Genomic DNA, 72,089 nt, shown 5'->3' on the forward strand with positions numbered 1-72,089 from the left:
GAATAATTCACCATGATAGGAATAGTTTTGACTTGGGGAAGTAATGTGATATGACTCAGGAAAATACGTATAGATTGGACCATTTGGTTATCTATTAACCCATCTAATCTCGTGGAGTGCTGTATAGCTGTTCTTTAAGATCTCCTCAATAGCTGTTCTCCCAGGAGGTTTATGCATTGCAGAAACTCTCACCGTGAAGGAGCTGCTGGTCATATTGATTGACACTCACCTTTGGTTTCTTTAATTCCAGGAGAGGCCAATGGAATATACTGTGTTAGAACTAACCAGTCTAGAGAGTGTGGTGGTGAGTGTAGCCTGCTGATGTTCGGCTATTTTATAGGCCACAAGACTTCTTCAGCCTTGTGAGAAGCAAAGCAGCTACCTAGTTCATATTTGAAACTCGGTAGTCTGTTTTTCTTTTCTTTTAAAGTTACAAAAAAAATGAGAATAAATGTATTCACAGGAAATATATGAAAATTGCACTGGAAAAGAGTTGGGTAGAATCAATGCTACTTCCATTTTTGACCTAGCATTTTTTTTCAAATGAGTTTTCTTCCCCATGAACTGGAGTCCAACAGATGGAAAATCAGGAAACAAAACAAAACAAAACAAAACAACACAGCTTTTTCCAATGATTATTTTCCCTCCTGCCTGAAAAATGCCTATTGGGTTGTTTAGCTAATAAGGGAAGCACATTTACAGCATGCTCTAAGGAACTTTTCTGTATTCAGCTTGGCTCTCCTGCTTGTCTACTTCCACTGATAAGTTAGGGATACCTGCTTTGCCTTTCCCTTCAAGAAAATTTCTTTGTGCACAGTGATGACCTCTTGAAAGAATATTCTTTTGGCAAGATACACCTCTATAGACTTTTGATATTCCATTGAAACAAATGCACATTCACTTTGGGCAAGTATAACCAGGTGAAATAGTGTCCGATTGACATCGAAATGTCAGGCTCGTAAGAGAGCAATTTCACAAGAGGTGAAGGCAAAATTCACGTAATACAGAGTAACCTTCAACTGTAAAAACATCAAAATTCATTGTTTTTTATAATTTCTCTTAAACAGTGAAACTGAGACTCAGAATGCTTTAGTGCCCACAGCTGAACACATGAAAGGAATGTCTGTAAGTCCGTTCTATGACTCAAGTGGTAGAGTCTTTATGTTCAACAATCTGCAGACAGTTTTGGTTGAGTCTTTATCGTTCACCTCTGCTTGGGTCAGTCATGATTTGTGTTGTTCCACATCCAAGGGTTTGGGAACAGTTGATGCTCAAGCAATCAAAAATACCATCAGTTGCACGGGAGTTTGTGCCAGCTTCTTTCCGCCTTTACAGGGGAAGCTTCCTGGAGCCTCTCACCATTTATCAGGTTCTGTGTGCACACGGATGCATACATACTTGTCACTATTAACTTTGGTCCCTTGCTGGAATTTATTGTTTCTACATTAAACACTAAGAATAAAACTAAACACACACATACAGAGAGGGAAAGAGAGAGCAAGAGAGCTAAAGAGAGAGAGCAAAATACTGCAACTAAGCCTTATTATTATTTTATTTTTACTGATCAAAGTCCTACTTTATTAACCATTTAGGTTAATAAATAACCCCCTGCTTATCACTTGGTCTCATTGCACTCACAGCCAGGGAACATGGTAACAGTGTTTTCTGAATGTCTCTAGCTTAAAGATTTTCCAGAATTAGGTAACTCCAAGTGGACTGATGTATATTATCACGCCTCAGGAGGACACTCAAAATATTCCAGCAAGGAAGGGACAGTGTGAAAGACAAAAGAGATGCATCTGAAAAGCCATATCTGTGCATATCTCCCAGAAAGACAAGTTTACAGAATCCCTCCAAAAATCGAACTTGGAGCTGGAAGCTAGATAGTTGAGCTGTGTTCCAAGCTGCAAAATTGTCACATATATTTTCCTGCGGCATTATAGGAATGGGCTTGGCAGACAATCTAAGGACTTCAGCAAATGCCAGCAGCTCACATACCCACAGAGTTACACCTCTGAGTGCCAAGAGAAAATCCATTCATCCAGCAATGGCTGTATCTGCTTGCAAATTAATTTACTTGAATAAATTCCCATTCCCCAGAAAACAAATTCAGAGAGGACAGATAGCCTGCTGATAATCCAAGTAAAGTGTGTTTTACAGATGGGAGATTAATACAGCCAAATGTTTGATGGCACATTCTGAAAGAGAAAAAAAGAGTATTCGTTCCATGGATAAAAAGCAGCTGTGAAGAAGGAAAGCAAACAGCAGACAGTTATTCTGGAGCAAGAAACAGTATTTGAGAGATAAGATGCTCCTACATGGTAACTCTTCATTTAAGTTGTTAGCATAGGTGAATGTCTTATGTGGATAATGGAAATGAGCATGTGAATAGATGAGGGTCTCATGTTCAACCTCCCCACTTCAAAGGCATGTATGCTTTTATCTAATAGAAGTAAATTCATATTGACAACCTATTTATCTCTCTGTTCATCAAAGTACTATTTTCAGATTCCATTCAATGATTGCGTAGGACTAGTTATTCTAATATGAACTCTTTTCTCCAATCCCTAAATAACACTGCTCTGTTGAAGAGTCAGGAGGGGAACTGAATAAGCAGCCAAGAGGGATGGCATTGTAGCCTAGGAACCTACAGCACTGGGACACATCCCAGGGTAGGGAATTATGAAATCCAGGTAGCAAGGCAGTAAGTGAGGAAGCCTCATGGAAAACGGGTTGTGAAGAGGTCAATGAAATGGAGTAGCTTTGTTGAATGTGCTTGAATGCCACCACCTGTGTCTCACCTTAAGAAAGTATTGATGTGTAAAGAGTTAAGTTTGGCAGCTATATCAAGAGAATAACTTCATGAAATCTAAAAGGTGCGAGCAAAGCAGTGTGGAATACACGGAATGTTTGTTTAATAACAAACATTCTTCTAAACTACCTGGAGGCAAGGTTAGCTTGAAGAAGCCATAGTTCACATGGTTCAGCACACTTGATGTTTTTAGAATAAGATTTAAGGCAAAGCACTATATGAGTTTCCAGGTCAAACAGCAACCAGAACCAGCATATAACTTTACTCAGTATTTAGAGAAAGCACCCTTCTAGATCAGCCCTTGTAATTTGTTCTGCTCCTGGTACTGTCCCTCACATGCTCATGTCCTCATAAGCCAGTGTTGTTAGGGAGCCAACTAGTCTCATCTCATTGTGTCTGGTTTTCTTGTTAAGGAACTCCAGGCTCTGGGGTTATTGCTGGAATCCAGTATTCCAAAACCTGTGCACCAACTATGCTGCCACTTTCCAACTTATGGCACTATCACAGTCACCTCCTGAGAATGTCCAAAGTCTTCCCTCTCCTGGGGTTGTTCCTCCTACCTTCTCATTTTGAGGAAATGGTAACCCTTTGTACTGCTTTACCATGAGGTTCTCTCAAAGACCTTCTCTTTTCTTTCTCAAATACCTTGTAGCAGTCTATCTGAAGGCAAGGTATGTGTTATTTGGCTTTTCACTGATGTTCCCAGACTATTATTTCCCCTAAAAAATGTCCAGATTTGATTCTTCTCTCTGTAATGCTCCCTTTGATACAGTGACCCTCCATTCGTTGATTGATTCTTACTGATTTTCAAAATGTTTCACCTACCTCATGTGTTCGTCTTTCTTTACCTATCTTTAATTCCATGCTTGGTTCTTGCCGTCACCACTTTGTATTTAGTCTCATCTCCTTTGGACTAGTCTGATATTGTACTATGACTTTTTGTCACATAACCTTGTTTAACCCTGTCTCTTCCCAAATTCTGGGTTCTGCCCTTGCATATGAGTACACTAAAGGTGGTTAAAGAGCAATTCCCAGCTGGAGAGATGGCTCAGAGGTTAAGAGCACTGACTGCTCTTCCAGAGGTCCTGAGTTCAATTCCCAGCACCCACATGGTGGCTCACAACCACCTGTAATGAGATCTGTTGCCCTCTTCTGGCCTGCAGTCATACATGCTGTATACATAATAAATAAATAAATCTTTTTTTTTTTTTAAAGAGCAATTCCCACACCAAGTTCATAACTACTTACCATAGTGGGCCCCAAATATTTTTTGCAGTCATGCTATATCATATATGTCCTTGTTAGCATTCCTATTGCTATGATGGAATACTATGACCTATGAAAGTAGGAGAGGAAAGGGTTTATTTGGCTTAAAGTTCCACATCATAGTCCATCACTGAAGAAAGTCAGGACAGGATCCTGGAGGCAGGAGCTGATGCAGAGGCCATGGAGTGCTGTTGCTTACTGGCTTGTTCCCCAAGGTTTGTAGGACCTTATTCCCTTCATTATTTAGAAGCAGGTTGGGAAGGCTGTGGACCCCATTCCAGCTACTCTCTTTGGCTGATGTCATAGTTCTGTGCCTGATAATGTTCCTCCAGGAACTGCAGTGAAGTCCTCCTTGCCCTCCTGTAGACACCAGCCCTGCACTGACAGTGATCTGCAAACAGAGGAACTAGGCTGTGGAGCCTGACCATAGACTAGCTATACCTTGGACACAGGGACATGGGATCAGACCTGGCTGTGAAGATGGAGGCTGGGTAATATAATCTGGATAAGCATTTAATGTTTTGCAGAGTTTAGAAAACACCTCATTATAATTTCAATGTGTTTGTCTTTATATATGACTTGGTGCTTCTCTTTGGCAGCTTTCGATATTTTTTTCTTTGTTCTCTATATTCAGTGCTTTAACTATAATTGGTACAGGTAGGTTCTTGGTTGGTTGTGTCTATTTGATATTCTGTGTGCTTCTTGAACTAAGGGATCCTCTCTTTCCTGGAGTGGGGAAGTTTTTATTATATTATATTATTTCTATATATAACATACAAATAATATGTACATAAATAGCATACATGTTTTATCTTCATAGTCTGTTAATGATGCCATGTTGTTTATCTCATATGTTCTATTTGTACATTTTTATATCATCTGTATCAATGTCTGAATGTTCTAATTTGACTTTTATTCATGATAATCAGCTGTCCACTTGACCTATTTTGTTAATGAGGATCTTTACTTAATAAACATTCATTTTGTGTATGTGTGTTTCTGTCTCTTTATTAAGTTCTGCTTTAGCATCCCATATTGAGTTCCTTATTTCATTTAGCTGTTTGTTTCTATATTCTGAATTCATTTAAGAATTTAAATAACAGGATTCATTTATGTGTTTCCTCTAAGAAATACATCCCATCATCAAAGACAAAAGTCATCTTAGGCTGAAAGGAAGACAAAAGTTGTTCTAAGAAAGTAGGTTCCAGTAGCTAAAAGAATATTTTTGAAACCAAAATTTGTCAGAAGATGCAAATAAACCAACTTATATTGATTAAGAGGACAATCCACCATGAGGATATAACAATTCCAATATTAGCATATCTGTTTTATAAAACAAGTATTACTAAATATGAAATCACAGATTAACTCAAACACAGCAACAGTGAGTGATAATAACATCCCACTCTCAGCAATAGAGAACAATCCAGATAAAAATAAACGAAGGAGTATCTGAATTAAATGACATTATGAATCTAACAGATACTTATAGAACACGCCCTACCGAACTCCAAAATACACATGTTTATAACAACTCACAGTTTTTAAAAATTATATCACGTAATAGGTTGCAAGAAAGTTTTAACAAATACAAGACTACTGAAAATGCCTGTGATCTGTCTGAACATAGCAGAATAAATTAGAAACCATTTGCAAGAAAATATAAATAACAGAAAGTATACAGACTCAGGGAGGCTGATCAAGACATTTTTGAGTGGTATATGGATCATTAAAAAATAAATAGAAAATGTAAAAGATATATTAAAATCAAGTGAAAATGAAACATACAAAACTCTACAGGACAAAACGAAAATAATTTGAATAGGGGAGTTAGGTGCCAGTGTCTCTATATTAAAAATCAAAGAGATATGAAGCAAATTACTTAACAATGCATTTTAGAGCTTGGGCAAAACAAGAATAAGCCAAATACCAAATCAGTGGACAGAAAGAAATAAGAAAAGTCAGAGCAGACATAAATTGAATTGAAATGAAAATATAAAGCATCAATGAAACAGAGTTGGTTCATTGAAAATGTAAGAAAGGTTGCAAGCCCTTAGCCAAACTAATTTAATGAAATAGAGGACCTAAATTAATTAAATCAGACATGAAAAAGAAACATTGTAATGGATATCAATGAAGTTTATAAAATCATTAAGATATCCCTTAAGAACATATGTTATTACAAGTTTAAAAATGTTCAAAAGGTAGACAAAATGTCTTTCAAAACACATAAATATGATCTACCAAAATTTAGCTGATTGGATCTAAACAGCTTAAAAGAATCTAGAAAATACAATGTGGTTAAAGCAGCAATTTTTTTTTTTTTTTATTAATTTATTTTGCAATACAATTCAGTTCTACATATCAGCCACGGATTCCCTTGTTCTCCCCCCTCCCGTCCCCCTCACCTTCCCCCCAACCCCCCCCCCCCATTCCCATCTCCTCCAGGGCAAAGCCTTCCCCACAGACTGAGGTCAACCTGGTAGACTCAGTCCAGGTAGGTCTAGTCCCCTCCTCCCAGGCCGAGCCAAACAATCCTGCATAGGCCCCAGGTTTCAAACAGCCAACTCATGCAATGAGCACAAGATCTGGTCCCACTGCCTGGGTGCCTCCCAAACAGATCAAGCCAATCAACTGTCTCATCCATTCAGAGGGCCTGATCCAGTGGGGACCCCTCAGCCATTGGTTCATAGTTCATGTGTTTCCATTCATTTGGCTATTTGTCCCTGTGCTTTATCCAACCTTGGTCTCAACAATTCTCGCTCATATAAACCCTCCTCATTCTCGCTAATTGGACTCCCAGAGATCCACCCGGGGCCTAGTCATGGATCTCTGCATCCAGATCCCTCAGTAGTTGGATGAGGTTTCTAGCACAACAATTAGGGTGTTTGGCCATCCCATCACCAGAGTAGGTCAGTTCAGGCTGTCTCTCGACCTCTGCCAGCAGTCTGTTGTGTGGGTATCTTTGTGGATTTCTGTGGGCCTCTCTAGCACTTTGCTTCTTCCTATTCTCATGTGGTCTTCATTTACCATGGTCTCCTATTCCTTGTTCTCCCTCTCTGTTGTTGATCCAGCTGGGATCTCCCGCTCCCCCAAGCTCTCTTTCCCTCAACCCTCGCCTTTCATTACCCCCACTCATGTCCAGGCTGTTCATGTAGATCTCATTCCATTTCTCTGTCATTGGGTGATCCCTGTGTCTTTCTTGGGGTCCTGTTTTCCAGGTAGCCTCCCTGGTGATGTGAGTAGCAGACAAGTCATCCTTGTTTCATGTCTAGTATCCTGCTATGAGTGAGTACATACCATGTTTGTCTTTCTGAGTCTGGGTTACCTCACTCAGGATGATTTTTTCTAGATCCATCCATTTGTCTGCAAACCTCATGATGCCATTGTTTTTCTCTGCTGAGTAGTATTCCATTGTGTATATGTACCACATTTTGTTTATCCATTCTTCAGTTGAAGGGCATCTGGGTTGTTTCCATGTTCTGGCTATTACAAACAATGCTGATATGAACATAACTGAACAAGTGCTCTTATGGTGTGGTTGAGCATTCCTTGGGTATATGCCCAAGAGTGGTATAGCTGGATCTTGGGGGAGATTGATTCCCAATTTTCTAAGAAAGCGCCATATTGATTTCCAAAGTGGTTGTACAAGCTTGCATTCCCACCAGCAGTGGAGGAGAGTTCCCCTAGCTCCACATCCTCTCCAGCATAAGGTGTCTTCAGTGTTTTTGATCTTAGCCATTCTGACAGGCGTAAGGTGGTATCTCAGAGTTGTTTTGATTTGCATTTCCCTGATGATTAGGGATGTTGAGCAGTTCCTTAAATGTCTTTCGGCCATTTGAGTTTCCTCTGTTGAGAATTCTCTGTTTAGTTCTATAGCCCATTTCTTAATTGGACTGTTGGGCATTTTGATGTCTAATTTCTTGAATTCCCTATATATTCTGGATATCAGTCCTCTGTCAGATGTGGGGTTGGTGAAGATCTTTTCCCATTCTGTAGGCTGTCGCTTTGCCTTGTTGACCGTATCCTTTGCTCTACAAAAGCTTCTCAGTTTCAAGAGGTCCCATTGATTGATTGTTTGTCTCAGAGTCTGTGCTACTGGTGTTCTATTTAGGAAGTAGTCTCCTATGCCAATGCGTTCAAGACTACTTCCTACTTTCTCTTCTAGCAGGTTCAGAGTAGCTGGATTTATGTTGAGGTCCTTGATCCACTTGGACTTAAGTTTTGTGCACGGTGATAGATATGGATCTATTTGCAGCCTTCTACATGTTGATATCCAGTTTTGCCAGCACCATTTGTTGAAGATGCTTTCTTTTTTCCATTGTGCGCTTTTGGCTTCTTTGTCAAAAATTATAAAGCAGCAATTTAACAAAGCCTTCTTAGCTAATAAAAAGAGTTCAAGCCTCAATAAATTCAATGTTGAATGCTTCTGGACTAATGAAGAAAAACTCCAATGTTCTCAAACTATTTCATAAAACATAAAGGGAAGGAATGCTGAACTCAAGAACACATAAAAATGTTATTCACCATGATCACATTGGCTTCACTCTAGAAATTCAAGACTTGTTCAACATATGCAAATCAATAAATACAAGCTATGATATGAACATGAAGAACCAGAAATCACATGATCATTTCAATAGATTAGAAGAGGTTTTTAACCAAAATTCCTTGTCTATGTATGACAAAATCCCTGAAGGAACTGGGAAAAGAAGGAACATATATGAACATAATAAAGACTACATATGGCAAACCCATTGAAAACATTTCTACTAAAATCAAGGATAGGATAAGAGTATCCACTTTCTATGTTTTGAGGCAGTACAAAGTTGAGGTCTTATGTAGAACTATAAGAGAAGAGAAGAAAAGTTGATGATGCCAAAAAATGAAGATATCAAAGTACTGCTATTTGAAGATGATATGATTTTATGTGCAAGAGTGTCACCAGGAAATTCTTAAAATCGATCAACACTTTCATCAATGTAGGGGGCTACAGAAATAACATGCAATCACCAGTAGCCAGATACCAATCACAAACATGAAAAAAAAGAAATCAGGAAAACAGTCTCATTCAATATTATATGCAAAAAGTCTTAGCATAAGCCTCACCAAGTGTAAGACCTCCACAATAAAAGCTTCAAAACTGAAGGGAGAAATTAGACATTGGAAATAAAAAATCGGTGAAGTTAATAGTATATAAATGAATATACAACCATAACAATATACAAAGTCAGTGTATCACCTATCTAATTTTCAATGGCTTTTTTTACAGAAACACTTAAAAATTACCCTAAATTTTATATCTGAACCCTAAAGATCTCAGATAGCTAGAAAAATCTGAAGTGAAATAATAATGTTCTAGGCTTCACTGAATCTGATTTAAAACACAGGATGGCCACTAACTCAGACATGAAGTTCAGCAGAATGGAATGAAGGACCCAGATCTACATCCACATAACTACAGCCACCTGAATTTTGCCAAAGATTCAAAAAACTAGCATTGAAGAAAAGAGTACCTATTCAATAAAGGATGATGGAAAAACTGGATATTCGTATGTAAAAAGTTAAATTAGAGCCTGTATCACCTTGCACAAGAATCAATTCCAAATGGATAAAAGACCTTAATGTAAAATCTGAAAGTTGAATTGTTACAACAACACTCCCAGGCACAGAGCGATGAGGATCAAGACATCAGCACAAGGACTTTCCGTAAATCCTTCTGAGCACAATTACAAGCGCAACTATGATTGCATGGCATTAAAAGTTTGGCACAGACACGGAAACAATTGAGTGAGGAGTCGTTCTACAGAATGAGAGGAAAAGTTGCCACCAGTACATTTGACAGAGTTTAATATCTAGAAATAGAACTAAAACACAAAATATTGAGAAATCCAGCAACTAAATCAGCAAATGAGCTAAAGAAATGTATCTACAGTTTTCAACAGAGAGGGTACAAATGGCTGCTAAGCATGAGAAAAAAAATGTTTAACATCTTAAACCAACAAGGAAATGGAAATTAAAACTTTGATCTCACCCCAGTCATAGTACAAATCACTAAGAAAACAAGTTAATGAACTTTCCAGTCCTGCGCCCCAGAGGACACAGATGAATTCCCCAATACCTCATGGTTTGGGGGGTAGGACACAACTATCTAGTACCCACTTGGCACTTGCCAGGTCTGAGCAGTGGAGCACACAGTTATCTTTCCCCTACACCTTGTGGTCTTGGCACGTGAAAGATGAAAAGCAACATCTCAACACCATGCTTTGTGGTTGGGGTGGGCAGGATTCAACCCAGTGCTACCTAGACTCAACCAGGAGCCTGTTAGGCAGAACCGCTCATGGGCTGGGGAGAAAGGGATATCTGAAGAGGTGAGGGTGGTGAGGAACAGGGTGATGGGAATGGACTGCTTGCCACCCGAGTCCAGAATGATGTTTGGGCCTGGGCTGTTGCCAAGGACCAAATCATGGTTCAAAGCCCTGAAGCAGCCGAGGCCTATCATCTGGGCTGCCACCTAGGCCACGATGGTGTACAAGGGCCACACTGTCGTGCGGGCCATGCTAATCTGGGTGGCCTGTGCTACTGCCTGGAGCCATGGTGATATCTGGGATCGGGCTGCGGCCGAGGATCATGACTGGATCCATGGCCGTATTGCAGTCAGGGTCTGTGTTGATGTTCGTGGCTCCTGATACCATTGAAGGACATGCCCATTCAAGGGATCTGGGCTGCCACCTGGGGTCATGTTGGTGTCCGAAGTCCAAACTGTTGCAGGGGCCATGCCAATCCAGGTGTCCTGCTCTGCCACCTGGGGCCATGGTGACATCAGAACCTCAGTTGCTGACTAGGATCATATCTGGGTCTGTGGTTCTATCACACCCTGGGTATGTATTGAAGTTCATGGCCCATGAGGCCACCAGAGACCACATGGATGCTAGAGGTCTGGGCAGCAGCCTGTGGCCAAATAGGTGTCTAAGGGCTCCGCTGCAGCCAGGGCCAAGAAGTTATGAGTGAACTATGCTCTCACCCAGCACCATGGTGTGTCTGGGTTTATAGCCCTATGGCAGGCAAGGTCTGAGCAGATGTCCATGGCTCCTGTTACCACCAAGGACCATGAAGATGACTGGGGCCTGGTCAGCCTCCTGAGACCATCTGGATGTCTGAGGGCCATGTCACTGTGGGGGCCATAATGATCTGGGTAGCCTATGCTGCCACCTGGGGCCATGTTGGTGTCTGAGTCCTGGCCACTGCCTAGGGCCATTTCTGGGTCCAAGGCCCTGCAGCAGTTGGAGTCTGGGGTGATGTCCATGGCTCCAATTACCACCGACGGCTCTGAGGTCGGCCACCTGGAAACCATGGGGTCCGAGGGCCATACTGCCACCAGGGCCATATTGATCTGGGTAGCCTATGCTGCCACCAGGACTATGATGACATCTAGGGCCCACACTGCAGCTAAGGATCATGTCTTGGTCTATGGTCCTGCTGCAACCATGGTCTGTGATGATGTCTGTATCTGGTGTTAGCACAGGGTGCCATAGGAAACAGAACTGTGGAAATCCCAGGGCTGTGCTGAATCGACCCTGCCCTCCACTGGCCCTGGGATGGATGGCGCTGCCACTTGCTGGATACTGCGGAAGGAGAGCTGGCCTTACCTCTCAGGGGACAGCTGGCTCCTCACACTCAGGAAAGACACCCCTATCCATCACCATAGGCATATAACTCACCAGGGCAATAAACACGAGCTGAATCTATTGTCAGGGACATAGGTGAGTCAGTTCTGAGGGCATGAGAGCAGAAGAGCTGACCCTGCTCCCCCTTTGTCTGTCATGTGGTGGCATGGGTGAGAGAAAAATGCCCTCACCTCCTTACCCATGGCCACCTATGGCAGGTGAGCGAGCTGGCACAGCAGTCCCGAGAGTGGGAGAACTAGGCCTGCCCCTCACCAGCTGCTGCACGCAGGTGAGCAGGCCCTGCACCCCTCCTGGACAGCACATTAGAGCTGACCCTGTTGTGTGTACGTGGGGTGCAGGTGAGCCAACTTTGAGGGCGTGAGAGCAGGAGAGCTGACCTTACCCCATCCCCACCCCACCCCCACCCACCCCCGTCTGCCAGGTGGTGGCATGGGTAAGGGAAATGCCTTTATCCCTCCACCCCTTGGTAGCTGCAGCAGGTAAGAGAGCTTCTGACCCCTGGGTCACAGTAGTGAGTGTTATTTATTAAGGGATGCTGTTTACCATGCAAGAAAAGCCATGATGCACAACAAAGCCCACACTACAAGAGTTTATTAAAGAAAGAGAACAGAAGGGAATACTTAGGCCTATGGAAAGATTGTGCAGGAAGAGAGGGGAGGGATAGGTGGAACCCACTTTTTTTTTAAATTTTTTTTTTAAATTTTTATTTTTATTTTGCAATACAATTCAGTTCTACATATCAGCCACAGATTCTCTTGTTTTACCCACTATGGCTCCCCTCACCTTCCCCCCCAGCCCACCCCCCCATTCCCGCCTCCTCCAGGGCAAAGCCTCCCCCTCGGACTGAGATCAACCTGGTAGACTCAGTCCAGGTAGGTCCAGTCCCCTCCTCCCAGGCCGAGCCAAGCAATCCTGCATAGGCCCCAGGTTTCAAACAGCTAATTCATACAATGAGCACAGGACCTGGTCCCACTGCCTGGATGCCTCCCAAACAGATCAAGCCAATCAACTGTCTCACCCATTCAGAGGGCCTGATCCAGTTGGTGACCCCTCAGCCATTGGTTCACAGTTCATGTGTTTCCATTTGTTTGACTATTTGTCCCTGTGCTTTATCCAACCTTGGTCTCAACAATTCTCGCTCATATTCTTGCTCCTCATTCTCACTAATTGGACTCCCAGAGATCCACCCGGGGCCTAGCCATGGATCTCTGCATCCAGATACCTCAGTCATTGGATGGGGTTTCTAGCACGACAATTAGGGTGTTTGGCCATCCCATCACCAGAGTAGGTCAATTCGGGCTGTCTCTCGACCATTGCCAGCAGTCTGTTGTGGGGGTATCTTTGTGGATTTCTGTGGGCCTCTCTAGCACTTTGCTTCTTCCTATTCTCATGTGGTTTTCATTTACCATAGTCTCCTATTCCTTGTTTTCCCTCTCTGTTGTTGATCCAGCTGGGATCTCCCACTCCCCCAAGCTCTCTTTCCCTTGACCCTCGCCCTTCATTACCCCCACTCATGTCCAGGCTGTTCATGTAGATCTCTTCCATTTCTCCGTCATTGGGCAATCCCCATATCTTTCTTGGGGTCCTGTTTTCCAGGTAGCCTCCCTGGTGATTTGAGTAACAGTCCAGTCATCCTTGTTCCACATCTAGTATCCTCCTATGAGTGAGTTTGTCTTTCTGAGTCTGGGTTACCTCACTCAGGATGATTTTTTTCTAGATCCATCCATTTGTCTGCAAACCTCATGATGTCATTGTTTTTCTCTGCTGAGTAGTATTCCATTGTGTATATGTACCACATTTTGTTTATCCATTCTTCAGTTGAAGGGCATCTAGGTTGTTTCCATGTTCTGGCTATTACAAACAATGCTGATATGAACATAGCTGAACAAGTGCTCTTGTGGTGTGGTTGAGCATTCCTTGGGTGTATGCCCAAGAGTGGTATAGCTGGACCTTGGGGGAGATGGATTCCCAATTTTCTAAGAAAGCACCATATTGATTTCCAAAGTGGTTGTACAAGCTTGCATTCCCACCAGCAGTGGAAGAGAGTTCCCCTAGTTCCACATCCTCTCCAGCATAAGGTGTCTTCAGTGTTTTTGATCTTAGCCATTCTGACAGGCGTAAGGTGGTATCTCAGAGTTGTTTTGATTTGCATTTCCCTGATGATTTCCCTTAGGGATGTTGAGTAATTTTTTAAATATCTTTCAGCCATTTGAGTTTCCTCTGTTGAGAATTCTCTGTTTAGTTTTATAGCCCATTTCTTAATTGGACTGTTGGGCATTTGGATGTCTAATTTCTTGAGTTCCTTATATATTCTGGATATCAGTCCTCTGTCAGATGTGGGGTTGGTGAAGACCTTTTCCCATTCTGTAGGCTGTCACTTTGCCTTGTTGACGGTATCCTTTGCTCTACAAAAGCTTCTCAGTTTCAAGATGTCCCATTGATTGATTGTTTCTCTCAGTGTCTGTGCTACTGGTTTTATATTTAGGAAGTGATCTCCTATGCCAATGCGTTCAAGACTACTTCATACTTTCTCTTCTAGCAGGTTCAGAGTAGCTGGATTTATGTTGAGGTCCTTGATCCACTTGGACTTAAGTTTTGTGCACGGTGATAGATATGGATCTATATGCAGCCTTCTACATGTTGATATCCAGTTATGCCAGCACCATTTGTTGAAGATGCTTTCTTTTTTTCCACTGTGGACTTTTGGCTTCTTTGTCAAAAATTATATGTTCATAGGTGTGTGGATTAATGTCAGGGTCTTCAATTCGATTCCATTGTTCCACATGTCGGTTTTTATGCCAGTATCCAGCTGTTTTTATTACTGTAGCTCTATAGTAGAGCTTGAAGTCGGGGATCGTGATGCCTCCAGAGGTTGTGTTATTGTACAGAATTCTTTTGGCTATCCTGGGTTTTTGTTTTTCCATATGAAGTTGAGTATTATTCTTTCCAGGTCTGTGAAGAATTGTGTTGGTATTTTGATGGGGATTGCATTGAATCTGTAGATTGCTTTTGGAAAGATTGCCATTTTTACTATGTTAGTCCTGCCTGTCCATGAGCATGGGAGATCTTTCCATTCTCTGACATCTTCTTCAATTTCTTTTTTCAGGGACTTAAAGTTCTTGTCATATAGGTCCTTCACTTGCTTGGTTAGTGTTACCCCAAGGTATTTTATGTCATTTGTGGCTATTGTAAAGGGTGATGTATCTCTGATTTCCTTCTCAGATTCTTTGTCCATTGTATATAGGAGGGCTACTGATTTTTTTGAGTTGATCTTGTATCCTGCTATGTTGCTGAAGGTGTTTATAAGCTGTGTCAGTTCCTTGGTGGAATCTTTGGGGTCGCTCAAGTATACTATCATGTCATCTGCAAATAGGGAAAGCTTGACTTCTTCTTTTCCAATTTGTATCCCCTTAATCTCCTTATGTTGTCTTATTGCTCTGGCTAGAACTTCAAGTACTATATTGAATAAGTATGGGGAGAGTGGGCAGCCTTGCCTCGTTCCTGATTTTAGTGGAATTGCTTTGAGTTTCTCTCCATTTAATTTGATGTAGTCTGTTGGCTTGCTGTAAATTGCCTTTATTATGTTTAGATATGTTCCCGGTATTCCTGATCGCTCCAAGACCTTTATCATGAAGGGGTGTTGGATTTTGTCAAATGCCTTTTCTGCATCTAGTGAGATGATCATGTGGTTTTTTTCTTTGAGTTTGTTTATATGGTGTATTACATTGACGGACTTTCATATGTTGAACCACCCTTGCATCCCTGGAATGAAGCCTACTTGATCATGGTGGATAGTTGTTTTGATGTGTTCTTGGAGTCTGTTTGCCAGTATTTTATTGAGTATTTTTGCATCAATGTTCATGAGGGAGATCGGTCTGTAGTTCTCTTTCTTTGTTGTATCCTTGTTTGGTTTAGGAATCAGGGTAATTGTAGCCTCATAGAAGGAGTTTGGTAATGCTCCTTCTGTTTCTATTGTGTGGAACAATTTAGAGAGTATTGGTATTAACTCTTCTTTGAAGATCTGGTAGAATTCTGTGCTGAAACCATCCGGTCCTGGGCTTTTTTTGGTTGGGAGACTTTTAATGACTGTTTCTATTTCATTAGGGGTTATTGGACTATTTAAATAGTTTATCTGGTCTTGATTTAACTTAGGTATGTGGTACATATCCAGAAAGTTATCCATTTCTTTTAGGTTTTCCAGTTTTGTGGAGTAGAGGTTTTTGAAGTATGACCTGATGATTCTCTGGATTTCCTCATTGTTTGTTGTTATGTCCCCCTTTTCATTTCTGACTTTGTTGATTTGGATGCTCTCTCTCTGTCTTTTGGTTGGTTTGAATAAGGGCTTGTCTATCTTGTTCATTTCCTCAAAGAACGAACTCCTTGTTTCATTGATTCTTTGTATTGTTCTCTTTGTTTTTATTTTATTGATTTCAGATCTCAATTTGATTATTTCCTGGCATCTATTCCTCCTGGGTGACTTTGATTCTTTTTGTTCTAGAGCTTTTAGGTGTGCTGTTAAGTCACTAGTGTGAGATTTCTCCAACTTATTTATGTGAGCATTTAGTGCTATGAATTTCCCTCTTAGTACTGCTTTCATATTGTCCCATAGGTTTGGATATGTGGTGTCTTCATTTTCGTTGATCTCTAGGAAGTCTTTAATTTCTTTTTTTATGTCTTCCTTAACCCATTGGTGATTCAGTTGAGTATTATTCAGTTTCCATGAGATTGTAGGTTTTCTGTAGTTTTTGTTGTTGTTGAAATCCAACTTTAGACCATGGTGGTCTGATACAACACAGGAGGCTATTCCAATTGTTTTGTATCTGTTGAGATTTGTTTTGTGGCCAAGTATGTGGTCGATTTTAGAGAAGGTTCCATGGGGTGCTGAGAAGAAGGTATATTCTTTTTTGTTATGGTGGAATGTTCTGTAGATATCGATGAAGTCCATTTGAGTCATGACATCAGTTAAGTCCTTTATTTCTCTGTTAAGTTTCGATTTGGGAGATCTGTCCAGTTGTGAAAGTGGGGTGTTGAGGTCTCCCACTATTAATGTGTGGGGTTTTATATGTGATTTAAGCTTTAGTAATGTTTCTTTTACATATGTGGGTGCCCTTGTGTTTGGGGCATAAATGTTCAGAATTGAAACTTCATCTTGGTGGATCTTTCCTGTGATGAGTATGTAATGCCCTTCTTGATCTCTTTTGATTGATTTTAGTTTGAAGTCTATTTTGCTGGATATCAGGATGGCTACACCTGCTTGTTTTTTAAGACCGTTTGATTGGAAAGTCTTTTCCCAGCCTTTTATTTTTAGGTAGTGTCTATCTTTGAATTTGAGATGTGTTTCTTGTATGCAGCAGAATGATGGGTCCTGCTTTTGTATCCATTCTGTAAGCCTATGTCTTTTTATAGGTGAATTAAGTCCATTGATATTGAGGGATATTAGTGATCAGTGATTGTTCATTCCTGTTATTTTTTGGTGGTGATGTGTGTGTACTTCTCTTCGTTGGGTTTTGCTGCTGTGGCTTTATCTATTGCCTGTGTTTTCAAGGGTGTATCTGACTTCCTTAGGTTGGAATTTTCCTTCTAGTGCTTTTTGTAGGACTGGGTTTGTGGATAATTATTGTTTAAATCTGGCTTTGTCTTGGAATGTCTTGTTCGCTCCATCTATGATGATTGAAAGTTTTGCTGGGTATATTAGTCTAGGCTGGCATCCATGGTCTCTTAGTGTCTGCATTACATCTGTCCAGGTTCTTCTGACTTTCAAAGTCTCCATTGAGAAATCGGGTGTTATTCTGATGGGTTTGCCTTTATAATTCACTTGGCCTTTTTCCTTTGCTGCTCTTAATATTCTTTCTTTATTCTGTACGTTTAGTTGTTTAATTATTATGTGGCGAGGGGACTTTTTTTGGGGGTCTAGTCTGTTTGGTGTTCTATAGGCTTCTTGTATCTTCATAGGCATTTCCTTCTTTAAGTTGTGAAAGTTTTCTTCTATGATCTTGCTGAATATATTTTCTGTGCCCTTGAGTTGGTATTCTTCTCCTTCTTTTACCCCTATTATTCGTAGGTTTGGTCTTTTCATGGTATCCCAAATTTCTTGGACATTTTGGTTCATGACTTTGTTGGCTTTAGTGTTTTCTTTGACTGATGAATCTATTTCTTCTACTGTATCTTCAACGCCAGAGATCCTCTCTTCCATCTCTTGCATTCTGTTGGTTATACTTGCATCTGAAGTTCCCAATCGTTTATTCAGATTTTCTGTTTCCAGCATTCCCTCTGTTTGTGTCTTCTTCATTTTTTCTATTTCCCTTTTCAGGTCTTGGACTTTTTCCTTCATTTGTTTCATTGCTTTTTCTTGATTTTCTTTCAGTACTTTATTGTTTTCTTCCAGGACTTTATTGATTTCTTCTAATTTGTTTGCCCTTTCTTCTAGTTGTTTACAGCGTTCTTCCCATTTTTTGTCTTTTCCTCTACACAAGCCTCTACCTTCTTCATGATGTCATTCATAAGGCTGTTTTCTTCTGCTTCTTCCAATTTCTGATGTTCAGGTCTAGGTGATGGAGGAGGGCTAGGTTCTGGTGATGCTGTATTACTATTCATTTTGTTGTATTTATTTCTGCCTTGACGTCTGCCCGTCTCCTTGTGGTTCGTTCTTGGTCTTATCAGTACCCTTGGTTCAGACAGAGCTTACAGATTCAGGAAGTATCTCTCTATTGTCCAGATGGGAGCTCTCTTGTCCAAATGGGAACTCCAGGGCAGGATGGGAGCTCTTGTCCAGAAGGGAAGTCTGGGACAGGATGGGAGCTCTTCTCTCTCTCTCTCTCTCTCTCTCTCTCTCTCTCTCTCTCTCTCCTCCAGAAGGGAAGTCCGGGGCAGGATGGGAGCTGGGGGCCAGCCTCTAAGTCTCAGGAAGTGGCTGGGGTCTCGGGCGGATGGGCGTGGGGGCAGGGCGTGGAGATTGCAGGGTCTGCCGGGGGTCTTGGAGAAGGGGATCCTTCCTGGTGGGGCTAGAAGGGAGCCTGCCCAGTGGCCAGATCCTGGGGCCAAGTTGGGCAGTTCTTCCTAGGAGTGGCTGGTGCCCAGGGATGGGTTTCGGGCCCCGGAACCCACTTTTTATAGGTTCCCCCTGCACATGCGCATATGGGCTTACGTAGCTATGCCATGCATGCACATAGATTATGTGATCATGCTGGGCGCACATTATGTGATCACACAGTGCACAGATTACGAAGGGCAAAGGATGGAAGACCTGGGATGACAAAGCATCTTGACAGCACATGCGTGATCATGGGGGAGTGGCTAAGAATTCTAACATTCCAGATTCGTTGTTATAAAAAATGGCAGGTAAACAGGAATGGGAGTGCTGTGTCTCTTCAAACTGCTTCCAGCTGACTCAGTGGGTGTTGGTTGACTCTTGGGGGTAGGGAAGGGAGACTTTTTGGGGTAGCTGGACATTCTGAGGTAGTGGGTTGTCCTCCACTGCTTTGGGAATTGTCCATCATCTTCCACTGCTTCAGGCTCTGTGACTGTTTGGGTCTGACAAGCTAGAGTGGATCTGACCTGTCCAGGTGGATTCAAGCTGACTCTGGAACTCCGAAGAATTTTTAAAAATATTAAGAAACAGCCACAGTGGATTTAAAATCTTGAGATGGTAGCCATGATATTATAATGTTTAGTACTCTGCTAGCAGAATTTTATTGGTTAATGTTAGCAAGAGAGAGAGAGAGAGAGAAACCTGGAACATGCTTTTAATTTTCACCTGAGATAAGACTTATTTAAGACAAACCTCAAGGCCCATGTTTTCTTTAGTAACTTATCATGCAGGAGACACAGGTGATCAATTGCTGAGGGCATTTAACAGTAATAGATTGTTATATTAAAGTCTATTTTTTGCAAAGTCCAGACTCTTTTGAGTCTAAGGGTGTAAATATTTCTGGGCTGTTACTGTTCCTTACTGCCTGGGTATACTTGATGGTCCTTGGCCTCTGGCTATATGGTGGTTCTGTAACAATTAGCTGAGCAGCAACTGGATAATAATAGGGAATGGTGCCTAGTAATAAAAGGACTCTGGGTGTCCCAGACTTTGGAGTCCACCTGAGAGGGTGGCAAGGGAAATGGAATGTTAGAGCTCATAGGTTGAGTGGCAAGAGGAGGATAAGAGGTACTGCTGATCAGTCTGGAGCGAGGCACATGGGGAGAGCAAATGAAATAAAAGCTCCTACCTCAGCTAGAAAATCTCTTACCATTAGGGGCACAGGACATGTTGGCACAACTAAAAATGTGTGGGTGAGAGGGATACCCTTGAAAATACAATTAAGTGGTGGGGTCTGGTAAGGTAGGTAAGGCTGTCACCCTACCTCGACAATAGGGAAACGAGAAGGAGAGGTGGGACCCCAAAATGCCCTCAGGACTGAGTAAGTGGCTCCAGTGTCTAAAAGGAAGGAAATGGATCACCCTGATACTGTAATGGCTACCCTGGGTTCCCTGTGACAGATGACTGTGGTCGGTCCGGGAACAGGGCACCTTCAATTCTCATCCATGGCCAAGTCTAGGAGATTGACTGGAGGGTGGTCTTCATTTGATGTCCCCATGCCACGAGGTGCATGGGGGCAGTCAGCTGACCAGTGTCCCTCTTGGTGGCACTTCAGACAAGACCCAGATGGTGGCCAGCATGGGACAGGGCATGAATGAGCCCAGTGGCCTTCTCTAGCACACTTAAAACAGGGACCTAGAGGCCTTTGGGCGGCCAATCAGATAGCATGTGCCAGCATTTGGCAGTTCTGTTTATGGACTTTCTAATCTCTCCCATGATACACCTTAAATGCCACTGCTAAGACTTCTGCCTGTGGGGTCAGAGGCTCTCTCTCCACATGCTTAAGTTTAGCCCTGATGTAGGGGAAGCTATGTGAGACAAAGTGGGTCATAAGGAGCTGTCTGTCCTCTGGGCTGTCAGGATCTACGCTAGTATATTGTAAGAGAGCCTTTGTAAGCCATTCTAAAAACTGAGATGGAATTTTTTCCTTATCTTGAATTATTGGGAACCGCCTCGGCCCCAGGTGGATGAGCAGAATTAGTTTGATGAACCTTGTCTGCGTGTCTCCTATCCTGCTCCCAAACTCGTCTGTGCTCCTCAAGGCAGCTAGAGAATGAGTGATAGGAGTGAAGGTGGGAGCCAGAGTCAGGTGGTTGGAGTGGCCGGATACCGGAGAGGAGGGGGGTACTGGAGGAGGAGCCAAAGGGGCAGACACCTGAGGAGTGGGAGGAGTGGGAGCGGGAGGTCAGAGAGGCGGAGGTTCATTGGCAGGGTCCAGAGCAGTAGTCAGAGATTCCTCAGGTTCAGGTTGCACAGCTGGGCGCACATGGGCAGGAGAGAAGGAGTCAAGAAGGGAGGGTTTGGAGCTGAGGTTAAAAAAAAAAAAAAAGCTTGGAGATAAGGTAACTCCTTCCATTTGCCCGTTTGCTGGCAGAAGTTAGATAATTCCCGTAGAATATCGGGGTCTAAGGAGCCATTGGGTGGCCATTTTTTACTGTTATCTAAGGGATTTAGGTCATTTCTCAGAGGAGGAGTGGGACTAATAGGAGGAAGTCTTATTACCCATGACCATGGCAGAGAGAAAAAATTAAAAAAGTATAAAAAAATGTGAATCGTATCCCCAAGATCAAGTGAGGATATGGGCGATTGGCCCAAGTCACCCAATGCTTCATCAAGCTAGAAGGGTGAAGGCCAGGGGTACAAAGCAGGAGGACACCCTGGGGTTCTGACAGCATTCAATGCTTCATCAAAAGAGAGAGAATGAGGGTGGGGCTTACACAGCCCAAGGACACAGCCTGAGGACAGGAGTCTGACCGCTAGAACGATATCTCAAATCGCAGTTGTGGGAAATGGTTAGAGATGCAACCCTGCGATGGGGGCAGACTGTAGTTGATGAAGGCCGTGGACGGGTGTTCCCCCAATCCCAGGGACACCAGAGGGATGCTGGACAATATATAGTAATTCCCATGGCTCCAGAGGACTGTTTATGCTGGCCGGAAAGGGAAAACTCACCAGTCGAAGCAGCCAGTGTTGTGCAAAGCAGTCCAGTGGCTGGGCAGATGGAAAAAATGGGCAGTCATAGATAGAGTAAACCTCGGTACAGGGTCCTGGGCACAGAGCACTGGGAGGGCTGCACCAATGTTATTTACTCAGGGGTGCTGTTTACTGTTCCAGAAAAGCCATGAGGTACAGCAAAGTCCATTATAAGAGTTTATTAAGGGAAGGTAACAGAAGATGGTGCTTAGGTGTAACGGTAACGCCCGCATTACCGTCACCCGTTCACCATGTCCAAGCGAGGGGCTGCGGATTGAAAAATAAGGGACAAGAGACAGCGAGTCATTCGCCACCGCTGAATGCCGAATGCCAGCCGAATGCCAGTTTATTGAAAGAGGGAGGAAACCTTAAATACAGGCTTACAGCACAATGGCGGGTCCCCGGGGGACAGAAGTTCGCTACATTTTTGCATCTAAGCTGTTTACACCAAATGCAGGATACAGGGACAAAGAACCTCCGGTTGAACGTTAGGTGAGAAGGAGACCTAAATAGGGAGGGCATCTGGTCAATGTCGGCAAGCAAGGTGGCAGCCACTCACAGTGGGGGGCCAGGGCCCACACTTAGGCCTATGGAAAGATTGTGCAGGAAAAGAGAACAGAGAAATGAGTGGGACCCACCCACTTTTGTAGATTCCCCCTGCACATGTGCATATGGGCTTACGTAGCTATGCCACGCATGTGCATGATTCCATGATCACGCAGCACACGGATTATGTAGGACATAAGGCCCAGGGATGACTAAGCATCTTGCCAGCATATGTGCAGTCTTGGGGGAGTGGCTAGGAACTCTAACAGTGAGAGGGCTAGCCCAGCATGCAGGAGACCTGGCCCTGCACCCCACTGGGACAGCATATTAGAACTGACCCTGTTGTCAGGGGTGCAGGTGAGCCAGATCTGAGGGCTTGAGAGTAAGAGAGCTGACCCGGCCCCCACCCCTGCACACCCCCTGCAGCAGTCCAGGAGAGAGGTCCCTACACCACTCACCGGAAAACAGTATAACTGGCCCTGGTGGTATGAACATGAGTGGCTGGATCTGGGGACCTGTGAACAGAACTGGCTTCGTTGGGTGAGGTAGCTGAGAAAGTGTTGGAGAGTTCACCCAGGTAGTGATGATGGGCTGACTAACCCAGCTACTACCTAGACCCAGAACTAAGGCTATGAGTTGGCCCACCCCAACATCCACTGCCTCTGTGAACTGCTGGAGAATGTGAAGGGGACAAACCTGCAGATCCAAAACAGCAGGATCTCCATGACACGGGACAAGAACAGGATATGCAAGAGGAGCCCCAGAGATATCCCATTATCTATGGTACAATGGAAGCCAGAGGCCTCAAACCAGACCAATGACTCATAACAATGAACACTTGCAAATAAAGATGAGTGAACTAAGGGGTAAACTGTGTGACTGAATGGGCCACATTATAGCTTCCACAATGAGATTCTTCTCCTCTATCTATCTATCTATCTATCTATCTATCTATCTATCTATCTATCTACCTATCTCCCTATTTATTTAAATTTTGATTTGTTTTTGTTGGGAGGTTGTATGGATAGAGGTCAGAAGTTAGAGGATAGGAAGGTAAGTAAGATCAGGATTCATGATGTGAAATCCACGGAGAATCAATAAAAATTGAGAACAAAAAAGAAAACAAGTAACAACAAATACTGGTGACAATGGAGAAAAAAGGGAACCATTATTCAACATTAACAGGATTTAATCATGGAGACATTTACACACCAATGTCTACTGAAGCAGTATGTATAACAGCTAAGTGATGAGATTGGCCTAGATATTCATGAACAGAAAGAGATGCCACAATGAAGAATAAAATGATCATTTACTAAAATGGACGCAAATCAGAGATTACCATATTAAATGAAGTAAGTCAGACTCAGAAAGACAAATATCACACAGGTTTTCTCATTTGTGAATTCTAATCTTTTATGTAGAAACATATATATGTAGAAACATATATATGACATGAAAGTAGAAATAATCTACCTGTGGTGTGAATGTGTCTAAGGTGGGTGGCAGGGAGAATAAAGAAAGGTATGTGGGCATATGAAGGAATATGCTCAAAGTACATTATATACTTGAATAAAAGTGTCGTTGTCAAATCCAATACTACGTACAATAAATACATGCCAACAAAGTTAAATTAAGCTGTGTCATCCACCAAGGATGACTAAAGGAAAGGCTGTCGAGGATATGAGGGTGCCGCTCCCACCTGCTGTGGGGAAGAAGCAGGTAGCCAGATGCCTGTGCTTTGAGCAAAGTTCTACATATGTTAGAATTCTGGTTCATGTTGTCAATGACCTTGCTTCCTTGAGCTATAGAGGAAGACTTGTTCCCTTTCAGGAGGGCAAAGGTAGGTTCTGTGATTAACAATATATCTCTGGTGTTGGATTAAAGAGTTTCTAAAATTCTGAACCTAGTGCACAAATAAGGGCATGAGACAAAGTGGGAAAAGAAATAGGACTCTTGGTATGGACATAGAGATCACCTCAGCAGCCTTGTGAATGATTATTGTACCTAATGCGGATTGCTGTCATATAATATGGGGATTACTCTACTTAAATCAAGGGGAAGGTCAAGTGGGGTGATCTAGTCTACAGAAAGACCTGAACCACTGTTGCCTTTGCACAGACAGACTTTGGAGGCAGAGGTGCTCTGCTTAAACTAGTGGAAACTGTTATGACCAATTATAATGACAATAATAATAAGAGTCCATGGAACTGAGTGGAAGCAGGAACAAAATTTCTGTGCTACCATGCAAAACTAGAAAACATAGAGGCTAAAGCACTTGCCTACTAAATGCATACTCCTGAGTTTTCTTCACAAAGATAAGATTAAAAAATCTACCCCTTCCTTCACCATGCCACCACAGCGGCCACCCCTCCCTGAGTGGCCTGAACTGCCACCTAGGGCCATGGAAGCATCCAGGTCCAAGCTGCAGCAGTGGGACTTGCCTGTGTCTATGGCCTTTTTGCAGCCAGTGTCTGTGTTGATGTCCATTCCATCTGTTGCCATGAAGAGCCAGGCAGAAACCCAGGGTCTGGGCCACCACCTGGGGCCATGTTAGTACCTGAGAGCCACCCTGCAGCCAGACAATGCCAATCTGAGTGGCCTGCGCTGCCACCCAGGGCCATGCTGATAGATGGGCTGGGATCTTTCCAGGGACGATGACTGAGTCTGTGGTCCTTCTGAAGCCCATGTTGCTACCAAAGGCCCCAAGGATGCCCTGATTCTGGACCATCACATGTGGCTGTGTTGGGGTCCAAGGGATGTGCAGCTGCCGGAGCCATGCTGATTTGAGTGGCCTGCACTGTCACCTTGGGAACGGTGTCATCTGGGCCTAAGCTGCTGCATGTGACCCTACTGCAGCCAGGGTCTGCATTGTTCATTGTGGCTCCTATTTTCACCAAAGGGCTGTGTAGATGCCTGGAGTCTGGGCCACGCCTGAGGCTATGTTGGTGCCAGGCTGCTGCCAGGGCCATACAAATCAGGTGGCCTGCACTGCCACCCAGGGCCATAGTGATGTCTGGGCCTGAGCTGTTGCTGGGGTCCAGGTCTGGGTCCGTGGCTCCACTGCAGCCAGGCTCTTTGCTGATGTCCATAGCTCTTGTTACCATTAAAGGCCATGTGGGCATGGTCCCAGCAGCCTGGACTGACCAACTCAGCTACCATCCAGACATACACCCAGGGCTTTGAGTTCACACTCCTCAACATCTACCCCATCTGGGACCTGCTGAAAGATGTGAGGGGACTGCTGGTGTGGAACCATAGCCACATGGTCTTTATGAATTGGTGCAACAGCAGGATATCTAAGAGGAGATTTGATGAGGGTCCGGCATTGATGATGTTCCAGAAGCCAGAGACCTTGAACCTGACCAATCACACACTGTACAATGAACATTTGCAAGGAAAGCTGTTTGGATAAGAGAGTATAGAGCATGATACACAGCAGCTCCCAATTCCACTAAGACAAATGAAGAGGCGATAGAGAATCGAGAAAGATGGAGGAGCAAAGTGGTATTTTGTTTGTTTGTTTGTTTTTGTTTTGTTTTATGCTTTGTTTAATTAATATTCTTATTTGTATTTTAAATTTAAATTTTATTTTTATTATTTCTTTTTAAGTTTTCCTTTGGGGGGCACACTACAGGGGTGAAGGAGGAACTGGGAAATGAATGGGATTGGGTACATGATGTGAAATTCCCAAAGAATCAATAAAAAAAATGGTTAAAAAAAATCTATCTCCCTGCTTCCCCCCTTCCCCCAAAAGAGGTAGATTATTCCCTGATACCACCCTCCTCCAGCTGCTTAGCCCTTTTTACTCTTTCCTCCTAGAGGAAAACTCCCTGACTGGATTTCCACACTTGTAGACTCCAATTTCTCTCTTCTTCTTTCTTGAAACTGTTCCAATGAGGACATCATTCTCCACTCCTATCAAGGGTCAGCTCTTGAAGATCACTATTGAATGGTTTTCAGTGTGCTAAGTCTAATGGCAGAATATGAGTCTGCTCTGCCTTGACCTCTGAGACGCACTTAGCACAGAGCATCGCTGTCTCCTGGAAAGGCCTCCATCATTTGGCTTCCCAGAAATCATTGGCTCTTGCTTTTCCTCATGCTCCTCAGCTGTTCCTTCAGTATTGTTTCTTCATTTTCTCCTTATCTCCTTGTTCTCTAATCATAGAGATCTCCTAGATATAGTGCTCGGACACTGTCCTATGTTCATTAACTAAAATGCCATGCCCTTGTTCTCCACGTCCACTCAGATATATGACAGACATCTCAAAGTGTCTTAGGCAAGCTCATGATATATCACCTTTCCCTGACCCTAACATACCCTTTCCATAGTCTCGGCTAATAACTATTTCATTTCTCCTCTTACTCAAACCAATTATCTTGACGTTATCTTTGCTTTCTCGTTTTCTCTCATGGCCATTATTGAATCTATTCTCAAATTCCATTGGCTCTTTCTGTAAAGTTGACCCAGGGACTACTTCTTACTAACCCAGCTACACTCTCATTCAAGACATTATCTCTCAACCCCTAGGCTCATGACAGCCTTCCAAGTGGTTTTCCTGCCTCCAAAACACAGCCAGCACTGTTATGCTGATCCAATATGACATCCATAAAGTCCATTATGCCCTTCCTTGTAATTCCTTTAATGGCGCCTCTGTAACACAAGATGCAAATCCAAGTTCTCTGTGACTCAGGGCTTTCCTCAGGGTGCCATCCCTCCATCAGATGTTCTGGTGAAGCCAACTGTCTTCTCCCTTGCTCACTCACCTGCATCTGTGCCAGCCCCCTTATTACTCCTTTCTACTGACCAATAACCTGATGATGACACAAGGTTTATAGTTGTCAATAAATATCACCTAGATCAGTTAGACAGTACTTAAGGGATGCTGCTGTTCTCCAAACGCTGACAATTTAGAAATCATCTGGATTTTAAATCACAACTTCCTGGACACCAAACCTGTAATCTTTCCACTCAGTGATTAATGTTGCTTTTATTAGTTTGTATTTTTAAATGTCTTTGCCTTGGAACTAACCACTTTAAAATAAGCACAGAAATAGATCGTCAGGCATTAAGATCATATTCTTCCTTGTGTTTCATACATGCCATAAAAAGCAGAGCTTTTCTGGCAATTTTCCCTTAGAAAAATGTATATTGAGCATTTTACATTTTAAGACCTACTTGGATATTTATTTTGTTTTTATGTCTCATGTGTTATCCTTTAACTGTAGCTTACCTGCTATGAAGACAGTCAGAAATTATGTTGATTATTATATTTTTTTCCTTAGAAAATAATATAGATTTTCTACTGCTATAGACTCTCTTATAGATTTGACTAAAAGGAAACTTTTGAACTTATATGAGGCTTTGTGCCCTGCAAGGAATTACAGCTTTTACATAACTGCTTGTAGAAAAGAGAGAGTGAGCTCAGCAAGAACAAACATAGACAACAGTTTCAGCAAATAATAAACAGATTCTTCCAACTTCTATTGCCTTGGGGAGAATGAATGTCTAGCTCATGCATTCTCCTTAGAACCCTAGGACAAAGGGCTTTTTGTTTGTTTTCTCCTTGGACTGGAGCAGGTTACATTCAAGCAAAGGTTTTCTAGTGTGAAGGAGCCCCAAAATAGCTTGACCACACAGCAGCCATGACAGGCTTAGGGGCCTAGACACGGCTTCTGTGACAAGCTTACTGGCAGACAACACCCAGATCCAGGAAAAGACCTAAGCTGATACCACCCATGGATCCACCCACTGATGAGGAAGTACCTGACATCCCAAACATTCTAACCATTATATAAGGTGGCCAGATGCCCTTGGGTCTAGTACACACCTATTTTTGTTTTACAGACACCCCTAAACAATTGTCAGCCAATCAGGGTCCTGGACCCTTGAAATCCCCTCACCCCAACCTCTGATATGATAAAAACTCTGCCCCACCTGAGCTCAGGGCTCTCTGCTCTCACTGCTATCAGACAGACAGAGGGACCAAGCTCTGGAGCTTGAAATAAAGGCTCTTTGCTTTTAAATGTGGGATTCGGTCTCTGTGGTGGTCTTTTGGCGGTCCCTGCGATCTGGACATAACACTAGTAGCTTAGTAAATATATATATATATCCTTCACAGAAGACTCCTTTTCTTTTAGTTCTGACTTTTTTCTTTTCCTCTGCTTCCTCTCTTTCTGTGGTGACTTTCCAGAGCCAGGTAGGCTTCTGTCTGTGCTGAGACTGCTGGCTCCGTAGGAAACCCTTTTCTCTCCTACCTGATAAGTGTTAGAAGATCTAACACCAAGGCAGTAGTCTTTGGTGTCAGACTCCTGCTGCTTGAGATTCTGGCTGACACCCACAAGCCATTGTGTTGTTCTACATAATTTGTGAGGTCAAGGAGAGTCTTGATTTAGAGAGGAGAATCTCTGCTGTTGTTTTAAACAATATAAGAACTGGCTTAGGGCTTGATGATGAAATGTTTGCAGCAAAACAGTATATTATGTTAAATGCCGCTTTTAAGATAGATAATTGGTCCTTTGTTCTGAGCTTCTTTGGGGGAATAGCATTTCCCCTTTCCCACATACTTAGCTAGACAGATAGACTTGCAAGGTTGATATATCTCATTGCCCTTTGGAACCCTTTGGCTGTCACGATGTCAGTTGAGAGAGAGTTACAGTGTTCCAGAGCCAGAAACAACAAAGGTGATGGCAGCATGGTGGTCAGTATTATCCAATTGTACAATTAATTGCTCTTGAGACATGTCCAGTGTAGGATCCACGGAAATGCTAAAGGAGACCCCAGACTCAAACAGTTTATTGATATTCCAGCATATGCGGGGTCATTCACCTCTACAAAATGGCAGTGAACCTGAGATGAGCATTCAAGGCTCCTTCTAAGCCCAGCTAAGGGGAGTTTCCCGGACAGTTAGTTCATCTCAAATATGATTGGTTAAATAAGCAACAGTTATATTAGTATATTTTTAATTGGCTGAGGTTTAGTCCTTATCATTTTTGGACATATTTGCATAAGTTTGGGCAAATCCAGACATGACTCAGAAGGAGCTGTTGTATTTGTCCTGAAGACATTGTAAGGTTGACTTAAACCTTGTGTTCGTTCTCTCTGTCGACCTTGAATGTTAGGACATTGTGGATAAATAGTCCTTTTTTTTTTTTTTTTTTTTTTGGGAGAGACATCTGTTTACCCTTCTCAGAGAACTGAAACCTAAATTCATTATGAGCATGGGCAGTTTAACCTCTTGACCAGAAGCTCATCTTCAAGACTGTTTAGAATTCTGTGTGAGACTTTGTTCCCTCAGGATTTTGGAGAGAAGCAAAGTGATGGGATGGTTGTTTTTCCTTCCTGTTTACTAGTGTTAGAGTTCTGCCCTCACTCCAGCTACATGACTGCACATGCTCAGTTTAGGAGTTAAGCAAAAGGTCTTGCGTCTTACATCATCAGTGTGTGCTGGTGACTATGTGCACATGGGCGTGGTCATGCAATCAGCGCATGCGTGGTATAGTTCCATACTGGGAGCCCTTAAAATGCCGGATGCAGACCCCACCCTCTTTCTGTTCTCTCTGCTCTCTCTCTCTCCCCCCATCTTTCTCTCTCTGCTCTCCGCAAATGCTCTTTCCCAGGTCTGGTCCTCCCCCACCCTTCTTCCTTCTAATAAAACTCTCCACTACTAAGCAACTGGATTCTGTCGTGACTTTGACCTTTCCATACTTATCATTCCTTTCAACTGGCCATTTACAGTTGGTTCTGGGAACTAGTAAACATGGATTCTTGTTACTTTTTGTTTGGTCGACATTGACATCCAAAGCTTGAAGAGGAGGAGGAGAAGGAATGGGAGATGCAAGAATCTGGAAAGAAAGCGCTGTAGAGGTTACCACTATTGTATAAATTATAGTTAAAATATGTAAAATAATCCAGGACTGGGGAAATAGTTCATTGGTTTACAGCACTTGTAGAGGACTCAGGCTTGGTTCCCAGCATGCATTCTGTTAATCCCACAGGTTGAAAATAAGACCACTCCCACAATTTAAAGCCAAATTTGAAGTAAGCTTTAAGTACTGGCTAGGAGGATGGGCTCTGGCCAGGTCCATCTCTGGTTTCCCTGAAAAAAATGGCCCCAAATCACAGTTTGTAGTGGCTTAAGTATTTCCCATCAGGTCCAGTCAGGAGCAAGCATACATCCTGATTTACCCCCAGCCTACCTCCAATCAGGGTATCCTGACTTATTTCCTGCCTGTGGACCTCCCACCCACATGTGATGAAGCACATCTGGTACAGATAGGTCAAACAAATTTGTTTAGGGGAGTGAAAATATGTGACTTGTGTCTCCCATTAACAATAGCCTCCAGCATTTCAGGAACTATCTGTCCTTGAGGAAGGGGCTTGCAGATCAGAGACATTTTTGTTTCGTGTATCTCCTAGGCACAGTAATTAAACTTAAAATATAACTTTGGCTCTCATATGTACTCCAGCTCACAACCATCTGTAATTCAGCTCCAGGGGATCCAATACCTGCTTCTTGTTTCTGTTGGCACTACAGACATGCATGCAGGCAATCATTTGCACATATAAAATAAAAATAAATAAATCTTAAGAAAAAAATGTATCAATCTTTTTTGGAAAATTATATTTCTCCATTTATGATGAATAAATTCTTAATATTATTAGTCATTTTTCTGAGCATGTGATCTCAACAAGATAAGAAGGCTTGGGAGTGCCTGATGGCAGAATGTGTACTGGGGCATTGCTCACTGACCCACCCTAGAGCTCCTGGTCTAAGGTGACTTTTCTGTTTCTGGGGTTGCTAATCTGGGTTCAGTGTAAGAACCACTGATTTAGTACATGTATTGTCTCCTTCCTAGATTCTTATCATAAATTACCTGAAGTATGGTAGGTTGAACTCTTTGAGAAACATGAATGTCTTTCTTGTCAAATAACTTATATATGCCACATACTTCATTCATAATTCATATTTAATAATTGGTGAAGATCTAACTCATTTCAAAAGAAATTTACAGCATGAAGTAGGAGGCAGAATGGAATCAAGCCATATTTCTGTCATGAGTAATGCAAGAATCTGTTAAAATATTTGTTTAATAATGCTAGTTTATGATTGAAGAAACCATGAGCTGATTGTGTTTAAGTAATGTCTACATATGTAATTTATAAATAATTCATAACTGATCTACAGTACAAAAGTACCTAAAATATACAATTTGTATTAGGGCATAATTTTATATATAATATAAAATCATATCTTAATGTAATTGGAATTCAAATGAAATTCAACTGAAAGTATAAAAACAAACTTAAATTAGCAATTTTAACTCAATGTGACTAATGTGCTATTTTGAGGAATTAAAGCAATGCTTGCTGTATCTAGAGAAGAACATTGCTTCAGCATGTCATGCTACTTGGAGTATGTGGGAAGACCTACCCTTCCTCCTCTTTTCTATTTAAAACTATTGGGAAAGATTTATCCGTTCATTGACACATGCTACAAGTTGACCTTTCTTTTGATATATTACATCATTTGTTTATCTGCTCTGCCTGATTTTCTTGTGTTGTAATCTCTAATCTCTAAATACTTGAAAAGTATTGTTTACTGACAATATAGGTCCCCAAAGCATTTGAATAGTGAATTGATATAAACCTTCAAGGTTCACAGAAGAAGAAAATGAAGAAGAGGAAGAGGTGAAGGCGGGAGAAGAGTAGGGAAGAAAGGGGAAAGGAAGGTATGAAGAATAATCTGGAAAGATATGCACAAGTGTCGATTAAAGAGCAATACTGATTTATAAGTTACAATTAAAAATATAAAACAGTTGTTATTGGGGGAAAAAGCTATTTTTCAATTGCATGGTGAAATATTATGGGTAATTAATCTGGTGATCTCAATGAGCCGAGGTCATTTATTTAAAGGTATTTGTGTTTAGAGTGCATGTTGTTGAGACACTGTTTTAAATTTTGGAGAATAACAATTCTGTCTCAGACACTGCTCTCCTACACTTACAGATGGAGGTTTGGGGAAGGGTCAGTCAAAGAGAAGTTAAAACATGGACTTGATCATGTTGACCATCATACAGCAAGCTAAATGTTGAATTTTTATTGGTAGATGAAAATCACTGGAAGAGTTTGCTGGTCAGTTTGTATTGTTAAAAATTCTAGGACTGGAAAGATTGCTCTGTAGCTAAAAGTATCTGTCTCGATATTGTTGTCCTGGTTTGATTACAAGACCTCACATGGTGGAAGAAAAAGTTCTCTGACCTCTACAAATAAGGTGGCACACTTATACACACAGACACACACACACACACACACACACACTAAATAAACATATAAAACAATGAAAAATTCTGGATATTCTATGAAGAATATCTTAAAAAGTAGAAAGAGTAGAATGTAGGTGAATGTTTGCAAGTAATTTGACTAGAGTATTCTCTAGTCAAATATTCTCAAACATTTCTTTCTTTCCCCTTCTTTTCCTCTTCCTCTTCTTCACTTTTCTCTTCTTTAAGACCTGAAGGTCAATAATAGTCAGTCAAAATGCCTTTGGGACCTACATTGTCATACCTGAAACAAATAATTCCTTATTTTTAATGTCAGCATCCAAGTGAGACACACTATAAAATTATGTTCTGGTGAAATTTTAAAATATTTTGATTACAGTGTGTGTGTGTGTGTGTGTGTGTGTGTGTGTGTGTGTGTGTATGTATGTGCTCACATGTGTGTTTGTTTGGGTATGAAAGGACAATATACAGGTATAGGTTCACTCCTTCCATGAGGCTCCTAGGGATTGAACCTGGATCACTAGGTTTAGAGAATCACACATTACCCACTGAGCCATCTTACTGGTCCCACATTTATAGTTAATGCTTAAAATTCAGTCATACATAAATTCATCAGATGTGTAGGAAGACTGCAAATTTTTTTAGCACCTTTTTATAGTAATGAAAAAATAAGTCATAAAGAACTCTGAAGCCCCTCCACATAGTTTCAGGAACTTCGGCTCTAGGTTATGTGTCAGAAATACCTTATAGCTTGGAGGTCACACCTGGTTTCAACTCTCCTTGAATTACCTAATGAGTTTCTTGACCTAGTATGGCCTCTGTTTCCTCCAGAATGAGACTGGTAATGCTTCTAACTCTGGGTTGTGGGGATGGGCAGTCCAGATAGAAGGAGTCATGGCACAGAGCTTTGTTTGGGCACTTTACATATATTTACATGTATTTAAATAAGGTGTCAAGAGCAAAATGTAAGAAAGAATGAATACAGGTTAAACTCTTCATGATTCAAAAAGACTGGGGGCAGTTATAATTATCATAGGTGAGAAAAGAAAACCAAGAAATTGAGTCTGGGTCACACAAAGGTGCTTCCTGTCTTGGCTTCCTCTCACTGGTACTTAGAGCATGCTGTTAAATAGCAAACTGTCACTAAGCAAAGAGGGGGAGAAAAGCCTTTCTCAGCTCTGGTAGGAATCACCTCACTCCTCTGTAGTTCTTGTTTTATAGATAAGGGAAATTTTCGTTGAAGGGCCTAATCTGTTGTTACAATTTCCATACTTAACTTTAGGGCAAGCCTTGGCTTTGTTCTCAGTGAACCACTGAACTCTTCTTCTTGGTGGAGCTATGCTGATAGCAGCTTCATAACCATTCATTAAATTCTGCTGCATTGACTTTCACTTGTTTTTATATTATGCAAAAATTGCAATGACGATAGCCTTATGAATTGAGAGTACTCAAGTAAAATTTTTCACAGAAAGCCTGGAAGTGGGGTAAAAGGTGAAATGGAGATGTACTCTAAACTTCCTTAATATTATGACTCTTCCTGTGCAACTTTAATATAAAACTTCCTGGCAGATATAATTATTCAGTGTGTCTGAACAATGAGGAACAGAAACCTGTTTTGTTTTTTTTTTTCCCAGCTTTACTCTGATGTTGTGCTTTTGTGTTCTTGCACTTAGTGGCTGATGAAGAATAAACTACACCAGATATGCTTAAGGATAATTTCACACTCCAGTGCCATGCAGCTGCTTCTTCCCTGGCCAACCTTTAACAGTGAACAGGAAGAACACATGGGCACATGCAAAAGGAAACAGGGCATGCTGCTTCAATTTCAAAGCATGACATTGAAAAGATTGTATGTTCTCTCCACATCTAGACTTATCCACAGAACAATTCCTCGGGGAAAAGGAGTCTTCACTGCAATGACTTTAGCAAAATGCTGTGAGGAACCTCTTCCATGAGTTGAGCTCTTGCAAGACTAAAATGCAATTTGCCTGGAGTCTTTTCTTCCCTTTTAATTTTGAATGTATATATGTTTTGATCGTGCCTCTATTTCATTTACACTTAGCCCACCAGGCTGTAGTATTTCTAAGTGTTATTTGATGTTGAAGGAGTTCTATACATTTTTTATGAGCCAATGTAAGTGTTTCTTTTGAACCATAAAGCTGTATTTTTGCCATCTATAAGTAAAATTCATACTGAACATTTCATGGATAAAGATCCTAATGCAAAATAGGGGGAAAATGTATCTCAAAGTCTTTTGTTATCCAATAAGAGTGCATTCATGTAAAAAGGGCCAAGGGAAGAATGGTGCTTTATTCTTTAATATCTTCCAGAACAAATGGAGGTTTTGTTAGGATATGGTGATAGGATTGAAGGGAACTATCATGCCATCTGATGGTTTTGTCAGAAAGTCAAAGGAATGTCAAGATAACACAAAACAGAAGGCCAAGTGGTTATTCACCATTAGACACATATTTCTTCCATTCAACTATGTGGAGGGAACGTTTTACTTCTGAGGAAGTGCAGTCAGTGCCCATCCTTTCTTGAATAAAGGGGTTAAAGTGTAGCCCCTGGATGAAAGGGGCTAATTGAATGGTTTAGTCTATTGAGCTCATTCCTTGCACCCAAATCACTGCCCACTGTTTCTTGCTGATTCATTTAGAAAATTTAAAGCTCTGGGTGATGAGAAAAGGACTCATTTTTCATTTTTGAGGGACAAGGTTCTACTGTTAGTGTCTGAACTAAAATAATACTGAGTTTATGATGGAGAATTTAAGCCTGCCTTCCCTGATCTGTGCTGTTTTTTATTTTATTTTATTTTTTCAAGACAGGGTTTCTCTGTGTAGCCTTGTGCCTTTCCTGGAACTCGCTTTGGAGACCAGGCTGACCTCAAACTCACAGAGATCCACCTGCCTCTGCCTCCTGAGTGTTGGGATTAAAGGTAGGCGTGTGCCACCACCGCCCAGCATATGTGCTGGGTTTTGACAGGTGAAATCTAATAATGTTGCATCTAGTGTAGGACTTCGGAAAAGGCAGATGAGGTACAGGGTAGAGCCAGGCCAGAATCCGAGGCTCTGATCATAGTGGTACTCAAATATTGTTGTTGTTTTTATCACTGTGTAAATCAGTGGGTCTGTTCTTCGAAATCACATGCAAGGGGACTGTTTCTAGATGAAGAAGGTTGGTGACAGAGCTTGTCAATTTATCAATTGTGGCGGTATGACACTGGTCAGAATATGTAAGTTGTTTCTTCATCACTTTCCTTATGTATAAATCATGATGTTAACAGGAATACACACCTCATAGAGTCATAGAGCCAGATGATTTAGTAAATGCCAGATACTTATAACGATGCCTGGTACATAGTAGTATGTAATCTATGATAAACAACATACAAACATAGGATGACATTATTTTATTATTATTGATATATATATATATATATATATATATATATATATATATATATATATATATATATACACACCATCTCAAACAGACTCTTGTCATGTTCCTTCCTAGTTCTTCTGTTTCCTCCATCTGGATGCACCAATAGTGGTTAGTAGTGTGCTAGTCATTTTCTAGGATAAAAATACCAGACAAAAATTATTGATCACTTACTTGATACACCAGACACCATTCTAAAATCTTTCCATATAGTAAATAACTTAAGTTCTGTTATAGATACTGTTGAAATACATGTAAAGAAAATAAAACAGAGGCATTATTATTGAGAGAAATCATTGCAGATAGCCCTGAGTCATCTCAACAATCAATGGCAGAGCCTTTCCTAAATGCAAAATATTTGTTGAACCCAAATAGATGGAGGTTTAAAATTTGTATGAATTCATGTAAAACACAGGTGAGTACAAGTTTTTGTGATTCCTGGGATTTTGAGTGTAAGCAGCATTCCTTGAGCCTTTTAGGGAAAACATTTGAGTGAATAAAAGGTGTACTGCTTTAGCAAGTGGACAACAAAATAGCTTTGCTTCCTGAAAAAGCTATGGAATTTTCAGGAAGACAGAGGAGAGATGGGAGACTGCTGTTTTGCAAGCATGTCAACGCTACACTCTCTCGGTTAAGTCATAGTGGTTTCAACAATCTCTAAGACTGATTACAAGAACAGTTTTACATTAACATTGCTTTCCAAGTTCCACATTGCTCTTATTTGATTTTCTGTTGGTTTATTTTGAACCTGGGAGGGGACACTGAAAAGACATCAATAAACAGAGTAGAGTACTTAATGGTCAGGACTGATAATATCCTTTGATCTCATGTTACCATAGCTCTCCTTGTAAGAGCTACCCTCAGAAGACTGACAGTGAGCTCAGGGTTAGAGGGGATGGATTTTGGAACATCTTCAAAAATAGTAAATCTCTCAGTGGTACTGAAAGGACCAAGCAGATGCCATAATAGGCTGCTCAGTCTTCTCTCAGAGATTAGGCCTCAATTTCAGTTTCCTGAGACTTGAGCAAGCAGTTTCTGGGAGGGCCATGAACAAAAGACATAGTCCTTGCAGTAGCTCCCTTTCTGCACATACTCTGACTGCTCAAGGTTCAGCCAGTTGTTTACTGTCTGGGACCCCTCACCAACTTAGAGCTATGTGCATGGGTCAATGTGAACATGTGAGGCCAGCCAGCCTCCATGGTAGCTCAAGGACAGAGCCTGGGCCACTGAGTCAGCCCCACAGTCAGTACATGCTAGGCCAGCCAGCCTCATGGCAGCTCAAGGACAAAGCCTGGAACTTGTCCAGGCCTGCCCAAAAATGATAACTGTAACCCCCAACCAGTAAATTCAAAGGTTACACACCCTCACATAATCATATGATGCCAAGGCTTGTACCACCCTGTTTGCGGTTTTTCTCTTTAAAAACCCCTCACCCTGAGAGCTCAGGGCCATCGTCCTCCACCCACTGTGTCGAGTGTTGGATGTGGACCAAGCCCGGGCTTGCTTGTTACCAATAAAAAGCCCCTGTGTGTATCAGCTCTGTGGTGGTCTTGCTTGGGGGACCCATGACATGGGCACAACAGTAGGACTTCAAGCATCAGTCAAGTGGTACAACAACAATTGGTTCTTGGACATCCAAAGGTGTAGAAATGTGTTAGTATTAATGTTTTGTTTTATTTTCCAAAAGGTTTCCTGTTGTGCTTTCTAGCAGTTCACAAAGACTGAAATTTCAAATGACATTAATTAATTGCCCACAGTTTTACCATTATGCATTGGAAAGACAAACAAATTTAAAACAATGTAGGCTAAATAATTGTGTTGTCAAAAACAAATACCTTTCACCTTTGGATGTAAAGCCTTTTATTACAGTTTTTAGATTTCTTTTAAGGGTTTACATATAGCTTGCAAAAGCATGCTTTTCATCTTTCTCTCATGGCCAATTATTTTCTCTTTTACTGTTAATATCAAGTAAAGATAATTATTGATATAATAATTGGTTATAAATTAGTCATTTTGGCGTGTAATCTTGTTCCAAAAATCTATTTTCAATTTTATGCTTTTTAATTTAATGAAAAGTATCAGTAAATCTAGAAACCTCAGAAACTACCCTGAATTATGCTCATCCTTCCAACTGCATGGCCAGCTGATTTGGCTTCATGAGTCAAGAGCTAATATTTTTATTATTGATGTCATGTAGAGGGACTCTGCATGTATTGAATTACATACTAGGCAGATCTGGTGAAACACTTGGAAATTCTTAAGGGGAGGTTCTTTTTCTTTAAAGTTCTTTCCCACATTCAGGATGGGGAACAGTATTACAATGCAGGGAGTTAGGTCTATGTGTGGTTCCATAATAATTTGAAAATGGAAAAGTTCTTCCACAAATGTTGTTAAACAGCCCTACCTTGTATCAATATTTTGTACAAAATCCACTGTACATTGTTCATAAACAGTTTCCTCACTCTACAATTTACCATTATATCGATGGAATCTTACTAGCTGATTCAGATACAAGTAGAAAAAGGAGAATTTTTTGGATCTGAAAAAATACAAAGAGGAGATTCTGTTAATTATCTAGGATATAAGATAGGTTTACGAAAAATTAAACCACAGAAAGTACAAATCAGGAGAGATCAATTAGGAACTTTTAATGATTTTCAAAAATTGCTGGGAGAAATTACTGGCTATGGCTCACAACTGAATTAACAACTCAAGAGCTAGGCAATTATTTCAAATATGATGAGGCAATGAGTACTTAAATAGTCCAAGAAAATTGTCAGCTGAGGCAGAAAGAGAATTGGCTTTGGTAGAAAAGAAACTATAGGATGCATATGTGGATTGCTTGAATCCAGTGCTTGATTGTGTTCTGGTTATTTTACCTTCTATGAATTCTTTCACAGTAATTCTTATGTAGGGTGAAGTTTGAAAAATAATTTTTGATCCTTGGCAACAAGCCAAGGCAATTATAAGGAAATGTCCTACTTGTTCTTGATATAACCAAACTCTACTACCTGCAGGAAGTAACGCCAAAAGTATTCAGAACATAAAATCTGACAAATAAATGTGTTTCATTTTCAGAGTTTGGAAACTTAAAATATGTGCACCATACCATAAATACACATTCAGGATTTCAATAGGCAACTGCTTTAAGTTCTGAAAAGGTTGATTCTATAATTATATATTTATTAGAAGTTATGGCCATTATGGGAATGCCTGTACAAGTTAAGACTGACAGTGTTCCAGCATATGTCTCTAGTAAAATGAAACAGTTTTTGCATATTACAACATAAAACATATTACAGGTATACCACACAATCCTACAGGACAAGCAGTTATAGTTAAAAGATATGCTTAATAAAGACCCCCAGAGATAGATTATACAATGCTTTATTAACTTTAAATTTTTTTTTTTTTTTTGGTTTTTCGAGACAGGGTTTCTCCGTGTAGCTTTGCGCCTTTCCTGGAACTCACTTGGTAGCCCAGGCTGGCCTCGAACTCACAGAGATCCGCCTGGCTCTGCCTCCCGAGTGCTGGGATTAAAGGCGTGCGCCACCACCGCCCGGCAAATTTTTAAGTGCTAATGAGAAAGAAATGACAGCTGTGGAGAAACACTGGATAGTAGAAAAAACTGCTGAATTAAATCAGCCTGTGTACTTTAAAGATGTGTTGACCTCAGAACTGGAACCAGGATACCTGTTTCTTTGGCAAAGAGGTTTTGATTATGTTTCTTCAGAAAAAGAAAAGCTCTGCATACCATTAAAAATTGATAAAGATTAGATTTGAACAGGAGAGACCTATTGATTAGGATAGGCTGTAGTTCATCACACAGCACAGCCATACAATCTAAATTAACTTATAAGACTAACAAATACATTTCATTTGATCAGCTCTTACCTTCCAAAAAGGGAAACTCCCCAAAGTTAGGGTTGGGGCAGGGTTTTGTTTTTGTCTTTCAAGGAGTATAAAAGAATCCAACTTAAAACAAAACAAAACAAAACAAAACAAAAAAAGACCACTGGACAAATGAGACATCTGAGAAAATGTACCAAGAAAAAGAGTAAATTGGCCTAATAAATAGTACAGCACATTTCCTACAGGATAAAATTTCATAAGTCTTTCTAAGTGTTTGTTTCTGCTCTTCTCTACAGATCTATAAGGAAAATGATCTTTTGGTAGTCTTAATTCATTTAAAAATTAAAACTGGATTTGGAGTTGCAGTGTGGCTCTCTCCTTTTCTAAACACAAACATGCTTGTTAAAGAAAAATCCAAAATTTCTGTTTCATATTAGAAGAGTCACCTGGTATGGAACAGAAGAAAAGCAAAAGTTAAGGGACTATTCTATTGTCACTAATCTCATAATCATTTGGCTTGATTTTGACATTTTAAAACTTTTCTTAAGGTGTAAATATTGTCTCAAAATTTATAAGATTAATATATGTATATATATCATATATATATATTTATATATAAAAACTTTCTGTTGTGATATTAATGGTCATATAGAATTATTTAGTAATAATTCTAAAAATAGGCTTCATCTAGCTTCCTGTACATGATTTTTGGCTTGAGCCTTAAATAAGTAACTAGTAATTGAGTTTTTGTATCCTAGATATATTTACAAATTGTGGTCCTTCAACCTCTCTGAGATCTGCTGCATATGACGTTTAAATTGTTTAAATTGTCTACAGTAAACTGTGTAGCGATACCGCCCGTGCTACCACCACTCATTCACCATGTCCGAGCGAGGGGCTGTGGATCCAAAAACAGAGACAAGAGACAGAGGGTCATTTGCCTCAGCAGAATGTCATTTATTGAAAGGGGGAGGAAACCTTAAATACAGGCTTACAGCACAATGGGAGAACCCCAGAGGGCAGAAGTTCGCTACTGATGTTTACAATCTTGCATCTAAGCTGTTAATGCCCAAAATGCAGGATACACAAACAAGGAACTTGCCTTAAGCATTCAGGAGGGTGGAAATCGGCAGGGTATTAGCATAGGGAGGACATCTAGTCAAGGTCGGCAAGCAGGCAACGGCTTTACTCAATATGGGAGGAGACCAGGGCCCTACAGAACTGTGGTAATTCCTAACAGCAAGCTTTGAAGTCTCCAAAAGGATGATGGGGACCCACAATGATGATTCCACATGGAATGTGGTAACACCATTAAGGTAACAAGCACCATCCAAACATCAGCTTTGGACTACAAACTGTTCAGGACAATTTCAAGGCAGTTATCTGAGATTGTCTAGCCTCATAGACTATCTAGCCAGGACTTCAGAAAAGCACTTTCTGATCACATTGAGACTGGACAACAGCTAGATCTTTTAGGACTTGACCATTGTCTAAATTTTCTCAGGATCCCCTAAAGATGCCATAATCTCCAGACAACAGAAAGTAATTTTAAGAACATGATGCTTATATTCTAAAGAGATGGGGTAGGTGGTTTTTGGTTTTTCAGTGGATCATAGATGCTTAACATAATTTAAGGGGGGGTTGTTTACATGTTGTTATTGGTTATAGTCAGGGAGGAAACTAAGTAAAGGAGATTAGATTCAGAGATCTCATTCTGAAAAGAAAAAGGGGGATATAGGAATTATAGGATAAAAAGATAGATTATTAAATCTACTTTTAAATTTAAAAAGCAACTACTAGTCTTAAATATTTTACATTGCTATGGATTTTTGTATATTGATACAAATTTAATGTTATTTTTGTTATACTGTATATATATTTCTACTCTTGTTTAAGGTACTGTAACTATGCAACTCATTTTAAAATGTAGTAAGTTCTAGTCCTTAAAGGCTATTATTACAAACTGTTTAAGATAATCAAGAAATGTAGGTTAGTAGTTAGTCATCTATAACAATCAAATTTGTGGTCATGTTAGATATGTTTTCAAAGTCAAACAGATATATTTTAGATGGATAGGTGGCCTTCAAAGACTTCAGAGACCTACAGAATATGACATTTAAGATGTTTTAATAACATAAGACTTTTCATGACAGTAAGACATGTCTGCTCCTGGCAGTACCAATTTACTTAAAAAAAAAAAAAAAAGATGGGCATTGAAGAGTCTTCATATGTCGTTTGCTTCAATGAGGCAAAGGTAGCCATTTGGGCAAGAAAGTGCCCTTGCCTCAACTGCTGACAGTATTCTGTCAAAATTAGACAAGCAGGACACACAAGAAAGTGACTACCAAACTTTGTCAAGACAAGGTAGGACAGTCCTTCAAAAAATTCCTATTTCATAGAAAAATATGTCAGATATTTTAGGCCTATAGACCAAAGATAGATGCCCCAATGTTGCAGAGGAATCTTGGGTGACTGTCCAGACAGCCTGATGTCTCTGGCATTTCTACAGTTTTGGAAGTTGTTTGATATGTACTTCCTATTTACTTAGGTAATTTTATATCCTTCTTGGGTCTTTGATGAGGTTGAAGACTAGATAGTTATAGTTTCAGTTTTGTTGTTACCAAATTCAGAAAACAGGTATAAAGTGTGTAAGCTTAAGAGACATAAAAGCTTAAATTGTTTATCTAAGAAAATGTTTTGAGATTTAAAAATATAGTTTTGGTTTGGTAATAGAAGTGAATTAGGTACAAAACTTTGGACTTACCAAGAAAGTATAGATAATGAAGTATTTTCTCTGAATTTTCCAAATGCAAATGGACTGGAAGTTGTGAATGTAATTCTTACCTGATAATTGTTCTTATTGTATATAGTTTTATTGTGTTTGAAATAAAACTTTCCTTTTTATTTGGACACAAAGGGGGAGATGTGAGATGTTTTCATTGCACTCTGACACACCTGAGACTGCCAATAAAGTTTACTTTGAATCAGAGGGTGGAGCTAGCTACTAGCTGACAAAAATTAGCCATAGAGGTTCTGGAAAACTGAGGATATTAGAGAGACACAGGAAGTAGTAGGGTGCAGCTTAGAACAATTCTTGGACTCTTTGGGATCTAGGAAGGAGAAAGAGAGAAGGTCACTGGTTGCTTCTTTGACACTTCTCTGATTAATCAGGTTCTTACCCCAAAGTTTTTATTGATAAAGAATAAATACATAAATGCTTCAACCACTCTTCTCAAATTTTAAAGTATTAGTTTCTCCATGATTGTAGAAGATGCTGACCATATACCCAGCAGAATACATCACAGCCATACGGCTGTTCATTTCTGCTCCAATGTTAGTAGTTTTTACTATTACTCAGTGCCACTGGTCCTGCAATATTTAACCAGTCCTCACTCAACCCCACAAAGTGCAGAGTTCACTAGTCGCTGAGCCTGTCATATTCTAGCATATATTACTGACTTTGATCTATGGGTTAGTCACTTTTCTACTGTGATAAGACACTATGAGAAAGGAAGATTAGGAAAGCAAGTGTTTAATTTGGGGTTTACAGTTTCAGAGGCTTGGATTCCACGATCATGAGGGCATGGACTGTGGCAGCAGGCAGACAGGCATAGTGCTGGAACCCTTGCCAAAAGCTCACATCTTGAGACACATGAGGCAACAAAGGCAACTGGCAATGGAGTGGGTGTTGGAAACCTCCACTGCCCCACCCTGTGACACACCTCCTACAACAATGCCACACCTCTAATCCTCATCGATATGTTTAAGTGACTGTAGACCAAACATTCAAATACAAGCACCTACAGGGACCATTCATATTCAAGCCACACAGCCTGTTTTTTCTTTATGAAGTGACTTTCTATTTTCTTTTACCAACTAGTCAGCTTAGTTTCTAAACAGAAGACCCAACGCAATGCCTAGTATTTTGGAAGTTTTTCTTAATTCATCAAAGTAGAATTTAAGACATCTGTATTTGTAGTGTTATATTAGATATCTTTTGAAAATTCAACATAGAAATGGGTATTCGATATAGAAGAGAATTTGACTCTTAGCTCTGCCACTGCCTTTTAAACCACAAGCAGATTTCTCTTATGCTCTGAGCCTCAGGATGTGCCTATGAAATACACTATCATGAGGTGTTTGTAAAGTTGAAATGAGCTAGCACAGTGGTAAGCATATCACATGCTATCAATACACACTACGCTAGATTTATTCTCCTAAATTCACTACCACTTCAAACAGCTGTGATGCCACTGATTACAGGTGTGAGTGCTTCTTGAAGGTAGGAACTTTCCAGTACCTATTGGTGTTAATGAGAACAATTATTCAATGTTTATTGAGTAAATTTTGGTCTTTTTTCCTTGACAGTATTTATACCATGGTCTCAAAGAACACTATCATATTCCATTTGAATAAATATGTTGAATGATTTTGTTTTATATTTTTACTTCATTGAATGAAGAAATCATTGTGTGTGAAATTTTGTGGGTTATATTTGCTGAAATAAAGTGAAAAGAATAATGTCAAAACGAGTCGCATGATTTACATTCTTTTCTAAAAGCCAGATACTCAACACCATTGAAACTATGTATATATTTCCTATCTGTTTCTGAAACCATGTCAGTCTCCTTGATGAAAGAAATTTCATACTGAAAGATATGAGCCTTAATTCTAAAAGTGTGACTAAACATGCTAAGTGTCCAGATCCATTAGTACAGGAAATGAATGGTAGAATCGAATGTCAGGAACTAATGGGTTCATGGCATAAGGAGTGTACTTTAATTAATAGTGAAGCCCACAGCCTATTTGCAATCAGCACTTCAATGGCTGCCAGTCAGAACTGACAAGAGAAGGGCAGTCAAATAGATCTTCCTCAGCACGTGCTTGCTTACCTCAGCAGGGAACAGCTGACTTCATGTGCATGGTACATGTAGTGCATGTATCTCAGACTGCCTGCCTCCTTTCCTGAGGACCTTGATTCTTTCCCTGAGATTGTATCACTTGTGTGTGCGTGTGCGTGTGCGTGTGCGTGCGTGCGTGCGTGCGTGCGTGCGTGCGTGCGTGCGTGCGTGTGTGTGTGTGTGTGTACATATTCATGTGTGGGTGTGGATGTGGGTGCAAAGGTGCATGCATGTTTGTGTGTGAGGAGGCAAGAGGAAAGTTCTGGTAAGTGTCATCAGGTGCTGGTAACTTTCTTTTGGAAGACAACCTATCACAGTGACCCTGAGCTCACTAAACTGGCTATACTAGCTTGCCATCAAATTCGATAGATGCGTCTGTTTCTGCCTTTCCAGCCCGGGGTCACAAATGCGTGTCATTGTACCTTGCTTTTTAGGACATGGTTTTAGGATTTAACTCAGGTCCTCATGTTTGCAGGCAAACACTTGACTGACTGAGCTATCGCTCCAAAGCAGTGGTTCTCAACCTTTGGGTTGTGACCCCTTTGGACAGTTAATGACCCTTTCTTAGGGGTCACATATCAGATATTCTGCATATCAGACATTGATACTACAATTCAGAACAGCAATAAAATTACAGTTATGAAACAGCAAATGAAAATAATTTTATGGATGGGAGTCACTACAAAATGAGGAACTATATTAAAGGGTCATAGCATTAGAAAGGTTGAGAACCACTGCTCTAGGGTCCGACTACACCTTTGATTTGTGAAAATTCCTCTTTTCTCTCTCTAGTAAGACTTCAGCAACAACATGCTCTCATTTTTGCTGCCTGATGGCCTAGAAGCAGGCTCCCTGAGGCTTAACAGTCACCAACAAATCCAGGCTGTTATTTGTGGGTTTTGGTTATTTGCGTTTTCTCTTCAGTCTCCTGCTCTCGGCACCTGGCTTTCCGCACACTAGCATCTTTCTCTAGTTTTTCGTGGAAAGTCTCACAGATATATGGAGTCCCACAGGATTCAAGACTTACAAAGGGAAAGCTTCCAATTTGTGCCTTTTGAAAGTAGACGCATATAGTAATAATTTATGAAAAATGATGTTCTGGTCAAAGTTTATGACATTTCAAATTTGCAGAGGATGTACAAGGTAGCAAGTGGAATTCCTAAGTGCCCATGCTCAGATTCACAGTACTTTACTGCTGTTGCACTGTCCATGTGTGTACTTACATATGTGTAGTTGGTTCTCATTATTCATAGTAAATACAGTCCATACAGCTGCTGTAAATATTGAATATTTAGATATAGAGCAAGCACTTCTGTGGAAAAGGAAGTGTTAGGTCACCACAGACAAACACGGCCTTCTTTAATCAATTGATCACTGTAGGACCTTGCTTTATATATGTTTCTATTTCAAACTCTTTAATAATACTTATTATTGATTCATAGCATTGAATTTATGATAAAACAGTAGGATTGTGTCAGAATGGAGCTTGTTGAATGCAAATGCTAGTTCCTTCAGGAACACTGCAAGCCTCTCGCTCTTATACACATGAGGCAGCAGCAAATCTGTGTCAGAATTTGAGGTCATTTTTAACTGGGAAGTCACCAAGTGAGAGCAGAATCTCATGGAAAATGTGGCTCTAAGTAGTCTCCCTACCAAAACAGACAAAGAAATCATAAACACCCATGCTTGCAACCCAAAGAAGCTGGGAACTAGCAAGTCAGTTGTTTGTCTGCACGGCTTGTGCTCCCAAATGACTGCTGAAGCACTTTATTGACTTGGGGTTAAAAGAAATCTTACTGCGTAGGCAAATTCACAAATGTGGAAGCCATGAACAATGAGGATTGACTTATATATTTGACCTATACATTTATGCATCCATATCTTTGCCCTGATCACTTGAGAATAAATTGACTGTATTGCAACTATCTATTCTGAAAGATCATGTATTTTTTCCCTAAGAGCAAACTTATTCTCTTACACAATCATAGCACAGTTATCAGTAAGAAACTTATTAGTGATATAATTCTGTTGTCTGTTCTCAAGTTCATATTCACATTTCAGTATTGCAATGTCCTTTGTAGCTCTTTCCTGCTCTCTTTGAACTAGAATTCAACACAGGATCCTGCTCTTCTAGCAGCTACACAGTGTCTTGTCTCCTACAGTCTAGAAGAGTTCCTTGTTCTTTGTCTCTTTTGACTCTGAAGTTTTTATATTTAAATGAACTTTGGACTTTATTTTACTCAAAAGGACATAAGGCTTTTTTTTTTACATCAGCAATTATTTCATGCCAAACTTCTGCAAAAATATTGATTTGGACCTGGTTTTATATGGCCCCTGGGTCCTTTTCATATATCCTCAGCAACCTTGAGAGTTCTCTTACTTTATAGTACACAGAGAGGGTCTAGACTTTCCCTTTCAAAATCCCTACTTTCTGTCAGTGGCCAATGGCCCTTAGAGAGGAAGATTCTGATTCCAGGGATATTCATTGTGAATGGTGGGTATCTACTTCTGAGGGCCTTCATCAGTAGTTCAGGAAATATATATGTAAGGGTGTATAACACAATTCACACATCAAATCACATACATTCAAATCTATATAACTACACATATGAATAGTATATAGACACAGATAAATGCATATAACATCTTTACATGCACCTCTAATTTCAACCCTGTACTAGAAACTACATTCAAACCTTGCCATATCCATAAATCACTTCTCCAACACAACCTATATAGAAATGTCACTTCTATTACTTTTAAATTAGTTAAAGTTTTGTCAAGCTGGTATATAAGCAACACACTTTCAAAATTGCTAACCCAACCAACTAGAATTAAATCTCTAGTTACAGTATCAAGGTTAAATGTACAAACAGTGAATGCACACATCCCAAGCATACAAATCAATATATTTTGATGAATGTGCCAACATGCCTATTTAAAAGCAGAATGCACTGCATCTGGTGTTTCGCCATCCCATTCCCAGTCAATCTTTTTTCTTCCACAGGCAATCACTTTCTGACTTTTAAAACCATAGGTTACGTTAGCCTTTTCTAGGACTTCATATAAATGGAAATGTATTCTCTTCTGTGACTCAAAGTATTGCATCTCTGAGATTCACCTACAGTTGTTTATTATTCTTTATTACATTGCTGGACTCCACCATGGTTTATACAGTTTTTTTGGTGACAGATATTAGGTCTTTTTTCTGGTTTCAGCTGATGATGAAAGAGGCTGCTGTGAATAGCCTTGTAAAAGTGTTTGGAGGGTGAGTGTTCTAATTGCTGTCACATAAATATCTGACTCTAGAATTATTGGATAATAGAGAAATAGGTTTTACTTTAAAAGCAAAGCTGTGTTTCCCCAAATCGGTTGTATCACTTTCATCCTCACCAATGGTATATTGAAGTACAGAGTGTGCCAAATCTTTACTTTCATTTGATACTGCTATCTTCTTTTTAAACAATATTTTATCTGCTCTTTGAGAATTACATGTAGCATGTTTTGATTACATTCACTCTTCTTCTCTCAGCTCTTCCTAGATCCATTCCTCCACATCAAGGCCAATTCTGTTGCCCAAATATTCTTAGATGTGTGTCCTTCTATTGGAGCATGGTCAGGAGCTTCAGGCACATAGAGAAAGCTGTCCCTCTCTCAGAAGCCAAAGACTGCCAATGGGGGGTGCATTTTGCCCAACTCCTCTTTCATGCTGGGATTTGGTCTGGCTTGGTCTTTCACCAGATGGATACATGCTGTCAAAACTGCTATGGAGTCAAGTGTACAGCTGTTCTATTGCTGTCCAGAAGCCAGTGTTTCCTTGTAGTCATCTACCTCCTGTGTCTCTTATATACTTTCTGCCTCCTCATCTGTTGTATACCCTGAACCTTGGCGGGGGGGGGGGGGTACATGTGTCCACTTTACTGATGAACAGTATTTAGTTTCTTCCCTCTCCTTTTTTTCTCTTTTCTTGACTATCTCCCTCCCAATTAGTTCCTTGAGAATTGTTACAACACATTCTGATTATATTCAAGCCCCATCCTAACTCTTCCCAAATATAATACCCCTTCCCTATCTACCCAATTGTGGGGGTTTGAATAAGTATGTCCTTTAGACTCATGTGTTTGGATGCTTGGCCCATAGTGAGTGGCACTATTAGGAGGTGTGCCTTGTTGGAGTAAGCATGCCTTGTTGTAGTATGTCACTGTGGGGGTGAACTTTGAGGTCTCAGAAGTTCTGTTTAGTTCTCCTTCTGCAGCCTGTAGATCAAGATGTAGAACTCTCAGCTCCTTCTTCAGCACCATGTCTGCCTGCTTGCCACCATGTCGTGCCATGAAGATAATGGACTAAATCTTTGAAACTGTAAGCCAGCCCCAATTGAATGTTTTATTTTATGTGTTGCCATGGTCACCGTGTCTCTTCACACAATAAAACCCTAAGACAAAAGTTGGTACCAGGTACTGGGGTATTGTTGTGATAGGCCTGACCATGCTTTTATTAGGAGGAAAATGGAACACTTTTGGATTTTGGATTAGAAAATCAGTTGAATGCTTTAAGCAGAGCTTAATGGGCCATACTAATAGGAACATGGAAGACAGTGATGCTGAGGGTGATTTGAACCGTGGGGGCCTGGCTCAAGAGGTTTCAGAGGAAAAGAAAGTCAGTATGTGGCCTAGAGACAATTCTTGTGATGTTTTGGTGAAGAATGTGGCTGTTTTCTGCCTTTGTTTGAAAAGTCTACCCAAGGCTAAATTAAAGAGTTTTGAATTGTATTTTCAGAGGAAATCTCAAAACAGCCTAGTATTGACTCTGTTGTGTGGTTATTAGTGTTCACCCTTATGAAGATTTATAATGAAAAGGAAAAAGTTGAATAAGGAAAAATTCAAAAAAATGTACAGTTCATGGAGAAAGGGGGCACCAGGAGGTGGAATGAAGCTAAATCCTGTGTTCAAGGAGATAAACAGATTAAAGGAAAGCCTGATGTTAAATGAAATAAAGGGAGTGGTGACCTCAGGGAAAGATCCCACAGCAACTAAGCATCCAACTTGTGAAAAAGAATTAAAGAAAGACTTAGAGCAGGGTATGGTAGTTCACACCTTTAATCCCAGCACTCAGAAGGCAGAGGCAAGCCTGGTCTATAGATCAAGTTTCAGGACACCCAAGCTTAGGCAGTGAAGGAAACAGAAAGCTGATGAGGATGTAACTGGATGAGGGAGCCATTGTTCTGCCCCAGCATTCAGCAGAACTAGGCAGCTTCAGCCACATGGTTTTGCCTTTAGAGTCAAGGACAGAAGAAAGGGGTTATGGAATCTCCCTCTGTGGCTAAGAGCTTCTGTGTGGCAGGGATGTCCTTGCATGAGACTTAGAAAGGCCACTGGGTGAAGCTGAAAGGTGAGGCCTGGATTGCCCTGGAGATCCCAAAATGGTGGAGATGCCAGGGTCATGGGTTACATGTGAAGGAGAGCTGTTAAGAGGGAATGAAATCAGTCCAAATGAAAGATGTGTGTTGTAGTCAACGAAGGTGAAAAGAATTGGAGATCTGAAGAACATTTGACATCAGATATGGAGATTCAGAGTTTGAGATTTTCAGTCTTGCTTTGGTCCCGTATTTCCTCACTAGTGCCCCTTCCCTCCATTTTGGAATGGTAATGTATCCTGTGCCATTATATTAGAAGTATATGTTTTTTTTTTATTTTAGTTTTATAAGGGATTATATTCAAGAGATTACATGAATCTCAGAAGAGACTTTGAATTTTAAACAAGTTTAATATTGTTACAGACTACGGGGGCTTTTGAAATTGGACTAAATGCATTTTCCATTATATTATTGCTACAAGCCTTTGTGGACCAGGGAGTGGAATGTAGTGGTTTGAATAGGTATGGTCCACATAAACTCATGTATTTGAGTGCTTGTCCCATGGGGAGTGGCACTATTAGGAGCTGTGGCCATGTTGTAGTAAGTGTGGCCTTGTGAGAGGAAGTGTGTCGCTGTGGGGGCGGCTGTGAGACCTCAGAAGTTCAGTTCTTTTCTCCTTCTGCTGCCTGCAGATCAAGACATAGAACTGTCAGCTCCTTCTCTAGCACCATGTCTGCCTCTATGCCACCATGTCCTGCCATGACAATATAGACTAAATCTCTGAAACTGTAAGCCAGCCCCAATTAAATGTTTTCTCTTATAAGACTTGCCATGGTCATTGTGTCTTTTCACAACAATAGAAACCCTAACTAGGATACCAACTTTATGTTCTTTTTAAAAAATCTTTCAAGACAAATTTGTACTGCTTAAATATTCTTGGATGTATAGTTTTCCAGCGAAGAATGGTCAACTTATAAGGGATTATACTCTTAGAGAAAACTGCCATTTCATTCAGCAGTATGTAATGTCAACAGCTCCATGTCTGGGGGTGGAATTCTGTGTTCAACTCCCCTCTCCTTGTTTTGGTTGGGCCTGCCCTTGCACAGCTTTTGTGCATGCTATTATAACCACTCAGAGTCCATATTTGCGACTTCCCTGAAGTGGACAGAAGATCATGTTTCATTTTGTCATCCACTGCCTCTGGCTCTTACAATCTTTCTTCTCTGCCTTTTGATCCCTATAACTTATCAAATTGGATGACCTTCTTTGTCATGTTTTGTTTTTGGTTTTTTTTTTTTTCGAGACAGGGTTTCTCTGTGTAGCTTTGTGCCTTTTCCTGGAACTCACTTGGTAGCCCAGGTTGGCCTCGAACTCACATAGATCCGCCTGGCTCTGCCTCCCGAGTGCTGGGATTAAAGGCATGCGCCACCACCGCCCGGCTTCTTCTTTGTCATGTTTTAAGACTTAAGTATGTCTGTATTCAGGAATTGTACCTTTTTTTTTTTTTTTTTTTCGAGACAGGGTTTCTCTGCGTAGCTTTGCGCCTTTCCTGGAACTCGTTTTGAAGACCAGGCTGGCCTCGAACTCACAGAGATCCACCTGGCTCTGCCTCCCGAGTACTGGGATTAAAGGCGTGCGCCACCACCGCCCGGCCAGGAATTGTATCTTATAATCAAGTTCTGGAGGGTAACTGAAAGCAATGGCAACAGCCTCTAACACTTGAGATTTTATGGAAACTTACTGGCCAACAGTTCCAAAAGAGGTAGCCCAGTGTTGTCACTGGGCTTCTTATTTGTTAAGTTTGGGTGTTTAATAGGGATATTGTTGCCATTGTTGTAGGGCAACTCCATTTTAACTATTTTTATGTATATGTGTATGTGTATCTGTATACTGTATGTATATATTAAGAAGCTTCTATAGTAGCGAGTTTGCACATATTTCTTTAAAAGGTCTTTAGTTACTTATCTTCCCCCATACACTCTCCTCTCCCCAGCCTCTTCACCCCTCTCCTTCTTCAGTTTATCCCTTCATATTCCATTATTCTCCTTTAACTCTTTTTGGCATTGACTTCTCTCTCCCCTCCTTTGAAAGCTGCTTCTCACTGTCTCTCAATAATTTTCTGACATCTCTGGATATTTCAAATGAAACATATACCTGAAGATTCAAAATAAGATCTACAGATAAGGGAAATCATGATAATCTTCCTGCGTCTAAGTAACCATACTGAGAATCATGTTTCTACATTTACTCATCTACATGAAAATTTCCTAATTTTACTCCTAAAAGAATGAATAATATTTGATTATGTAAATATATCACATCTTCAATACCCATCCATCTGCTGGTGAACATCTAGGCTGCTTCCATTCCCTGATTGTTGTAAGAAGAGAGCAATGAACATGGATAAACAGTTATTGCTAGACTAGGGTATGGAGTCTTTGGGTATATAACCATAAGTGTTATAGCTGACTCATAGGGTAGATCTATTTTTACTTTTTGAGGGACCTCCATACTGTTTTCCATAGTGACTACGAAGTTTTCAGTCCCATTAGCAGTTAATAAGTGTTCTTCCTGAGACTGGAGAGACATTTCAGTGGTTAAGAGCAGTAATCATAGAGATATAGTAATTGTTTCTATTATATTTTATTTTAAATATGTATTTTCATAACTTTATAAATGGAACATTTTTAGTTGTACTTTTCGTTGCTTCCAATATACAAATACAGCTTATTTTGAATATTAACTTTCAGTCTTACACTTTATCTATTAGAATATTTGGTTAGTTGATTTCTTTGGTAATTTATGCTTTAAAAAGTGTGGGTGGGGAAGCAATAAACAGGGAAATAGCAGGTTACAAATGATCTGATCATTGAAAGAAACAACAACAACAAAAAAACCCAGGAGGTCTAATTATGGAGAGGGAAGTAGGTTTATACAAAGTAAAGAGGGAAGAAGATATAATAACAATCAAGATTTCTGAAAAGTCATAAGGAATCATACTATTAACTATGTTCCTAAAACACACACACACACACACACACACACACACACACACACACACACACACACACACACACCACACTCGTACACACACCTAATGCCTGTATAAATATACATATATTTTGAATGAAATGTTCTCATCTGGGATAATGATGCTCCCTCTAGAGTCAAAGACAACCTAAGCAAACTCCAACACCAGCCATTAGAAGCCCTCTTTTGAGCTGTTGGTCAGGGTTGTCCAGGAGGCTCCTAAAACATTATAGGTTAACACTATTGCCCTTGCTTGCACCTCCACAGAAGTGGAGGTTAAGATCCTATTGCAGAAGACACCATGCATTTCAGACACCCAGAGCCCCCTGATCTGTAACTGACCTGAATGCCTCTTCCCTGAAAACTAGCTTTCATGATACCAAAAGGTGTCATGCAAGCTTCCAAAAGAAGGGAAGTAACCAACAGTCTTATCTACTATGACAAGTAGGAATCTCAACAACTGTAAGGTGCAGGAGTGGGGTGTATACCCTGGCAGTAAATAAAAGCCCTTTGATTGGATTTAAATCCACTGAATAAACAGGAAATCATGTCTGGTAATGGAAATTCAGCCAACTGCCCAGGGCTAATATGTAACCATAGATCTCAGAGGAGAACCTCCAACCACTACTTTACTAAACCAGCAAAATCTCTAACTACATTTTAAACATTTGTCCTTGTACATATAAATGAATATAGTCCCCACCCCTCATCAAGAGAAGTTCTCTTTGCAGCAGATGAAGACCATTACAGAAAATCACAACCAATCAAAACACAGAATTGTGAAGCCCAATCAAAATGGATACTAAAAACCACTTCCACACCTAAGGATTAGGGCACACTGTGGAAAAAGAGGCAGAAGGACTGTGAGAGCTGGAGAACTGGGGACTTTCCTATGAGACTGTGTCTCCTGGGAATGTCAGAAGCTACACTGATAGTCTCACCAACATGACTGCCTGAACATGAACTAAGCAAGGAAAACAGCAAAAGACATGCTATTAACAAACGGGAAAGTCCAAGAGGCCTCAACCCTAACAAAATACAGGCAAACCAGGAATGCTGAGGGTGGGAGAAACAGTCTTTAGGGAAAAGTACACCAATTGGTCATCCAGTAACAGATAGTGAGCCCTGAAAATACACATACCAATAATAACATACAGTCTGAGTAGGTTACATATAGGAATACATATATTATATTATAGGATATGTATATAATAGGAATATATACATAGTTATATACAGGAATACATATATAAGCATATATATGTGTATAATGATTAATGGAAAAAGAGGGCATGAATTTAAAGAGAGTAAAGATGGGTATATGAGAGTTTAGATGGAGGTAAGGGAAGGGAGAAACAATGTAATTGTAATGTAATCTCCAAAAAAGAAGAAAAATATTTTAATAATATAGTAAATTTGGTTTTAAGTTATACTTTAGAGATATGATCTTGCTATGTCCCACAGATTGGCTTTGAACCTGTTACACATGTGGTTTTCTCCCCTCAGCGTCTCAAGCACCTATGACTACAGGTGTGTGCAGATATACTGAGATACTTCTTTGGATGTTTTATATAGAAAAAATATATTACATTAAAGATTTTTTTTGAGACAGGTTTTCTCTGCTTAACAGCTCTGGCTTTCCTGGAACTTACTTTGTAGACCAGGCTGGCTTGAACTCACAGAGATCCTCCTGCCCTCTGCCTTTGAGTACTGGATTAAAGGCATGTGCCATCACTGTCTGGCTGATGTTTTACTTGTAATACGTTTGTCATTTACCTTTTGTCTTGTTGCACTGAGACATCCAGGTTACTACATCATGTTCAAAGAGTTAAAGCTTTCATCCTTGCCTTGATCCATATTCTATGACACATTCCATATTTTACAAGTAAGATATTAGCTGCTTTCTGTTGAACTGAAGAATTTTTCAAATTTCTGATTTAAATGTATTTTTGTAATATATGAGTTGATATTTTGTTAAGTGCCTTTTCTGTGTCTGGTGATATAAAATTATGTGTTATTGCTTCATGTTACCAAATTGCACTGATTGATGACCGAATGATAAACTAACCTTGAATTCCTGAAATCACCACTCTTACATATGGTATATTTATACTTTTATACTTAACCCTGAATTCAACTGTGTGTATTTAATTAGACTTTAACGTCTATTTAATTTTTTTCTCTTTTATTGAAGATAGGTTTTTTCTCTTGCGATATACCTGATTACAACTTTCCCTCTCCCTACTCCTCTTGGTTCCTCCCCAGACTTTCTTTCTGTTTGTAATGTCTAGCTGTGTGTCTCTGCATCTGTTATCATATGCTGCAGGAGAAGCTTCTCTGATGATGACCAAATAAGGCACTGATCTATAGGCTGGAACAATGGGAACACAGAACATGTGGAAATAGCCAACTGTGGTAGTTTGAATGTAATTGATGTTCATATTCTCAGAGGGAGTGGCACTATTGGAATATGTGACTTTGTTGGGAGTGGCTATGGCCTTGTTGGAGGAAGTGTGTCACTGTGGGGGTGGGACTTGAGGTCTCTTTTGCTCAAGCTTCCCCCAGTGTGATAGATAGTCAGTTGACTTTATGTTTTCTCTGAGTCAAGATGTAGGACTCTCAGCTCTAGCACCATGTCTGCCTGAATGCCACCATGCTCCCCACCATGATGATAATGGACTGAACCTCTGAAAATGTAAGTGAGACCCCTCCATTAAATTTTTCATTTATAAGAGTTACCATGGTCATGGTGTCTCTTCATAGCAATAAAAACCTAACTAAGACACTAACCAATATCTGATTTGACTTAAGTATCACTCCATGAGATGGAGCCCATGCCTGATACTGCTTGGGTGACCATGAATCAGAGACCAGATATCCCAGAGATCTAGGATAAAACCAAATACTACTAGTCTAAAGAAAGAAAAAGGAATTATAAAATAACTATTATGATATTCTGCTATGTTCATAGCTCAAAGTCTATTTGTTTTTTAAAGTGATCTTTTATTTTTGGCTTCTTTTTCACAAAATATCATATTTAAAGATGTGATCTGAATATTCTTCTTTGCACAGTTATGCATGAGAGTATACATGTTTTTAGAAGTTTCATTCAGTTTCCAATATTTTAAAAATTCCTTTGTGGGTTTTTGTTTTTTGTTTGTTTGTTTGTTTGTTTGGTGTATAAGTTGCTTACACATAATTGTTTTTTATTTCCTAATATTTTTTAATTGTGTAAATACATTGCTGGTATTTCTTTCTAGATTCAAATGATGTTAAAAAAAATTTTTGTAACATTTCATTGTTCTGAAATAGACTAGAACTCAAGTATATTCATTTGAAGTTTCTGTGCTGCTTTAGAAAATATGTAAGCAATCCATTCTCTTTTACTTTCAAGGCTAACTCTTTGAGAAACAAATGACTTGTGTCTTGTTGCAAGTATCTTGTTGCAAGAGTTAGACCTTATAGCTAGAAACCTCAGTGATATTGAAACATGAAAATCTTTATTAAGTAGAAAGCTTTTAGTAGGATATTTATTATCTTGTACTTTCTTGTGATAAAAAAATCTATATCCAGTGGCTTTATAAGTCAGGGATACTTGAAAAATGTTGCTAATCTGTGTGATCATGCCATACAAATTGCACACATTTTAAGATTGAGATAGCTCTTGTGTGTATAAGTAATGAGGCCAACAAGGTTAGTTAGAGGCACCTAACGCTCATTTCTGTGAAAGTGCATCTGATGGATGAGAAGGGAGGGACTTGAGAGCATGTCCTTGAAGGTACAGATCTGGAGGCTATATCTAACACCTCAAAATTGCACTCTTGATATTGTGTAAAGCCTCATGTTTAGTAAGACATCTGATTCATATGATTCTGACCTCACACTTCAGATCTTTGTGTTAATTAAAAAACATGACTCAATTATTCCATTTCCTTACTGGTGCTTTTAAAGTTTAATACTTACTTATAACTTTGAAGCTGTATACTTCATTTGACCCATAATTTGTTTTATTGTGCTTAAGAGGAAAATGTTTTATATATATATATATATATATATAATATACAATATATACAATATATAATATATATATTATTATTAAATTAGACTCAAAATCACTATCTAAATTAGTCCACAATCCATGTTTTACCGGAGATATCAACAGCACATTAAATATTCTCCATACATATTGCAAAGAGTAAATCTCAAGACACCTTAAACAAGAGAAAGCCCAACAGTGAGCCAATGGTAGATAATATCTGCATGTTATGCACATTTGAAGCAGCACCTTGGGTACAAATTAGTTGGCTTTAGTTTTGTGGTTCTATTTTGGGATGTTGTTCTCTATTTTCCTGCCAATAACATGGTGACCTGATTGAGGTAGCTCTATTTTAACTCAGGATGAGGTGATGTGTGATTTCTATCTTTGTTCTCTCTATTCAAAAGCTTTTTAGTTTGTGCTGTTTTGAAACATACAATATAGAACTGATAAATGTGCCGGCTGTTAAGAGTCAGGAGGAAGCTACAAGCTCACATTTCCTCTGCTCTCCCTGCATTACCCACTCATCAACTGTTAAAGCTGAATCCTTCTTTTGGCATTTAGTGACATCTATTCTAGGTATGTGTGTTTGTAGTTTCTTTACCAGCAGTTTCTTGCAAATCCTGGAAATTAGGGTTGAAAATATGTTCTCTTATTTTGGGTCAAATGAGCCAAACTCACAAGATTTTAGTTTCTCTATCAAGTTTCATGGGTTTTGTGTGAAAATGTTAATGATTAGAATAATTTTTCAGATTTTTTGTACTTAATTGGAAGCTAAGCATCTGATTTTTAACCAGTTTTAAAAATCATTTATTAAATCACAAATATCAGGGTGCTCAGTACTTACTGTTGGGACATTATTTTCTAATTTTGAAAATACAGTTTCTATGTAGAAAATGTGGACATGTCATAGAAACAGAGAAAATAGAAAGAATTCATAATGTAACAATGTAATACCATTATCAATATTATAAAATATATTGTATGTTATTCTTTCCTCTTGTCCATTTGCTTACACCCATATACTAGTAACAGAGAATTTGTGTGTATGTTGCTCCATGACCTGCTTTTATTCATAAATCATGTTATGAATATTTCAACTTTACTACACAGAGTTTGAAATGAAAGTTTAAAATCTGAAATAATATTCCATGAATGTGCATTTATTTCATTGTTATTGTTAAGTGCTTAGATTGCTCTCAGTTTTTATTATGTTAAGCAGAGCTCTAAAATATACCATATACATTAATCTTTGGTAGGATATTAGATTGTTTTATTCTAAATGATTTCTAGAAATTAGAATTTTTCACCAAATTGAATATATTTAGAACAATACAGGTTTTGAGAACTTTATGAATGAGTACTATATTCACATTATTTTCCTCCTACTCCTTCCAATTTCTTCTGTGACCCTGATATCCTCCTAATTGATAACCTCTTCTTTAATTGTAATTGTGAGCTAAACACACAGATACACATGCACTCCCACACAGACACATACACACGTATAGAGACACACAGACATACACACACACACAGACACACACACACACAAACACACACACACAGACACAGACACACACACACAGACACAGAGAGAGAGAGAGAGAGAGAGAGAGAGAGAGAGAGAGAGAGAGAGAGAGAGAGAGAGAGAGAGAGAGAGATCCTACAGAGTCAATTTGTTGCTGCTCCTCTGTAAATGTGTTTAGAGATAAGTACTTGGGTTTGGATACTCTGTCAGGAAGAATGTCCCTGGAGAAGACTGATTCTCCCTCTCTCAGCAGCCATTGATTGCCTATAGTTCCTCACCTAATGGTGGAATTTCATGAACTTTTCCCTGGCCACAGTGAATGTCAATTGATATTCTCCACATGTAGATCTTATTTGGGCTACTATATTGCTGAGTGCAGCTTCACTGACATGTCTAGAAAACATTATCTAGCAGTAGGGGTCCTGGTCCTCTGATCCAACTTCTGTGAATATCACAGAGCCTTATTATAGAAACTTTGCTGTAGACATATCAGTTGGGACTGGACAGCCCAAGGTTACCTATCCTCTAACTTTATAGCAGTTGTGGATCTCCGTAATCATTTCCACTTGTTGCAAAAAGCTTTTTTTTTTAATGAAAAGAGAAAATCACTTATCTGTGGGTATAACAAGGTATTTTAGAATGCAATAATAAATTATGTTAATTTAGGAAAATGACAGTAGCAGACTAGTTACCATTAGGGTCTATGACTTTTGTAGCTACACGTAATTGGCTAGGTTTGCAATAGAAGGCATTGATTCCCTCCTGTTGAGCAGGCCTTTAATCCAATTAGATAGCTGTTGGTTAGCTCCAAGATGAAAGTGTCACTACTGCGCCATTGGGGACGTCGTGCTGTGTAGGTCACTGTGTGGTTCACAAGCTTTACAGCTGGGTATCACTATTGATTGCTTTTCTCCCTGGCAGCTTGGATAGCATCTTCAGATACTGTGAGAGTAAGTCTGTAGAGAGGAGGCTTCAAGGTCAGTTCCAGCTTGAGTTCTCCAACTATCTCTGAAATGTGTGGTGTCTTCAGCAATAGGGCCTACCTTTCAAATTCTGGGAGGCAACCAAGTGCAATGCCAGTACTCTATAATGTTAGGAAGTCTCTTGGATTTCCCTAGCCAACAGCTTGAATATATGTTTCCCGTGTCTAGCTCTGTGGGTTTGTTTTAGATTGTCTACAGCTTTGGGGGTTGCTTTATCAGCATTGACATAACTTCATTTGAATTATGTATGTAAAATGTACTTTAAGCTTATGAAATGATGTTTCCCTATGAAATAGTCAAACATCATTAGTGTTAATGAACGCTCTTCCATTCCTTACTCTTTGTATTACCCCACCTTTTCCCTTCCCAATTAAAGTTACTTCCATCCCATTTTTCTTTGTTCATCCCTTAGCATCTGTGTCCTCCTGTCTCCCTCTAGATCATCATGTCCCTTATTCCCACTAAGGGCCCTTTCTTCTTTTTAAAACAACTAATATTAGACACTTTTTACTAATTCTTGACTGTCTTAAAGATAGTTTAGTTGTTTCATCAATTAAAATTTAAGTTATTTATGTTTTGAGAGATATTTTATTTCTGCACACCATTTCATTGTTATAAAATATATTCAGTCTGATATGGGAAAAGAAATAGCATAGTATAGATTTAAATTGCATTGTTTGTGAAATTGAACACCAATCATGTTTTGGCCACTGTAAATATTTTCTGCCCTGCTTACGTCTTTTTTTCAATGTTTTATAACTGGGCTCTCTCCTTGTCGGTCTGTCCAGACTATAGACGTACTTACATAAACCCAGGATCCACTGCAAGTGAGACATCAGGACACAGGACTTTGTGTTGAACATTGTAACTAGCTCCTGCCTCTTCAGTCTTGCACCGTGGAGGTCATGTGAACTCTTGCCCTTCGCCTCTAACATTAACAAAAAATTGGTTTTGTCAGAAGGGTCCATGAATTGGGTTGTAACTCAGGTAACACAGAAATACAAGTTCTACTCCTAGATGCCCTAAGAATAAACTCCTCTAGTGCTTATGGCCATGGTTAAAGGCACACACTGCTTCTTCCCTTCCTTTATCTAGAAACACTAAGCATGAATCATGAAACAATTGGCACTAATACAGATGTGTTCCCTCCCTTCCACCTTATCAGGATTCAGGCTGACACTATGTTTAGCTGTTAACTGCCTTGATTTATTTGCTAATTCTCTGCTTGTACTGCTCTGCATTTTCTAATTTTTTGATCCATATGTTGGTGTGCATATCTTCATCCATTGCCCTTGGCTTCCTGACAGGTCTGCTGGACCTCACCTGTGGATTCTTCTGTTTGGTGTTCACTATAGGCCAGCCCATTTTAGTGTGTAGTTCCTTCTTGAGACCTGGTTATAATGGTTCTTGTTTTAAAAGCTGTGCTATTTACTTTGTTTGTGTTTTCTTTTCTGGCTAAACGTATTGTCAATTTTCTTGATTTCTGTGGGCACTTGAAAAGGAAGTGCTTTCTGCAGTTTAAACCACACGGTCTGCTGTATGAATGGCCACCCTGGTGGACAATCATTCATGCTGCTCAGAATTTTGATACTTTTATGCCTTTTTTGTCTAGTTGACCTGTCTTTATTAGAGAGGTAAAAGTTCCTTAAAAATATATATTTCTAATGCTGGCCAACCGGAATCATTTCAAATTTTTCTATGAAATTTGCTCTGTGCTCTCTGCTGCTCAGATACTGAAAGTGGTTTTTATTGGTAACTGGCAACATCGCTTTCTAAAGTGCTCTCTGTACTGTGCAAGTGAGCTCAGCTCAGCATTCTGCTCTTCTCATCACTGCTGCTAGTTTAGGGTGCTGCACATTTGATTTTTGGTTTTGGTTGTTTTGTATGTGGCCTGTGTGTATGTTCATACACTCATGTCTATGTGTGGTCTGGTGTAATTGTGCTCACCTTTGTACCCTTAAAGTTATCGGTTGTGTTGTCTAATGTATATGTCCTGTGAAAAATGTAAGTTTGAATTTCATTGTAATCAATGAGAGAATTTATTACATTTTAACCTATAGCACAAGCTCATTTTTATTTGTCAAGAAAGTATTATTTTTCTGTCTTAATGTATTGTTTACTGTTTTAAATATAACTATATATGAGCATATCTGGATATAGGTAAACACTTCTTTTTTATCCTGCGTCTTAAAAAGTAATATTTGTAACATAAAAGTTTCTATATTTTTCTTCAAGTTATCTAAATAATACAATTATTTAAAATTCGAATTTATTTATATATTTCATATGTGTATATGGTGTGTGTGTGTGTGCGCGCGCGCGCGCGCGCGCGCGTGTGTGTGTGTGTGTGTGTGTGTGTGTGTGTGTGTGTGTACCATAGCACTCATGGGGAAGTCTGAGGATGGCTTCTAAGGAGGCAGTTCTTGCCTTCAACCTTGTTTGAGGCAGAGTCTCTCTTGTTTATACCCTTGCATACTCCTGCCTAGCTGGACTATGAGCTTCTATCTAATTGTCTAGCATCTATCTCCCATTTTGCAGGAAGAGTGCTGGTATTACTGCTGTGTGTCACCATATCCACCATTTTACGTTGATTTCTGGGTGTCGACTCTGACTGTCAGACTTGAGTGGTAAATACTTTCGCCCTCTGAGCCATCCCACTGGTTCCTTAGTTCTGTTTATATCTAAAATCCTTAAATCCTGGACAGTCTATATATCTTTATCACCACTCTTTCCTTTGATTTCATTATAAATAACAAACTCGACCTGCATCCTTTCCCTTCCATTTTTCAACTATTTTTCTTATGGTTTTTAATTTTTCATTATGTCCTTTATACAGCAGATATTTTTGAGAGACAATTATTTAACTTAAGCTTTAATATCTACGTTATTTTTTTGAATTTCTCCAACTAAAAAGATATCCTAAGTTCTCATCATCAGATCATGTAGTACTTATATTCTATCCTGTCTTCCTTATATCCACCTTTATCTTTGTCTTAGATTTTAGATTGTCTTAGATCAGCTGCACAAGAAAACATTTTCCATGCTCAATGCTAGTATTTTACCACAGTGTCTTCAATTATCCATGTGTGGAGTGGAACGAATTCTTTAGTAGTTCTTTAAAGAACAAAGCTTCTTATGAAAATAGTCCCCAGACTGTTACATTCAAAATGAAGTACTGCTGGCTTTACTGTCAAAAGAAATATTCTTTCACTGTAAAAGCCTTTGCTTCATTTTCTATTCTGTAAATATGCTCAAACTAGATTCTGTCTTCTGGTTTGGTGAAGTCATTCAAGATTAAAATGTTAATCTTTATTTTTCCTTTTATTAAAGAAAGATTTTCTCTCACATAATATATTTCGCTTCCCTCTCGTCTTCTCAGTTCCTTCCCACTTCCCATGCCATTCATATCCGCTCCCTTTTTGTCCCTCATTAGAAATCAAACAGGCTTGTATGGGGGTAATAATAAACTAAAATACAAACAAACAGAAGGAAAACACCAAGAAGAGGCACAGAATCATGGACCCACTCTTTCACACACTCAGGAATCTCATAAAAACTCAAAACTGGAAGCCATAATATATATGCACAGGACCTGGTCAAGACCATGTAGGCCCTGTGCATGCTGCCCTAATCTCGACGAGGTCATACATGTGATCATCATATTGATTTGAAGGACTTTTCTTTCTTGGTGCTGTCTATCCCCTCTGATTCTTACACTCATTTTGCCTAGTCAATGGGATCCCCTGAGAACCTAGGGGAGGGATTAGATGGAGATATCTCATTCAGGACTATGTTTTCCAAGGCTTCTTACTCTCTGCATGTCTGGTTGTGGGTCTCTGTACTTGTTCCCATCTGCTGCAGGAGGAAGCTTCTCTGATGATGGCCAAGCAAGGTACTGATCTATGAGTATAACAGAATGTCCCTAGGAGTCATTTTTTTTACTGCTTTTTTATTTATACCAGTAGTATTTGGTTTTACCCTAGAATATTCTTAGGCTATAAGGTCTTAGGTTCTGGGACACTCAAGCAGTGTTGGGTTTGGTTTCCATTTCATGGAGTGGGCCTTGAGTCAAATCAGATATTGGTTGGTTACTCCCACAAGTTTTGTGCAAACAATGCCCTAGCATATCTTTCAGGCAAGACACAATTGTAGAACAAAGTGTTTGTGGTTGTGTTGGTCTTTACATTTCTCTTTCAGTGGTATGCAGAGTACTTTCCTGCACCAAAGACATTACCCATAGGAATGAAGACTCTATATAGGTACCAGCTCAACTTCTCCAGGTTCAATGAGTTGTATAGTTGTTGTCTTCAGCAATGGAGCCTTGCCTTATTTTGTGGACAGTAAATGTAGTCTTGAAAACAGCCTGGGTTCTTTGGGGATTCCCATGGGACTCCTCTTGCCAACAGCTCAATTAGATATGACTCAATCCTGATCCTGGAAGTTCCATTTGGTGACAAGAGATGGACAACTGGGTGGGCCTCTGCTTTCCCCATTATTTGACAATGTCATTTAGATAGCCTTCATATATGTATATATTTTAGGAAGCTTCTACATACTACTCCTCAATGGCCCTTAATATTAGCTTTCTCTCCCCACATTCCCTCCCTCATTGGCTTCTTCCCTCCTCTTCCCTCTTTGATCATCCATTTCCAGTCCTACCCAATCCATTCATAACTATTCTATTTCCCTTTCCTAAGGAGATCCATCTGCTCAGTTTCCCTATTCCATAACTCTATACCTAACTTCTTTGGTTCTATGGATTGTAGCTTAGTTAGCATTGACTTAACAGCAAATATCCACATATAAGCTAATAATACATAGCATATTACTCTTTCTGGTCTGGGACACCTTACTCAGAATGATTTTTTTCTAGTTCCATCCATTTACCTATGAATTACCCTTTTTAACAGCTGAATAATATACTATTGTGTAAATATATGACATTTTCTATATTCATTCTTCTGTTGAGGGCCACATGGGTTGTTTTCTGTTTCTCACTATTATGAATAGACCAGCTATGAACATGTTTAGCAAGTGTCTGTGGTAGGATGAAGTGTCCTTTGGGTGTATGTATGCTCAAAGTGGTATAGTTATGTCTTGAGGGAGAAGAATTTCCATCTTCCTGAGGAACCAACACTCTGATTTCCATAGCAGCTGTACAGTTTGCGCTAATAAGAGGAATGGATGTTTGTTCTGCATATACCATATTCTTACCAGTATTACTTGCCACTTGTTTTATTGATCTTAGCCATTTTGATAGTGTAAGATAAAGTCTCACGGAAGTTTTCATATGAATTTCCCTGATGTTGAACATTTCTTCATTTCTCAGCCATTGGAGTTTTCTCTATTGGGAATTTTCTGTTTAGATCTGTACCCCATATTTAATTGCTTTTTTAAACCTAGTTTTTAAAAAATTCTTTAGAAAATTTGCATATTAACCCTCTATCAGATGTGTAGTTGGTTAAAATGTTTTAGCATTCTGTAGCTTGCCACTGTCCCAATGACTGTGTCCTCTCCTGTACAGAAGCTCCTCAGTTTCATGAGGTCCCATTTATTAATTGTTGGTCTTAATGCCTGTGCAATGGTACTTTGTTCAGAAAGTCTTTTACTGAGCCAATAAAACAATCAGGGTTGTTTTAGCTATTCTGGGTTTTTTTTTTTGTTTGTTTTTACATGTGAAGTTAAGAATTGGCCTTTCAGAATCTGTAAAGAATTTTGTTGAAATTTTGAGTTCAGTGCTATTCCCCAGTTTCTCTGCTGTTAGGTTCAGTGTACCTGGTTTTATGTTGAGTTCTCTGATCCATTTTGAGTTGAGTTTTGTGGATAAGTATGAATCTATTAGACTCTTCTACATGTTGCCATCCACTTTGATCAAGCACAATTTATTGAAGATGCTGCCTTTTTCCAGTTTGTATTTCTGGCTTCTCTATCAAAAATCAGGTGTTCATTGTGTGTTGATTTATATCTCAGTTTTGAATTCAATCCCATTGATCAATATGTCTGTTTTTATGCCAATACCATAAGACCTTTTACTACTATATCTCTGTAGTACAACTTGAAATCTGGAAAGATAAGATATCGGATAGTTCTTTTGTTGCTCAAGATTGTTTTAGCTATTTTTTTGTTTGTTTTTACATATGAAGTTAAGAATTGGCCTTTCATGGTCTGTAAAGATTTTTGTTGAAATTATGATGGGGATTGCACTGAATCTGTAGATTGCTTTAATTTTGATGGCCATTTTATGTTAATCCTACTAATCCACAAGCATGGGAGATCTTTCCATTAAATTACATCCTCTTTAATATCTTTCTTCAATATCTTAAAGATTTTATCATATAGGTCTTAGACTGACATGGCTAGCATTACCTCATGATTTTTTATATTATTTGAGGCTACTGGGAAAAGTGTTGTTTCTCTGATTTCTTTCTCAGTCTACTTGTCATTTGTGAATAGGAAGGCTACAGATTTTTGTGAGTTAATTTTGCATCCTAGTACTTTGCTGAAAATGTTTATCAATTGGAGGAGTTTCCCATTGAAATTTTAGTGCCACTTTTGTATAGTACCATAGCATCTACATAAAGATACTTCGTTTCTTCCTTTTCAATTTGTATCCCTTTCATCTCCTTCAGTTTTCTCATTTCTTTAGCTAAAACTTCAAGTTGAATAGGTATGGGGAGTATACATCTTCATCTTGTTTCTTATTGTAATAGAATTGCTTTGAGTTTCTCTCCATTTAAGTTGATGTTGGCTATGTGTTTGCTCTAAACTGCCTTTATTATGTTTAGGTATGTTCCTGTGTCCCTAATCTCTACAGGACTTTTATCAGGATGGGTTGTTAAGATTTTTTTTAAAGTCCCTTTGTACATTTAATGAGATGCTCACATGGTTTTTCTCTCCTGTGGTTTATATGGTGGATTACATTTTTGATTTACATATGATGATCCATCCTGCATCTATGAGATGAAGCCTACTTGATCATGGTAAATAATTTTTGATGTGTCCTTAGATTTGGTTTGCATTTTATTGAGAATTTTTGCATCTATGTTCATAAAGGAAACTGGTCTGTAATTCTTTATGCATTGGATCTTTATGTAATTTATGTATCGGGGTAACTGTGGTCTTGTAAAATGAATTGAGCAATGTTTCTTCTGGTTCTATTTTGGGGAATAATTTAGGAGAATTGGTGTCAACTCTTTGAAAGTGTGGTAAAATTCTGTGCTAGAACTATCTAGCCCGGGGCATTTTTGGTTGTGAGACTTAATGAATTCTTCTATTTCACCAGGGATTATAGGTTTGTTCAAATTGCTTATCTGATCTTGATTTAAAGTTGGTAAATGGCATGTATTGGGCAAATTATCCATTTCTTTTAGGTTTTCTACTTTTGTGGAGTACAGCTTTGCAAGGTATTGCCTTATGACTCTCTAGATTTCTTCAGTGCCTGTTGTTATGTCCCCCTTTTCATTTCTAATTTAGTTAATTTGGATATTCTTTCTGTGTCTTTTAGTTAATTTGTCTAAGGGTTTGTCAACCATAACATGTTGCTTGAGTTTTCCTGCCTGGCCCACAGTCAGTACAAATCTCTGACACCCGCCAGTCCCACAGCCATTCAGACCCAACCAAATAAACAAAGAGACTTATATTGGTTACAAACTGTATGGCTGTGGCAGGCTTCTTGCTAACTGTTCTTACAGCTTAAATTAATCCATTTCTATTAATCTATGCCTTGCCATGTGGCTTGTGGCTTACCGGTACTTTACATCTTCCTTGTCATGATGGCGGCTGGCAGTGTCTCTCCCACCCAGCTTCCTGGTCTCTCAATTCTCCTCTCTGTTAGTCCTGCCTATACTTCCTGCCTGGCCACTGACCAATCAGTGATTTATTCATTGACCAATCAGCAACACATTTGACATACGGACCATCCCACAGCAATAACATATTTGCAAAGGACCCAGCACAGACCCGTGCTGGCTCCATGACTGTTGCTTCAGTCTCTGTGAGCTCCTATGATCCCTGCTTAGTTGATTCTGTGGCCTGTGTGCTCCTGGTATCCTTGACCCCTCTGGGTCCTACAATTCCTCCTCTCCTTCTTTCATGAGGTTCCTCGAGCTCCAAGGGAAGGGACCTAATGGGGATTTCTAATTTGGACTCTCTCTGTGCCTAATGTTTGGCTGTGGACCTCTGCATCTGCTCCCATCGGCTACTGTAGGAAACCTCTCAGATGACAATTGGGTTAGGCACTGAGTATGGCAGAATATGATTAGGAATTATTTTATTGATGTTTTTCTATTCTAGGTCTCTAGACTGTCCAGCCTCTGGTTCCTGGTTATCCAGACAGTGTGAGATAAGATGCAGGGAGTTATTTCAATTTTCTTGTATCTTTTGAGATTGGTTTGTGTCCAATTATGTGGCTAATGTTGGAGAAAGTTCCATGAGGTGCTGAGAGGAAGGTATATTCTTGTGTTTTTGGGTGAAATGCTATGTAAGGATTTGTTGGGTCATTTTGATTTAAAACATGTTTGCTCCAGCATTTATCTGGATTTTGTCTGGATGACTGTCAATTGGCAAGAGTGGGGTGCTGGAGTCCTCCACTATCACTGTGTAGGGATCAAAAGGTGATTTAAGTTGTAGTAGTGTTTCATCAAGTGTAAACTTGGGTGCCCTTGTGTTTAGTGCACAGATTTTAGAATTGCAGTATTCTCTTGTGGATTTTTCTTTTTTTGAATATGTAGTGTCTCTTCCTTTCTCTCCAGATTAGGTTTGGCATGAAGTCTGTTTTGTTAGATCATTAAAATAGTCACTCCAGCTTGCTTCTTAGATCCATTTGCTTAGATTAACTTCTTTCTACTTTTTACCCTGGGAGGATTTCAATCTTTGTTATTAATGTGTTTCTTGGATGCAGAAAGATGGATATTGTTCTGTCGGTGTGGCTTTTTATTGGGGATTCAAGACCATTGATGCCGAGAGATATACATGACCAATGGTTGTTGATTCCCCTTTTTGTTGTTGTTGTTGTTGTTGGTGGTGGTGGTGTATGTGTGTGTGTGTGTGTGTGTGTGTGTGTGTGTGTGTGTGTGTGTGTGTGTGTTTCCTCTCTTTTGATTTGCTTATCTGGGATTATTTATTACTTGTGTTTTCTTGGGTATGGCTAACCTCCTTAGGTTAGCGGTTTCCTTATAGCACTTTCTGTATAGGTACCTGTATAGATACATATTGATTAAATTCAGTTTTATCATAGGAAGTTTTATTTTTTCATATATTGTAATAGAAAGTTTGCTGCATATAGAATTTTGGACTGGCATCTGTGGTGTTTATAGTCTGTTGAACATCTGTCTAGGCCTTCATTGTTTTTAGTGTCTCCATTGAGAAACCAGGTGTTATTCTTATAGGTCTGTCTTTATATGCTACTTGGTCTTTTTCACTTGTAGCTTTTAATATTCTTTCTTTATTCTTTACATTTAATGTTTTGGGTATCTTGTACCAAGGGGACTTATACACTGCTTTCTTCCCTCCTATGGGCTTTCTCAGGCCCCTCCAAACCCATCTTTACCCCCATCCCTAAGTGTCAACTCCCAATACCTTGAAATACATTTTTTTCCTGGACCACCAGTAACCACACATGTCAAGATCCCAGAAGAAATTTCCACCAGGCAACAGACAGCCACCACACTCTCCAAAGAACCAGAAAGGGCAACTTAAACAAAGGAACAAAACACCCACCCAGAGAAGACAAGACTAGCTACCAGTTCCTAGAATTACAACCTTCAAAAACTCAGATACCTGGATGCTGATGGTTAGAACAATAGGTGGAAGCTGAGAGAACTCATCTTAACATGGCTTTATTCTAGAGAACCATATGGTTATCATTTTGAAAATACAATACTTTTCTAGTAGAGATCTTGAAGAAAGCTATTCTGTATATACTTTTGCAGAGAATACCCTTTCAATGTATAGATTCAATCCTTTCTGAAGAGGCAGCACTAATGTTTATTTTCTTATTTGAGGGCTGTGAGTGCTAATCTTGGTTGTCAACTTTACATCTGAAATCAAAACCCAAGTGAGATATTTTCTTGATAAATAATTTGGGGTGACACAATCCACCCTAAGCCTGGATCAACTGTGGTCAGAAGATCTACCACCTTATGGTGGTAGCCCACAAAAAAACCATGAAGAAGCCAGCTTTTTGTGTTTTGCCTTCTTGCCTTCACTCTCCCTGGAAAGTTAATCTAACACGTTGCTGGGGCATTCCTTTGCTGGTATTAGAAGCTACTTCTTTGGGATTCCAATTTAGATAGGTCTAAGACCAACAACTCTCTAGGAATTCCCTGGGACCTTGACACCAGATTACAGATCAGGACTGCTGAGGCATCCAGCCTCTTGGACTGAACAACTGGATTCTTGGCCTTTCTGCCAGCCACTGTTTGGACTACCTGAACCTCAGTCTATAAGCCACCTTATATTCCCATTTATACATATATATATACACACATATATACATATACATACACGTGTGTGTTCTCTTCTTTTACAGAACCTGATTTAATGCAAAGACTTTATGTGACTGTCAGATCAGATTGTCATATATTACCTGCTTTCAAAACTTTATCTCTTGTTTCCACTTATTGACTTGATTTTCTATATTTTCATTTAACATATTTGTTACAATTCTGTCTTAGCTTGCTGTTGCTGAGATGAAACACCATAACCAGAAACCACAATGGGGAGGAAAGGTTTATTGGAGTTTACATTATTATAGTCCATCACTGAAGGAAGTCAGGACAAGAACCCAAGCAGGGCAGGAACCTGGAAGCACACAGAGGGCACAGGGGAATGCTGCTTACTGGCTTCCTTCTCCTGGCTTTCTCAGCCTGCTTTCTTATAGAACCCAGGACCACAAGCCCAGGGATGGCACCACCCACAATGGGCTGGGCCCTCCTCCATCAAGTACTAATTAAGAAAATGCTCTAATGGTTCTCAACCTTCCTAATGCTGTGACCCTTTAATATAGTTCCTTATGACATAGTGATCCTCAACCATCAAATTATTTTTGTTGCTACTTTGTAACTGCAATTTTGCTAGTTATAAATCAAAATTTAATATGTGATATGCAGGATATCTGATATGTGACCCCTGTGCAAAGGCTGTTTGATCCCTTAAAGGGTTTGCAACCCACAGGGTGAGAGCCGCTTCAAGGCTGGCCCACAGCTGATCTTACGGAGGCATTTTTCCAGTCAAGGTTCCCTCCTCTCAGATGACCATCGTTTGTGTTAAGTTCACAAAAGCCTAGCCGGTACGACTGACCCCTTGTCAGTTTGACACAAATACATAATGTCAAGCCACAACTTTTCCTTTTTTTTGTTCATCCCCAAGATCACACATTAATGAAGACAACACAATATTAAACATTTTACAAAAAAATCTCACAGCCTTAGCATTCAAGCACTTCTAAAGTTATTTCTTTAAAAATATCCAGTCTCTCTTAAAATCCATTTCTCTATAAATCCCCCAAATCTCTCTCTCTCTCTCTCTCTCTCTCTCTCTCTCTCTCTCTCTCTCTCTCTCTCTCTCTCTCTCTCTCAAAAGTCTCTCAACTATGAGCTTCTGTAAATTTTAAAATAAATTAAGTACTTTCTTACTTCAAGAGGGAAGAACCAGGACACATTCACAGTCTGAACAACGTAAAACCAAATTCCAACAGTGCAAGTAATGGAATGAATAATAGAATGACCAATGTCTCAGATCTATTCATAGTCTCCTGGACTCCTCCAAAGGGTTTGGCTCACTTTTCCTCCTCTGCCCTCTGCAACACACACAGCTTGTCTTCTAAGCCTGGGCAGGCTTCCCTCCATCACTGCTGCTGTACTTGGGTGGCTGTACCATGGTATTGGCATCTCCAAAATGCTCGACTCTTTTGCTGCAACTGGGGTACACTTTTGTCAATAGCCTCTCATAGGCCCTCTTTATGGTGCCAAACCTCAGCTTCTCTGCATGACCCCTTCAATTCCGAGCATCCAACTGCTACTGAGGCTGTACCTTCACCAATTTACCTCTCCTGATCTCTCACAGTGCCAAGTCTCAGCTTCTTTCCATGACCCCTTCATGCCTTCAAAGCAGGTACCATCTGGGTAACTCATATACTACCAAGTTCAGCTACTAGCAGGAGATACAAACTTGGTCACTTCTGAAACACAGCTTCTGTGTGCTGACCCTGAGGAAGCTTGCCAAAGGACTTCACTTCAGTGATGGTCATCTCCTTTTAATCACTGCTAACTTAGCTCCAGCTGACCAGCATCCAGTACCTAAGCA

This window comes from Peromyscus californicus, unplaced genomic scaffold (genome assembly GCF_007827085.1).
Source record: "Peromyscus californicus insignis strain IS unplaced genomic scaffold, ASM782708v3 Scaffold_14__1_contigs__length_90479793_seg_1, whole genome shotgun sequence".
Taxonomy (NCBI): Eukaryota; Metazoa; Chordata; class Mammalia; order Rodentia; family Cricetidae; genus Peromyscus; species Peromyscus californicus.